A 72,089-nucleotide genomic window follows, 5' to 3' on the forward strand; every position below is an offset into this window, starting at 1 on the left:
TCACTAGTTTACACACTCAGTCGTGTTGTTACTGACTTGTCCCAAAGGGGCAGCTGGGCCTGAGCGCATAGAGCACGTAGCCCCTGGGATGACTGTGTTCTTTTCCCCAGTCTGTGCTGTGGTTATGTGGATGTGTGTTACAGGGATGTGAAACTTGCCTGTTGGGAGTTTTGAAAGATGAGGCACGAGAGGGGCAGGTATAGGAGTGGGTCCAGCAGGGGAATGCAACCCATCTTAGACAACACAGACACAACAGACACAAACTTACCAATTAAAATACTGAAACGCTTCCCACATGGGTGGTAAACAGACACTACTCTGAGCTCACACCCAGAATCCACCCTACGACTAGGAGCTAAAGGGTTACCACCCGGCATTTTGAACATCATGCCCTGGAAACACCCTGTAAGACAAGGGCCATTGTCTTGAATTCCTTGGTACTTCTTCCCCCTCCTTTCTGAAGGCTGCAAGTGTCACCCAGGGACGCCTTTTCAGTTCAGCCAGATGCAGAGTAGAAATCCTGGTTCCCACAGCACAGGCCCTTCCTGCCAGGGCACTGCCATCCAGGAAAGAAAGAATTCACAGCTTGGTGTAGACATGTAAACACACACAGGCATATCCCACCCAAACATCAAGATGCATGAACTAGTAAGAGAGTAAAAGCCACTTCAGAAACACATCAAGCAATTGCAAAAAAAGGGTTTTTTAAAGATCCTGACTCCAATAAAATGCAAAACCAGGAAATCATCTTGAGAAAACTGGGGGACTTTGGATACTGACCAGATAGTTGATTATAGGAATGACACTTTTATTTTTGTGTGTGATAACATTAGTGTGTTTGTGTTCAAAAAATCCCTTATCTGTAAGAGAAACTGAAAATATTTATAGCTGAAATGATGTGCTCTCAGTCATCTCAGCTGGTTAACTCTAGCGGGGTGGGTGTGAGGATAAACGAAGCCAGATGGTATACGAGTTGATAATTTTTGAAGCAAGTGACAGGTTCACAGAGGTTGATTTTCCTCTACTCTGAGATTTAGAGATTTTTGAAAACTTTCAGAACACAATTTTGATACAAATAGTATACTCGGTGTTCACATTACAATGTTACAAATTAAAACATTGATTGAAAATATAAAGGAATGCTTCTCCTTCCTGACCTAAGGAAGCTCTCTCTCAGTCTCGTTCTGTGAATGACCTGATGATGCCACCAACTGTTCACTTACCACATGTTTGTGGAGTAATTCCTATGTGCTCTGTGCTGTGTGCAAGGCGAACACATTTCCACGACTCTGGATCTAGTGTGGGAAGGAAGGCAATGAGTCTGCTGCCAAGGTTCTCTACGGGGAAAATAATGCCCCCAGGGGGTATGCTCATTTTTAAGATTCCAAAATCAAAGCTACACAGGTTTGCCAGGTAACAAACAAGAGATACTTAATTCATGATACAGAAATGACCTATGTCTGAATTAACATGTGACAAAGAAGAGAAAGATTGATGGATTTTATGTTAAAATTAGATGCAAAATCATAGTTCTGGCCCCTGGCCTAGTGGTTAAGTTTGGCAAGCTCTGCTTTGGCAGCCCACGTTCTGTTCACAGGTGTGGACCTACAACACTCAGCAGCTATGCTGTGGCGGTGACCCACATACTAAGTAGAGGAAGATTGGCAACAAATGTTAGCTCAGGGTGAATCTCCCTCAGCTAAAAAAAAAAAAAAAATTACATGCAAAATCAGAATAATTTATGGAATCAGATTTAATATATATTAAAAGATAAATCTCATTCAAGTAGGTATCATCTCTTCATTGAGTTAACACTCAATGAAAAAACAGATATAAGTTCAAAACACTAATTCCTCAGCATCGATTATCCTATCAATTTTAATATAAAAAGGAAGAAAAATCATGGTAAATAAAAATTGATGTTATCATGAAAGGTAAAGATCACGACGGACGTTACAAAGAGATGCTGTGAGAGTCAAGCCTGTCTCATGGGGAATTTCTCAACCACATCACTCTCTTTTTCTTCAGCACCCATGTTGCTTTTCTCACTGTGTTTTCAGGATGCCTTTCTTGGCTCCTTGCTCTCTCTGCCTCCCGGGCAATCTCGTCTGTCCTCGAGGCCACAGTCACTCCCTCCCATGCTTTTCTTCACTTTCTGTGTCTGTCTCCTGATATCTCCAAAAGATGCTCGTTGCCTGCAGAGGGGCTATGAGAGACCCAGACCCAAACCAGGACTCATCTCTGCCCAATATGGACACTGGCCAGGGGTGGGCTCAGGGCTGGTGTGCAGACCCCTCAGCTTCAGCCACGGCCCAGGGATTCACCTGGACCCCCCAGTGCAACTGTTTTTAAGGTATTTGTGAATCCAAAGGACTTAAGAGTTCTCCTTCACTGCTGCAGGCCTGGAGTCCCTGCAGTCTCCTGTATCCACAGACTTGCTGGGGATTCTCCAAGGTCTCCTCCCATTGACTGCACATGACCTCACTGCCAGGATGGGAAGCGATTCTAGTAACTGACCTCTGGAATATACAGCTGCTCAGCCTTCAGACTGCATAGAACTTCAGTTTTCTACTTGGTTTTAGTTTCATGGTCTCATTGTTTCTACTATGAAGTTAGGACATATTTTTTGAGCTTTCTCTTTAAAAACAGAATAAAATGCAAAATTGGAACAAAGAGGAGGATGAAGACTACCATCCATGGAGAATGTTCGCAGCTCATTTGGATATTGCACCCTCTTTCTCTCCCTGGAGAAATGTGTCTCAAATCATACTGTCCATTACAATCATTGCAGAGTTTTTATAACTCAGATTGCTGGAACTCAACCCAAGTAGGTCTGGGGAGGCAACGGAGAATTTTCATTTCTAAGACGTTCCCAGCTGATGTTGATGCTGCTGATATAGGCATCAGACGTTGAGAACGGGATTCTGGGACACTATCAAGCTGATGTGTCACTATCAGTGCAAATCCAGACCAACTTGCCTCCTCCGTCTTGCTTAAGGATGTTATTCTCTTCCCTTCTCTATCATTGACAACTATACACATGCTGGTACCCTGTAACCTACGTTATTGGGACACAGAGATCCAAGGACTCCATAACTCCTTTGAGTGTCCCATCTCTAATGAAATCACACACTCTTCCACCCTTAGATACTCACTTCCACACCCAGAGCCTGTTTTCACCCAAAATTCTCCTGCTTGTAAATCAGTAACTCAGAAACACCACATTCTCACCACAAATTTCCACATTTCTAGTTTTTACACAAAGAACTCTACCGTATACAACCATTCTTTAAGAAAATAGATTACTCCAGTTAGAGTATCTTAACAAGGCTCTCTTCCTTCTCTCTTCCTACTCCTCCCTATTAATCTTGGATTCTGTGGTCCATCATTTCAATAACCCACTGACAACGCTCCCTAATTCTTTACTCTCATCATATCTGCCCTGCAAGCCTCTGACTTTGGATGATTCCAAATTCCTGCCATGCCATGTTGACACCTGCACTGAGGATCACCGCTGAAGAGAGAGCACACGAGGAGCCTGGGGGTCCCAACAGAGAATCAGCAGCAACCAATGGGCCTCCATGCATTCTCTAACGCTTCCTGAATGCTCTGTTAATTTCTTTCCATTTCTTGAGTTCCATAAAACTATTTTCTCTTGACCTACTTCATATCTCACAGACAAATTGTTAACCACCACACAAGAACTATTTCACACTCTAGTCATCAGATCTAGAAATTTTCCTCATAAGCAATTCATTTATCACACCATTTCTGTTGTTTTATACAGATATATTTCTTTCTTAGCTAAAACCATTCTGATTTTCATCTCATCTTTCCATTTCAATGACCTCATGCTTTCAATATTCGCAGTACTTTCAATCACCTCCCTACTGGGATCATGCCTCATGTTTCAAATATGCACAAATCTCTACCATCTACAAACCAATCCCTCATCCATTGTTCCTAATGCCCCTCACCCTCGATGTCCTCCCTCTCCTCCTCCTGCCAGGGACTCATTGTGAAAAGTTCACTTACATCCCAATGCCTCTGTTTCCACACTGGCAACCGATCCCATGTCCCCATTCTGTGGATGCTTCTCTTGCTTAGCTCACAGGTCACGGCTCTTACTATTCCAATGTGGCCTTTTCATTATTTGTCTGACATGTCCTGCAGTAGCATGTGACTTTGTGGCCTTCAAGTTCCTTTAGAAAGCTCATTTGTCCTTGGGATCCACCAGTGCTACACTGTCCTTCTCCTGCTCCAAACTTCCTGAGTCACTTGTTGGCTTCTCTTTATAACCAACCCACAATGCCTGATGCTTCCCAGAAGTCAGCCCTGCTCTGACATCTGCTGTCCACCTGCACCCTCCTACTAGGCAATCATATCCATTTCACTGGCTTCAAATACCACTAATGAGCTAAAAATGTTCAAAGAATCAGCACAGATCTGACTCTGCCCCCCAGACCCAAATATGTACCTGCCCACTCAGCCCATCAGTGATGACTCGACTCACAGTGTCCAGGTTCCAAATTGAAAAAAACACTTTCCCAAATAATTCACTTCTCTCTCAGTGTTCCCAAATTCACTTGTTTGTGCTAATATCCTGTCTGTCCCTGAGTGTCATTCTGGACACTCTGCCACCCCACATTCATAGCAATGACCCATCCATCCACCCTCCTGAATCCTCCTACAGATTCTTCACTTTTGAATCATTTCTAATCACCTTTCAGAAATGACACAAAATACCATTCCCACACAGTGAACTCTCCTGCTCTAGCAACCTAAATTACAAAACTCCATTTTTCCTCTTTGTTGATATTTTGTTCTACTTTACTTATATGTGCATCATCTCTTTCTTTCAATATTCAGTTCTCACTAAATGGGATACTCCATATAGACATGACTAATGTAGATTTTCTAGATGTTTCCCTCAACAGTGTTCTCATATGGCTTGGCACACAAAAAGAGCTCATATATTATATCTGTCTATCTATCTATCTACCTACCTACCTAACTACCTACCTACCTATCTAATTCAAATACTAAAAGTTCACTTCCTGAAATATTTTAAACCCATCCACTTAACTACATTTATGCAAAGATATCAAGTTTTTCTGGTATACTGCAATAAATTGGCAATTACAGCTTAAGATTTCCAAATCCTCTCTCCCTGTAATCAGCCTACGAGATTCTACTTACAGTGATCTGTTTAAAATGTAAAACTGATCAGTTCACCTTACCTTTTAAATCCTCAATTTCTGTCTTCAGCAGATATTTTTCCTGTTGTCCTATCATAATTATTAATACTACCCTTTTCATTCCTCAATATGTTCCAGTTTGGAGAGAAAACTATTTGGTCATTCTATTTATAGAGCACCTACTACATGCAAAACTCTGGTGTAAAACCTGTGATCTACAAAAAAGCTAAACAGACTCACCGCCCCTGTTTGACCTAGTCTTAACACGAGGAAAGACATAATAAACTGCAAAGAATTTATAACATGCCATGTGGAAATAACCACTGTGATGACCTATAGGGCAGAGAGAGAGAGTTTGAGCTTGAGTACATTTCTAAAGTTAGCTGTGTTTGTGTGTGTGTGTGTGCGCGTGTGCATGTGCTGATCCATGCTGCCAGGATAGGATGAGTTGCTTTCTCCTGTGGGGTGGGGGAGCCTCCTTTGCTTTGCGAAAGTTCCTCTCTGTGCACCTACTATGGACTTTGTCATCCACGTGTATTAGTCACGGTTGTCTAGAGAAATAGAAATAGAATATATATATAAACATAGAGATGTGGAGATGTATTACAGGAATTGGTTCACGAGGTTATGGAGGCAGAGAAGTCCCACAATCTGCCATCTGCAAGCTGGAGAACCAGAAAAGCTGGTGGTATAACTCAGCTGAAGTCTGAAGGCCTGAGAACCAGCACCTCTAATGTCCAAGGGCAGGAAACAATGGGCGTCCCAGGTCAGGAGGAGAGAGTGGACTCACCCTTTCTTTTCCTTTGTGTTTAAACTAATTCTTGCTCATATAACAGTATTTTTGATGTTTCATATAGGAATTACAGCTTCCTTTCACATTACTCAACTTATTTACCAGTTGTAAACTTTATAAGTTATGTCCCACTCAAATAATAGATTTTCTCTTCTTCTCTAATATTATTTACCTCTTATTCTTTTGATTCTCATTTTTTCATGACTGCGCTCTCCAGTGCCACACCGAATCACAATAATGTTTGCCAGGAGCATTTTCCTCTTCTTAAGTGTAGCGTAAACATCAGATAAATTCCTTGTCAGGGCAGAGCAGGCATCTAAGAGAGAGAAAGTAAAAACGTGCAGGGGAATCACTTCTACCTAGAAATCAACAGACTTGCTTCTCTTGGCTGTTTGGAGCTGGAGATGCTATGACAATGTGGCCAGCTGAGAATCAGAGGATCTCTCTCTAGTCCCAGGAATTAGTCCTGGTCAAATCTCTTAACATCTTTAGACCTCATTTTCTTCACCTGTAACATGAAGAGTTGGATGAGTCTTTTTGAGGTCTGAAATCCAGTCATTCCAAGATACCCTTCACCCAGATACACTTAACAAAGATCAGAGAGAATTTTTAGTTGTCTTCTTCTGCATCAACATTATTATCCATATCACCACTTAAAGACATATCAAATGTCTACTTTTGCATGACACTGATAAAACAGGTTCCATACCAAATTGCTGTTCATTGGGATAATAAACCTATAGTTAATTGTTTAGAGGTAAGTATAGAGATGGGCCCTGCTGGAACCAGCAATCAATGGGCCAAAAAGTCTTGCTTTATTTTACAGCAAGGCTGTGGAAACATTCCCTAATACACCAGAATTCTTCTGTACTTCGAAAGTATGAAACAAATGGGAGCCTTGAATCCATGGTTACGAGTTAATGAGGACATGATTTTTAAAATTATACTAATGATGCCATTTGCCTAGTATGGGGCTGTTCTCTGGTGAGTCAAGAGCAGATGTATTCAAGGCCACTTTCATTCCTTTAATAAATATTTACTCAGTCCCTACCATTTGCTGCAAGATAGCAGTGATCTACCCTAAGAGCATTTATATTCTAGTAGGGTGACACAGACCATAAACAAAAAGAGAATCTTGAGGTGATCAATAAAGTTACATATACGTCAAACATTTTTCATTCTGGACTATTTTTCACCCTTTCCCTTCTTTTACTCTTTCCCAGAACTCTAAGTATGGACTTGAAAACCCAGAAAGCATGGGTCCCATGTTTCTTCTCGCAACACCCCTGTTTCAAAGACATAGTGTTTATCATCTGAGAGTATGTCTCTTTAAGACTAAGTTCCTATGAATCAGCATTATTTCATCGCTTTCTTGAGAGGACGGATGATATTATGAAGGGAAAACAAAATATCATATGGGATTTATACTCGAAATGATGTTTCCACTCTAATTGTGTTATTTAATGTGGTGTGATTTGGGGCAAGTCAGTTACTCCTTCAGAGTCAGTGGTAATAATACCCTGAAAAGCATTCTCTAGAGATTAAATGAAACAAAGTATGAGAAACTGCTTTGTAAATTGCAAAGCAATCTATTTCAGCTTATTTTTTCTAATAATATTTTCATTTATCCGATCCTTTTGGACTCTACACAACCTGCCTAGACTGAGTTTTATCATTTATTCAACAATAATAATGTGTCAAAATGGTTGAATATTAGAAATTTCATATTGTTCAACTTAATTAACAGGCCATCACAATATTTAATTTGGTTATATTTACAGTTAAATTTTTCATGTTGCCTTACCATGTGCCAGGCACATTCTAGGCATCTGACACGTATTCACTCATTTAATCCTCACAACAATGCTATGGAGACAATACTATTAACCTCTATTGTATGGATGAGGAATATTAGAGGTAATATAATTGTCCAAGGTCACACAGCTGGTACCCAGGAAGTCTACCTCCAAAATCTCTTTTAGGGATCCATTAGAGGTCGTGGCGCTTACATTGTGAAAGGATCACCCTGGTTTCTGGTTGGTGAATGGACCAGAGGGGGCTAAGCAAGAAAGCACATGACTACTGAAATGATCCAGGCAAGCAATTCTGAATACAGGATTTCTTTCCTTTTTAAGGCTGAATAATATTCCATTGTATAGATGCCCCAGATTTTCTTAATCTTTTCACCTACAGATGCACAATTAGGTAGTTTCCATCTCTTGGCTATTGTGAATAATATTGCAGTGCCTTTGTCAAACGTTTTCCTGGCACTTAATGAGTTTGAAAATTTTCTTCTTATACACATTAGTTACTGTAATGAACTACCTTTCTAAATGTCTAAAGTTTAAATATTTGTCATTCTACAGAAATACCTTGCCTAATCATGTTTTGTGTTGTTATCAGTTCATGAATGATCTAAGATTTTTGTACAAAAACTTGTTATAATGGCTTTTTTTGCATGTATTCAGGAACCTTGCATAATATGGGTATTTCCTGATTCTTGATTTTTAGTAGAGTTTTCTAGTAAGCCTTTAGGATAGGAAATATCTTCCTAGATGTGAGGCAGAGAGCAGAAAAATAATAAAGTGATTGTTCTATTTAATTATATCAAAAGGAAACTGTCGTTTTGCTAAATTGTTTTTACACGCCCTTTGCTTATTTGTAAGAATGGCATATATCGTTTTATTAATGAAAAGAAAATTCAATAAACAATTTTAACATAAAACAATATCTATTGAGAACTTATATGAAAATTTTAGCAATATGCTGTCACCAATTTCCTCATCTGCAAAATGGAGATAGATAATACCATCTTCCTATGGGTTGCTGTGAAAATACTCAAGAGTAATGTATGTAAAATGCTTATCACCATGTCGGTTGGAAAGTGATGCCCCATTCATTTTTCCACCGGGATGATGAGAGCTTTTTTTTTGGCTTGAAGTCTGTAGTTTTCAAAATATGTTCTACTGTTGTAAAGTGAATCCTTGTAACAAATTATTTGTAGAGTTACAGGATCCCTTTGGAATACAAATTCAGGCTCCCGTGTGTGTGCGTGTGTGTGTGTCTATACGCACATCTCTCAAATAATACTTCAAGCCTTATAATGAAAAGCTGCCTTCCCCACTCTTGACTCTGGTTCCAAAAACAACTTTTTAAATTTTCTGGTTGAAAATCTGTATTTCTATATTAGCTACTCATACACTTTTTCATTTTTCATCTTTTGACTATTTATAGTTTCTTTCTTCTCTGAAAAAATCAGCATGAAGAGTTCTTACATACATTAAAAACATAATTCCCCTTGCCCAATATAACTATTTAATGAATTAGGATAAATCAAAATTCAATGTCTACTGTTTTATGACATAAGTGTTTACCATTTTATAGCATACTAATCTTATCCAGAGATGTGCTACATCAGATATTATGAACACATTTTCTTTCTCACTTTTTCCTTTGACCTTTTAAATGGTAAAATTCCCTTATTTCTTTCTTGTCTTCCTATGGATTCATCACTAGTTCATCTCCTTCCACCAGAAATTTAAATCTCTTTTCAGTAACTTCTGACACATGAGACAATTCATGGGCTTCAGGTTTTGCTTGGGGACCTCCCTCTTGGGCTTGAACATATACACAGGCCCACATATACACAGTATGTCTGGAAGGATAGAGGAGAAAAGGATGTTTATCTCTGTGCAAAAGGACTGGGAGACAGTGATAGAGTGAGAATATTTTACTGACTTTGCACCACTCTTTGAAGTTTTCCTATACGTGCATCTACGACGTAGTGGCCTCCCTCCCCCCAGATTTTTAAATTAAAATTAAAATAGCGTTATATCCTTATCTACTGTCTTGGGACAGTAAGTTGTAGAGAAATGTGAATATATGACCCAATTTTTTAATGAAATTAAGAAGAGCAAACACGCACAAAAAATTTATAATTCTAAATATGGGCACATCATTCTATGAGGCTGTATAAACGTGAGGAAAGGAATGAAGAAAAGCTGTTCAACATCCAGCTACCTGTACAGTCTAGGGGTCCACGTAAAGCCCCGCCTCCAGCCCCGCCCCTGGAGCTGATTTCCTCCCACTGTGAAGTCGGCCAGACTTATTCCAGCCCCACCCCCGCCTCTTCCCGCCCCTGGAACTGGTCTCTGCACAGCGCTCGGGCCTGGCTCCGCCCACAGCCTGGTCCCCGCCCGCCCCTTTGTCCCCGCCCACAGCCCCGCCTCTAGAGCTGGTTTCCACCCACAGCCCCGCCCCTAGGCCTGGTCCCTGTCCCTGGTGCTGACCCAGCCCGCGGCCCGGCCTCACATTAACTCTAGAAACTAGACACCTCCCCCGAGGCTGGGGTGCGCGGCCCCGCCCTGCCCCGCCCCTCACGCCGCCTCAACCCAGAGCCCCCAAACGTCCGTCCTCCCCGAAACTCCGTCCTCCCAGAACGCCCGCCCGAGACCGGAAGCGGAAGCGCGGGCGGCGCCGTGGATGGAGCGGGAGGTCTGCGCGGTGTGTCCAGTCTTCTCGGCGCGGACGGGATTCCCGTGGACGTTCGGCCGAAGGGGCGAGGCGCGGTGAGCAGCGGGCGGTCCCGGCTCCGGTCGCGGTCCAGGGAGGGGCCTGGGCCGCGGGCAGCCCCGTCAGGGCCCGGCGTCCCCCCGGAGCCCCGTGTACCCCGGGCTGTTCGCTCAGGGCGCCCGACGCTGCTGTTCCTCCCGGCTCCGGGCGCCGCCGGCCCCTCCTCAGAGTCCCCGTCACCGTCCTCCGTGTGATTTTGTCCCCAGGGGGCTTATCCGCGTCTGGAGGCGGTGTTTGGGTTGTTACTAATGGGGGCGCTCCTGGCCTCTAGAGGGGGAGGCAGGGATGCTGCTCAGCGTCCTCCGGGGCCCAGGACGGCCCGACAGAGAATCATCCGGCCCCAAATGTCAGTGGTGCTGAGGTTGGGAAACCTGCTCCAGGGCCTGAAAATCTCCCGAGCCTTGAATGAAGTGTAGGAATTGTTTACAAGTCAGCGAGTCACTTACAGGGTCCCTAAATGACAAACTTGTTTAAAGGGTCTGGGGTCACCAAAAAGTCTCTGTCCAGCCAAGTGAGTTGAGCGACACAAGTGCACACAGCACGAAGCTGCTTCCTCCCATCTTGGGGAGCAGGTGACTGGATAGGAATCGGGAAAATCCAGTCTCAGCCAACAGTTACAGTTAAATCAGTTAATACAAAAAAGAAAAGTGAATTGGGTGGCCTTTCCATCCAACACCCTATAAAAGGCCTCAAAAGCTTGTTTCCGTTTTTTTCCCCCCTCAGACACGGAAAGCATCCGTGGAGCTCAAGTTTGAGGTGAAAGCAGGCTCAGAGTCCACCTGTCCTCGCTGATCCATGGATTTCTGTGTGACCAGGTGAGTACCCTGTCGACCTGGTACCAGCAGGTTCCGGCAGCCTCCGCTGTGCAGAAGACCTGCTAGTGGGCTTTCCTGGGCTCAGGTTGTCACCACATGGACACTGAGAGTGAGGGTATCTTGAGAAAAATTATTGATGTTTGATGGATTATATTCAAGTGAAAGATGGTAAGCTGTGTGTGGTTCTGTGTGGTAAATATTTCAGTAAGTACAGTTATATGCAAATAAGAACACATAAAACAAGTATAAATAACTGCAAATGTGTATTATAGTAGAAAATATAGATTTACCGGCATTGCATAATACTCAAAAGTCAGGATTTATATATAATATAAATACAGAAATGTTTTGCATGTGTATGTAGTATTAGAAGACGTCCCATTAAATATTAGCAGGGATACTCAGCAACATTCCTTAGACCCATTCAACTTGACTTCTAAAGTCCTATAAATCCTCTACAAAAATTTGAAATATAGGAGCATTGAGGGAAAAAGATGATTGGAACTTCTTTGTATTAATAACAAATTTAACATTGAATTTGCCAGTAGCCAGATTTATTTTGAACATTTTTTTCTTTATGACATTTCCAATCATTTCGAGGAGTACTAAGCAACACTGTAGATTACAGTGCAGGGCACTAGTCTCTAAAAAGACTGTCCTCATCACCTTGCCTTCTAAAGGGAATTAACTTTGTTTCTTGAAACTTTTCTGAAATAACGGTCTGGTGATTCACGTTGCAGAGAATCTTGTTAAGTAATTTTGTATTTAGTTGTTGGCCTCTACTAATTGTGTGTGTATGTGTGTGTGCCTTTTTCATTCTAGCTTTCCTGTGATGTTCTTGAGGGGAATGTGTGCTTGTCATGCAATAGATAGTCTTTGAGTGTATAATTTATGGTGACCCACCATCCTTGTTTACTCAGGACAGAGGGGTTTTCCAGGACACAGGACATTTAGTGTTCAAACCAGGGCAGTCCTAGACAAACCGGGATGGTTCCTCATCTGATGAGCCAGGCCCTGGGCCACATGCATGGGGACCTGGAGAACCAGAGAGACCTTGTCCCACCTCCGTGGAATTTATATTGTATTTGGGAATTTGGATTTTAGACAGTTAATGATGAGAGTGATGTGGGAGATTGGCACAAGGTGACTCCCTGAGGGGACAGGGAAGCCCTCTTGAGAAGGACTGATATTTAGCTTGAGAGCTAGAGATGGGACTGGATTTAGCTAGTTGGAAGGTTAGACTGGAGTGAGGGTGTGGGAGTGTGTTCAAGAGAGCGTTTCAGACAGAGGGACCCGCATGAGGACACCCCTGAAGCAGAGAGCCTGGTGTGTCCATGAACTGAGAAGAGGGATGGCTGAGCCGAGTCAACACAGGGTGAGGGGTGTGAGCCACGCCAGCGAGGGGGGACAGGCAGGACCAGATCAGGGGTGACTTGGGACTCTGTTCTAAGACCAGTGGGAAGACTCTGGAGAGATGCGAGTAGAAGGAGGATGTGATTAGCGTTTGGTCTAAGCACGTGGGTTCAGATGGACTTCCTGTTTAAGAATGTAGACTTAAGAGGCGAGATGGGAGGTGCTGGGAATAAGATGAGGAATAAGGTGACTGTTCCCTAGGCCTGGGTGATGGCTGTGGAGCAGGAAAGAAGTAGAAAGAAAAGACCTTGGAGTGTAGAACCGAGAGAAGGTAACGGTACTTTCTTGCCTGCATGTGTCAGATGGCACAGGGCACTGACTGTTCTCCTCGCTGCAGTCCGTGCAGACCTGCAGGCGCCCCCTCACCCAGGTCTGTGTGTTCACCCCTCTTTGTCACTCACAGGCCCCCCTCCACATCCTAAAGGAAGTCAGGCCTTACTTGTGAGGGGGTTGTCTCACATGGGAGACACCGAGGAGAGCCCCTCCAGACATGAGAGCAGCCCCTTCAGCCTCTCCCTCAGCCTCCTCCCTTCCCCTCTCTCGCTTTCCACACCCAGAAGGACCCCTGCTCAGTATTCCATGTCCCCAGGTTCTCCCTCCCCCAGGCTTAAGAAGGGTGGGGCAGCCACTGGGGTGGACATCATCTGCACCTTCCACTCTGACCCCCGCTGGTCCAGGGCTGGACAGAGAGCGACTCTACTGGGAGCTGAGCCATGAGACCCAGGGTGTCACCCACCTGGGCTCCCTCACCCTGGACGGGGACAGCCTCTACGTCAGTGGTGAGGGGCTGTGCTACAGCCACACTCTCTCTCCCAGTCAGAGTTCTGTGTTGCCTCCGTTGCTCTAAAGTGAGCTATGATCCATCTCTCTATGCTCCTGGTCTGGGATCAGTCTTCTCATCACTGTGTGATCACTGGGTCCAGCCACCTTCCATCTCGTTGCCTACCCCCTGAACACCCCTCCCCTCTTCCCCTCTGCTTTCCCCTCTGATTTTCCCACAAAGCTCCCTACATTCTCCCTCTCCCTTAATCCTTTATGTTCACCCCAGCTCTTGCTCAGCTCCTCTTGCCTCCTCTCCACAGATTACACCTATGGAGCCGCAGCCCCGACTACCACCAGTGAGTATTCCTGGCCCTGACGTCCTGGGTCCCGTCCGCATTTGGGGTTGGGGAGCACTTGTTCTCCTTCACCCGCTGTCCTTGGTGAGGGAAGCACCTGGAAGGGCCCTAATTCATCCCTTCTCTCCCTCCCGGGTTCTGGTGGAGAGTCCCAGCCCAGGGTGAGAAAGCCTTAGACACAGACGTGTTCTCCACCACATTCTGACCCCACGTGGTTTTCACTTTAATTCTCCTAAAGCCCCGCCCTTGGTCCTCCTTTTCCAGGTATCCCATCCGTCTGTCCAGTTTTCTGCCCGTCCATCTGTCTCTCCTCCGAGTTCAGTCTCTCTTGTTCACCTATCTCTCTCTCTTGGGCTCCTCTCATCCACAGGCTTGCTCATCCCTCTACTCACACAGTCACCCGTCCCCTCACTCTCATGTATGCTTCACCTGTGAATGGTGGTCCTGGCACAGCCACTGCTGGAGCCCGGGTGAGCCTGGGGGCTCCTCCCACTCTGTCCCTCCCTGAGACAGCCCTCGCCACAGCTCCCGAGCCGGCCACCACGTCCCTGCATACTTCATCATCACCTGTGCCACCAGAAGCCACCACAGGTATCTGGGGGCCCCTTTTCCTTCCCAAGAGAAGCTCTCCGGCCCCACTCCTCCACCAGCCAGTTGTGATCCAGGAGCTGGGAAGCCAGGGTGTGAAATTTTGGTTTTAGGGCAATCATGCTGATCACAAAGATTATACCGACGGTTCAGTCTCAGGCCAGCCCTCAGAGAGCCCCGAGTCTTGTGAAATTAACACACCATTATAGTACAATGTGGGAGGTTTCGGGGAGAGGCGCCTGGCATCATTTGGAGGGGAAGAGCTTGCTAGAGAAAGTTTCACCAGAATGGAGTCTTTGAGAATAAGTAGGAGGGACCCTGGCAACTAGAGGATGAAGGGTTTTCCTGGCAGAGAGGATTCCATGATCAAAGGCTCCGGCCAGAAACAACATGCTGTATGGGGAGAATTGACACGAATTTGGGTTGCGTGAAGCATGGAGTTTAACCCGCAGTAGATGGATAAAATGAGACTGAAAGGTCAGCAGGAGCCAGATTGAGTAGAGCCTTGAGTGCCAGGTCAAGAAGGTTGAACTAAACACTGAAGGCCATAGGGAGCCATGGGTGGTACTAGAGCAGTGGTGGCCCTAGTGAGGTATTCATTTCAGAAAGATTCTTCTAGTAGTCATGTAGAACATTCTTTAGACAGAGCATCCAGTGAGCCTGCTGGGGTGTTGGTCCAGGTAAAGGAAGTTAACACCTAAGCTGGGACAGGCATGGAGAGAGGGAGTGTATGTGAGGACCAGTGTGCAAGTGGAATTGGTGTTACTGGGAGGGAGGAGGAGCTGAGCAGATGTGCTGGTTCTGACCTGGGTGACCACACGGGTGGGTGGTGGTGCCACTGGGAGAGAAGACGACAGATGATAATGAGTGCAGGACTCTGGTGTGGTCTCAGGCCAGCTCTCAGTGATGGCCATCGCTCTCCCTCTCGTCTTACAGCTTTGGGGCACAACCTGAAGTCCCTCACAGTCACCTTCCCCATCTCCACCCTCCAGTATTCATCAGACAGGAGCAACGGCTCAGCCACATTCAACTCCACTGAGAGGGTCCTGCAGAGCCTGGGGAGACCCTGGTCCCAGCAGCTCCTGGTGGTTTAAATCCCACCCAGCCCCTCCCCCAATCCCTGTCCCTCCTGCTCCTCCTCCTCCTTCCTCCCCAGCTGGATCCTTGTTCAAGAAGAGCAGCCTGGGCCTCTTCTCCTTGAGTTGCAGACTGGTCTCCCTCAGGTGAGACCCTCCCCTGATTAGTTGCCCCTAATGACCACTTTTGCCACCACCCCTCTCTGTCTCGCCCCTGTCCTCCCATTTCCTCCTTCCTGTTCTGACCCCCACCCCAGAGGTTTCAGGACCTCTCTCTAGAGTCCCCACGTCCCTCTCTCCCCAGGCCTGAAAAGGATGGGGAAGCCAGCAGTGTGGACGCTGTCTGCACCTACCATCCTGACCCCGTGGGCCACCATGCCTGTGTGCTGGGAACGGAGAGTCTCCACCTGTCTGCTCTTCCTCTCGGTGGCTCCAGGCTCTGCAGCACAGAGTTTATCCATCCAGAGAGAGCACCAGCTACATTTCCACATCATCAGCTGGAACCTCAGCAACCCGGAGCCCACATCCTCGGAGTACACCGCCCTGCTGAGGGACACCCAGGACCAGGTGGGTTCTCCCCTGTCCCGTCTCTCCTTGCCCTGAGGGCACCGTCATTCCTCCGTCTGACTTACATCTGTTATGTGATTGTTTCAACCCTTCACTTTCCCTGCGTGCCTGGGTTCTCTCAGTGTCCAGAGGTGATGTCCTAGCTGCCTTCCCCATTTCTCACATGGGTAAACTGAAGCTCAGAAAGGGGATTATTGTGCCTAAGGTCACACAGTGAGTTAGGGGCAGAGCCAGGAGTTGAAGTCAGGTCTCCCTTGCCCCAAGGTCTGTGATCTTTCACTGGCTCCAGTGGCTCCCTGCATCTCCAGGAGACCTCCATCTTCTCACCCACTCTCCCTTGTGTTTGTTCTAGGTCACCAAGCTTTAAATGAAATTACATGAGAAATTCAGTTCCTCACTCACACACACTAGCCACATTTTAAGTGCTTGATAACAACATGGGGCTAATAATGAGTGTATTTGGTAGTGCAGGCAAATGTTGACATTATTGCAGAAAGTTCTCTTGGACAGGACCCAGAAGCAGGGAATCTAGAATCAGGGTAGAATTCCAGACACCCTTGTTCATCCCTTGTGTCCTTCCAGGTCGGTCTCCCATGGTAACCACACTGCAGTGGACTCACTGTGTACCCAGCCGCCTTGGCACAGAGACTGGATAGAGTTGCCATCTATGAGGAATTCCTGCGGCTGACCAGAATAGTACCCAGCTGCAGAACTTGACCCTGGACGGGAAGAATGTCCTTGGGGATGGTAAGGCTCCCTGGTCATTGGGGAAGAAAGTGAGGCCTTTCTAGGGACTCTGGAGGCCTGGGGCTGAGAGAACACTGAACTTGCTCAGGCTGGCAGGAGGTGGCATAGTCCCCCAGTCTTTACCCACCATTGAGAGAGAGAAAAGGACACCAGTGTAGTATGGGAGGCCCTCACCTTCTCCTAGACAGCTCAGTGACCTCAAGCTAGTCACCTCCCCTCTACGGACTTTTGTTTCCTTATGTCTGCACTGAGAGCCACTGGGCCCGATGGTCAATGAGGGCCTCCAGCTGTGTGTGAAGCAGACTTACAGGTTTGGGGGTGGATGTGGTTTCTGATCCACAGGCTATAGTTTGCCAAGTCCCGCTCTAGATGAGCACCAATGCACTAGAACATTCTGCAGTGGTGGAATGTTCTATATCTGTGCTGTCCAGTGCATAGCTGCATGTGGCTGTTGAGTGCTCGAAAGATGGTATTGTGACTGGTCTTTATTGTTACTGATTTTTAATGTTACTGAGGTTAGAATTTTTATTTTATTTAACTAAAATTAATTTTAATTCAAAAAGAGACTTGCTGCTGCATATCAGACAGCACACCTCTAAGAGGTTGTCTGGGTAGAGGCACAAGTAGGGGGACCTGCACCCCTCCCCCCATGTCCACTCCCTCCTGGAGTTTATGTTGTAGCTGGCAATAACAAGAATAGAGAATTGAAACTTATCAATTATTTGATCTGAACAAACTCATATTTTTAGGGGGTAACCAGAGAAGACTTCCTGCAGGAAATTACATTGTAGGTTAATCCTAGAAAATGAATATTAAGCAAATAGATAAAGGAGAAGGGGATGATGTGTTTCTAGGCACGGAAGAACAATTTTGAGTGGGAATTTACGAATTTAGAGAGATCACATAGGCTTGCCAACTGTGATGACCCATTCTCCCCCCAGCCGTCATAAGACAGTCCAACCCAAATTCAGTCCTCTGTGTCCAGAGGTATTAATTTGGTTTAATTTATTACACTTCTGTTCTGTGATAATGGCCTTGGATTTTGTAGCAAAGTGTGCTCACTTTTTAGAGATGGAAAGTAAAATGGGGTGAAACATCATGATGTCTACTTGACTTTAATATTTCATTGAAAACATGGGATGAATCAAGGGCGGCAAGTGTTAATAATTTATACATTGATGAAATATTGTTTTAATTGGATGGAATATGCATTGTTAAATCTAGATGATGGATGTTTATGAGACTGTTCCCTTTATTTTTCTGTGTCTAAAAGTTTTATTAAAAAGAGTGAAACACACTCACATGCATTCTCCATTTCATTCACTTCCAGAATATTCTCCCAACAGAGATGACACCTTGACTGAGAAGCATGGTAAAGCTGCATGAAACCCCAGCCCACGGTAGGGGGCGAGTATCTTGATGCTGTGCCTCATTGAAGAGAACCATGCGCACAGGGTCTTGGATGATGAGGAAAGTTGGCCAACCCTTGTCAAGGACGGTTGAGGCACAGTGGGGTCAGCAGGAGCCCTGGGGCGATGACAGGAGGTGGCTCACCCCACCACTTGTCTCCCCAGACCTCCCCTTCTGGGTCCTCATCCTCATCTGCTTGGCAGGCCTCCTGGTGCTCATCACAGGCCTGATCTGCTGTCTCCTGGTAAGCCATGACGTGTTGATTGTCTTCTTACCATTGGGTTGTAAGAGCTCTTTATATATTATAAGTACACGTCCTTTTCTAGGGATATGTTTTGCAGATGTTTTCTCCCAGTCTGTGCGTGGCTTGCCTTCTCCTTCACAACATGAGTCATAGGGGAAATATAAGTGACGGTCATCATGAGATTCTACCACACTTGAGAATGGCTAAAATTAAAAAGACTGACTATAGCAAGTGTTGTTGAAGATGTCAAGTCACTGAAACTCTCATCGAGTGCTGGTGAAAAATAGCTTGGATGCGTCTTTAATAATTACATACGTCTATCCAGCCATTCCTCTCCTAGGTATCCATCCAAGGGAAATAAACTCGTATGTCTATACACAGACTTGTACACACATGTTGATAACAACCTATTTATTCTAGACAAAAACGGAAAACAAGCAAAATGTCCATCTACTGGTTAACAGATACACAAAGTGTGGTATATCCCCACAGTGGAATACTATTCAACCATAAAAAAGAATGAATTATTTTTTTTCTTTTTTAATTATTTTATTGAAATTATAAAGGGTGTTAACATTGTGTAATTTCGGGTGTTCATTATTATTTGTGAATTTCTGTATAGACTGCATGCTCACCACCAGCAGTCTAACTATTATCCATCACCATGCATATGTGCCCCTTTAACTCTTTCACTCAATGCCCAGCCCCCATCCCCTCTGGTAACCACTAATCTGTTCTCTTTATCCCTGTATATGTTTATCTTCTGCGTATGAGTGAAATCATGCATATTTGATTTTGTCTGGCTTATTTCATTTAACATCCTACCCTCAAGGTCCATCCAGGTTGTTGCAAACACGATGATCTTGTCTTTTTTTTTGGCTGAGTAGTATTCCATTGTATATAATACATACCACCTCTTCTTTATCCATTCATCTGTAGCAGGGCGCTTGGATTGCTTCCATGTCTTGGCTATTGTGAATAACGCTGCAGTGAACACAGGGGTGCATAAATCTCTTTGAATTGTTGATTTCAATTTCTTTGGATAAATACCCAGTAGTGGGACAACTGGAAGGTATGCTATTTCTATTTTTAATTTTTTGGGAAATCTCCATAGTGTTGTCTCTAGTGGCTGCACCAGTTTGCATTCCCACCAGCAGTGTGTGAGGGTACCCTTTTCTCCTTATCCTCTCCAACATTTGGTACTTTTTGTCTTGGGAATTATAGTTATTGTGACAGGTGTAAGGTGATCTCTCATTGTAGTTTTGATTTGAATATCCCTAATAATTAGTGATGTTTTACATCTTTTCATGTGTCTGTTGGCCTTCTGTATATCTTCTTTGGAAAAATATTTGTTCATATCCTCTGCCCATTTTTAGATTGGATTATCTGTTTTTTTTTTGTTGTTGGGTTGTGTGAGTTGTTTATATATTTTGGAGATTAACCCCTTGTCAGATATATGATTTGCAAATATTTTCTCCCAGTTGGTGGGTTGTCTTTCCTTTTTTTTTTTGGTGAAGAAGATCAGCCCTGAGCTAACATCCATGGTAATCATCCTCTTTTTTTCTGAGGAAGACTGGCTCTGAGCTAACATCTATTGCCAATCCTCCTCCTTTTTTTTTTCCCCCAAAGTCCCAGTTGATAGTTGTATGTCATAGTTGCATATCCTTCTAGTTGCTGTATGTGGGACGTGGCCGCAGCATGGTCGGAAAAGTGGTGCGTTTGTGTGCGTCTGGGATCTGAACCTGGGCCGCCAGTAGCGGAGCGCGCACGCTTAACCACTAAGGCTCGGGGCCGGCCCTGTCTTTTCGTTTTGTTCATCGTTTCCTTTGCCTTGCAGAAGCCTTTTAGTCTCATGTAGTCCCATTTGTATATTTTTTCTTTTCTTTCCCTTGCCTGAGTAGACGTGGTATTGGAAAAGATGCTGCTAAGACCGATGTCAAAGACTGTACTGCGTATGTTTTCTTCTAGGAGTTTTATGGTTTCAAGTGTTAGATTCAAGTCTTTTATCCATTTCGAGTTAATTTTTGTGTATGGTGGAAGATAATGATCTACTTTCATTCTTTTGCATGTGGCTGTCCAGTTTTCCCAACAGCATTTATTGAAGAGACTTTCCTTTCTCCATTGTATGATCTTGGCTCCTTCGTCAGAGATTAACTGACCACAGATGTGTAGTTTTCTTTCTGGGCTTTCAGTTCTGCTCCATTGATCTATGAGTCTGCTTTTGTGCCAGTACCATGCCATTTTCATTACTATAGCTATGTAATATATTTTCAAGTTAGGATTGTGATGCCTCCAGCTTTGTTCTTTCTTTTCAGGATTGCTTTGGCTGTTCGAGGTCTTTTGTTATTCCATATATATTTTAGGATTCTGTGTTCTATTTCTGTGAAGAATGTCATTGGAATTCTGATTGGCATTGCATTGAATCTGTAGATTACTTTAGGTAATATGGACTTTTTAACTGTGTTTATTCTTCCAATCCGTGTGCATGGAATATCTTCCCATTACTTCAGGTCATCATTGATTTCTTTCAATAATGTCTTATAGTTTTCATTGTATAGGTCTTTAACCTCTTTGGTTAAATTTATCCCTAGAGACTTTTTTCTTTTTGTTGCAATTGTAAATGGGATTGTATTCTTGAGTTCTCTTTCTGTTAATTCATTATTAGAGTAGAAATGCAACTGATTGTGGTAAGTTGATTTTGTACGCTGCAACTTTGTTGTAGTAGTTGATTATTTCTAATAGTTTTCTGATGGATTCTTTATGGTTTTTTCTATTTACAATCATGTCATCTGCAAACAGCAAGAGTTTCATTTCTTCCTTTCCAATTTGGATTCCTTTTATTTCTTTTTCCAGCCTAATTGCTCTGGACAAAACCTCCAGTACTATGTTGAATGGGATATGTCCTCTTGGTGGAAAGTCCCCTTTATCATTATATACTGCCCCTCTTTGTCTCTCATAGTCTTTTTTATCTTGAAGTCTGCTTTGTCTGATCTAAGTATGGCAACACCTACTTTCTTTTATTTGCCATTTTCTTGGAGTATTGTCTCCCATCCATTCATTCTGAGCCTGTTTGTTTTTAGAGCTGATATGTGTTTCCTGGCGGCAGCATATCCTTGGGTCTTCTTTTCTAATCCACCCCACCACTCTGTGTCTGTTGATTGGAGAATTCAGTCGATTTACATTTAGAGTGATTATTGATACATGAGGGCTTAATCCCACCTAATCTATATTTCCATTGTTCCTCTTCCTTTGTGTTTCTGACTACCATTTCATTTTGGGGGTTTTCTAAGGCACTTTTCTCTTTTTTTATGATCTATGGCTCTGCTCTGATTTTTTGTTTGCTGGTTACTCTGAGGTTTGTATGAAGATCTCATAGATGAGACAGTCCATCTTCTGATAGCCTCTTATCTCCATTAGCCTAAGCCGGTTCCATCCCTTTCCTCTTTGCCTTCTGAGTTATTGTTGTCACAAGTTATTCATTTTTGTGTTGTGCGGTTGTGACTAAGTTGAAGTGTTTATAGTTACTTTTGATGCCTTCCTTCCCTTCTTCTTTTAAGTTATAATTAAGTATTTGCTAGCCTGTTGTGAAACAGAGCTGTAGCTTTCTGATTTTGTCTATTTATCTCTTTGATCAAAGCTTTGTAGACATTTTCCTTCTTTTTGTTTCAGGTATGAGGGCGTTTTTGATCATTGCTTGTATGGGAGATCTTGTGGCGATGAATTCCCTCAGCCTTTGTTTATCTGGGAAAACGTTTATTTCTCCATTGTATCATAAGGATCATTTCACTGGATAGAGTATTCTTGGCTGAAAGTTTTTTTCTTTCAGTATTTTAAATATATCATTCCATTCTTTCCTTGCCTGTAAAGTTTCTGCCAAGAAATATGCTGAAAGCCTGATAGGGATTCCTTTGTAGGTGATTTTCTTCTGTCTTGCTTCCCTTCAGATTTTTTCTTTGTCATTGTATTTTGCCAATTTTACTATTATACGCCTTGGAGAAGGTCTTTAAGCATTGATGTAATTAGGCGTTCTGTTGGCTTCATGTATTTGTAAGTCCGGTTCTTGCCCAGGGTTAGGAAGTTCTCAGCTATTATTTCTTTGAACAAGCTCTCTGCTCCTTTCTTCCTCTTTTCTCCCTCTGGAATACGTATAATTCTTAGGTTGCTTTTATAATTGTGTCATATATTTCTCCAAGAATTCCTTCATTTTCTAAAAATCTGAGTCCTTTCTCCTCGTCCACTGGAAGCATTTCTATATTTCTATCCTCTAAATCACTTATTCTTTCAACCATGATATCAGCTCTATTTTGTAAGGATTCTAGATTCTTTTTTATCTCATTAATTATGTTCTTTATATCCAGAATTTCTGCTTGTTTTTTTTTAATAGTTTCAGTCTCTTTGGTGAAGTCTTCCTTTTCCTCATTAATTTTATTCCTGAGTTCAGCGAACTGTCTGAACATTCTTGTAACTTGGTGAGTTTCTTTATGACAGTTATTTTGAATTCTTTGTCATTTAGATTGTAAATTTCTGTGACTTCAAGGTTGGTTTCTGGAGATTTGTCATTTCCTTCTGCTCTGAATTGTTACTGTAGTTTCTTATGGTATTTGATGAACTTATCTTTTGCCTGCGTATTTGTGGTAGTATCAGGTCGCAGACTGGTGAGGGTGGGCCTCTTTACATAGTCTATGGAATTGAATGCTAATCTCTTCCACAAACAGCCGTGTGAACACATCCAGAAATAATGCTTAACTAGCTTTCTGGGCATCCCTTAGCTCTGTCAAGTTGACACCTGAAATTAACCAAAAAGGGTCAAGTTACAGAAGTGAGATGGGGGGATCTTTCACTGGGTCAGGAAGGAAAAGGACTGAGGTGGTTTTGGAAGGATCTGGAATTTTCTGGACTTTCTCGAAGAGCTTTGATAGAGCAGTCTTAGCAGTCATGGGGAAGGAAGCCTATTTCAGAGGGTCAAAGAGTGACTGAGAAACGGAAGGGCAGAGAGGGAGTGGAGGTGGACAGCTGTGCCTTGTGCCTCCTGACAACGGCCTCTGGATTTAACACAGTGATGGCTCCGTCCCAGAGCCCACAGCTTTGGTGTGGGGCTGACTCCTCTCTAGGACTAGGGTGTTCTAATTCCTCAGTGTGAGCTACTCTGCATATTCCAAATCCCCAATGTCCTAGCAATGGGGTGTCAAATGGCCCTCTCTGGTCCAGCAGGATCCAGGCACAGGACCCTTTATGGGACAGGAGGAGGAGCCGGGTGTACACGAGGTTCTTACCTGCCAGACCTGGAGTTCTGGGGAGCGGAGCTGAGTGAGGTCACAGTGCAGGAGCCGCTGACTGGGTTTGAGACCACCTGGGAGGAGAGCAGAGTAGGAATGGGCATGGGGGACGGTCTAGACAAGACCTGCCCCCTCATTTGTATGCTGCATCTCTGTGCCTGGACACAATCTACTCCTCAAGTCTCGTTACCAAGAGCTGATTTCTTCCCTCATCGTATCTTTTCTTCCTTCTTCTTATATTGTTAAATTATTTTAAGTTAAATTTCGCTGGGTTTTCTCTCCCATACATTTAAAATTATTCCTTACTGATTCTTAGATGGAGACTATTATTTCAGTGAGTTACAATGAGAAATGAAGGAGTTCAGGGGTGATAACTGTGGACCTGAGAAATTTAAATGATGGCATGGGGCATGGTCCATGATCTTCAGGACAGCCATATGATAAGCCACATGATAATCAGAATTTTTAAGACAAGGTACTGTTAGGTTTTATGGTTTGAGTGAGAACAAAGGGAGAGGCCTACAATTGACACACAGTTTACCAACAGCAGAGAACCCTCCCTCACCTCTTCCAGCTCCTGGTGGTTCCTGCTTCCCTGTCTTGCGGCAGCAGATCTCCAATCTCTGCCTACGTCTTTCACATGATCTTCTTCCCTCCATGTCTCTGTGTCCTCATCTCTTCTTACAAGGATGCCAGTCACTGAATTGAGGGCCCACCCTAAATACAGGATGAGTTCATCTTCATATCTTTAATCATATCTGCAAAACAAAAATCATATCTGCATTTAGACCAGTTTCCAAATAAGGTCACTTTCTGAGGTTCAGGGTGGACATAAATTTTTGGGAGACTTTATTCAACCTACTACAGCCTCTACCCTATAGTTGAGGTTGGGAGAAATGCATCTTGGAAGTGACTGTCTTATGCCTGGTGGGACCTAAGGGGTTGCCTCATCATCAGCCATACAAAGTATACAGACGGCGTTCATGGCTCAGGCAGATCTGAATGGTAACAATATTGGAGGAGCAGTTTTCCTCAAAAGTACTTGATTCAATGTAAGAAAGTTAAAAACCATAATATAATTTGATTTTTTAATTGTGATGTTAATTCTTAAATTCATATGGAAATTTTACAAAGTGAAAAAATTTTGAAAACCAACCAAACAAAATAAACATGAGGGAGAATAAGGAAAAGGGTGACATATCAAAACATTTCCCCAGCTACGTTAACACAAATGGCAGAATAATATGCTCACAGAATCAGTCTCTCCACTGAAGCAAAGATTCAGTGGACAAAACTGACAGAATCAACTGTCTCAGAACTCCGGAACATAACAAAAATTATAGCAACCAGAGGAGTGATTAATGAAGGAAAACGTGGCTGGATTGGTGTAAGAAAGCATTGTGGTGTTTTTCTTAACACCTACCCACTGCCATTCCCCAGTACAGCAGAGGTCGTGAGGCTGGGAGCCCACATTCCTTGCATGGCTACCTGGTGCCAGGGGACAAACATTGACCTTGTCCTTGAAACAGGGTGATTGTGTGACCGGGTGGTAGTGACCTGTCTGTTGTGTCCCTGAGGGACCAGTGCAGAAGCTGACATGGATTTCTCCCCCTCAGGCCTGAGGGACTTTCCTGGTGGTGTCATTGTCTGATGAAAGATTTAAAGCTCTATCCTACTGGTAGATGTCTGGGTAAGGGGTGATGAATGGGGTAAGCAGCAGACAGACCAAAAGATCTGGAAAGGAGGCATCTGAGGAGGAAGTTTTTTGGGGAATAAAAGCTTAGAAGGGCCACTGCATCTACATGGAAGGCAGAGTTCAATGTGCACGCCCAGGACTGGACGTATGCTCAGAAAAGACCTGAGAAGACCCAGGCTTGCATCTCTGGCAGATTTGTGGGCTCCATGTAAGTAGGTGGTGAAGTCTAAGGAAGAGTTGAAGGGGGACCAGCTGCAAACACTGGAGAGTTGGTTTTTGTTTGTTTGGTTTTTGGTTTTTTAAAATGTGTTCTTTTTGGATCCTTGCATTTAGAGGAATCTCTTTCAGGTCACTTGCAAACCATCAAGAGAAAAGGGATTTCAGCTATCACATACATCAAGGAATGTAGTCTTGGCAAAGATAATCTGAAAAGTCACTAAACAAAAGGATGATTTCAGCTCATAAAAAGCCACAACAGCAAAACCTGGGGAGGGGGGAGAATCTGATTGGCACAATCACCACATTATAATATGCAAAATGTCCAGTTTTCAACACAAAATTACAAACAATAGGAAGCTATAGGAACATATAGGCCGTTCATATGAAATAAAATGGAAATTGACAGAAACTGTCCCTGAGGAAGCCCAGATGTTGGACTTACAAGACAAGGGCTTTAAAACAACTGTCTCATATCTGCTCAAGGGGCTAACAGAAAGCAGGGACACAGAACCAAAGAAAATAAAGAGAACGATGTCTCAACACACAGAGAATATCAATAAAGAGATGGAAAGTGTAAAAAGAACCAGACAGAAATAACCGAGTATTACCCCTCACTTCCTTCTCCCCCTCTAGCCTTAAGCAACCACGAATCTACTTACTATCTGTACAGATGTGCCCTCATTTGACATTTCATGAAAATGGAATCATATAATAAGCAGTCTTCTTTGACGAGCTTCTTTCACATAGCAGAAGGTCTTCAAGGTCCATCCATGGTGTAGCACGTGTCCCTCACGTCTTTTATGGCTGAATAACATACAATGTATGGATTTACCATATTTTCTTTACCCATTCATCAGCTGATGGCCACTTGGGTTGCTCTGGTCCACCTTTTGCTGGTCCCACTCTCGCTTTCAATGGCCTGGGATCAATGTCTCCCATCACCCTTCTTATTCACTGCCATCCAGCCAGCTCAGACCTCTTTAGACACTAGCCCTTCTCAGTGTAGACACTAGCGGAGCCCTTAGCAAGTCCACCAGAAGTGGAAATTCCCAAGGTTTCTGGTACGTGTGGTCTCCAGTGGTTCCTCTTAAAAGAACTTACAGTACAGGGCCTCCTACTAGACATCTGCCATCCTTCTTGGTTCCTCAGCCTCTATGTTTGAAGGCTTCCCCCATTTTATGATCCTGGGGGGACATAACAACAGCTTCCCAATTTAAAAGCAGAAAATGCCAGATACTTCTATTTGCAGCCTCCCCACCGCAACCAGGGCACAGTTCTGAACCCACGTCGACTCTGAACTCGGAGGTTGGAGCAACGCTCTGATGATGATGGATTTCGACTACAGCTAATAGAAGCGGCCTCGGCAGGGCACCAGCCCGTCTGGGTCCTCCCAGAGGCTCCGTGTTAGTTTGATTGATAACTTAGATATTTAGACATATAGTAAGTGGGCCTTTTTCTCTGGGCCCCACAAATGTTACAAGCCCAGCAGGGGGATAGAGTTGAAGAGTACCAAATAGGCAGATATAACTTACTGTCAATATTCTAGTGTCTGTGGATTTAACAAATATACCATCTTGGAAGAGCCAGATACATAAGAATTATTCATAGTAATGATTGGTGGGATTATAAGTGTTGGGGGGAAATGGCAAGGGATAAGCTGGAGAGGGAAGCAAGGACCAGATCATAAAGAATCTTGGAAGCCATACTGTGGAATTTGGGCTATCCTGAGAGTCATATGGAGATACTGAAGGATTTTTAAGTATGAGGCTGACATAATCAGACTGGAATTTTAGAAAGATTAATCTAGCTTTAAAATGGATTTAGGATAAGGGACAAGACTTTGATAAGAAGAACAAGTCATGAGTCTATTTCAGTAATCTAGGTAAGAGATGAAGATGTTTTGGACCAGATAGAACAGTGGTGATGAGAATGGAGGGAAATATACAGATTGAAGATTTATGTAAGAGCAAGGTCTATGGGACCTAGTTAAAGAGTAATAGGAGTTAACGATGATTCTCAAGTTTTTGGCCTGGGCAGTTGGGTAAACAGTGACGACATTCAATGGGAGAGGGCACTGAGGTGGACATGTGGGCGCCATATGTCGAGAAAGATAATGGATTCAACGTGCACGTGCTGTGCTTGGGAGCCTGCAGGCACGTAGTAAGCTTTTGGCACAACCTTGGCACCTAGAAATTGTATGATATAAAAAAATGAATAAATGAAGGCGTCAAACTTCTTAATCATACTTCAACTATTTTCACCCTGAGGATAGAAAAGATAAGCAGCCCTTCCTCTAAGGTCTAGGGAAGCCTGAAGCAATTGCTGCTCTCATCAGTTTATGCACTTCTATGTAGATTTGTCTGGAAATGAAGCAATGCTAGTATTAGTGAAATTTTATTTGGTTCTAGACTTGCTTGTTGAATTACGGAGGTCATAATAAACAATCCCCAAATGAGAGACTTAGTACGGTAAAAATTTACTCACTTTTTTAACATTTCTAAGTTGGTCTGGTGGCTTCCCTTGACAGATTTTCTACTAGCTCAGAGATTCAGGCTCCTGCAATCTTATAAATCTGCCATCTTAGAGATGTGACTTCTGAGCATGTCACATTAGACAATAGGACTGAAGAATTGCTGGAGATATCTTAAGGGCTAGGCCTAGAAGTGGCTTACATCACCTCAGCCCATATTGCACGAGACCATGAGACAGAGTCATATGGTCTCAACCCAATGCAAAGGGGCTGTTAAATCCAGACCCTACGTGTGACCAGGAATAGGAACTAGGATTGATGTCCATCTAGCTGGTCTCTACAATTGAAAATCAGAGAACTAGTTTTCAGGTAAGTGCTCAGATAACAAATACACAATACTAATAGTCAAAATTTGTGCTCCCATCGCAGACTTATTGTTCAAAGAATGAATCATTTATTTTGTAACTTCAAAATAAGATCATACTATTCTCTTCTACTTATTTAAGACACTTTGTTATTTGGATGCCAAAGGTTTTCTTAATTCTTTTAGAGGAGTTCAAATCCATATGCTGAAGATATTACGTAGTGTTTCCTTTCTCCCACAATCAGCTTTATGAGAATTTGCCATTATAACTATAGAGGAGAATTTGGCAAACTGAAACAGAAACCTCGAAGAGATGTACAACACAGATACTTCAAGTTACAAAATCTCTAATGTCATTATTGAAAAAATAAACAGTCTTTTTAGAGATAGTCTAATTAACATCTAGCATAATAAATAAGAATCCCTTATGTTTGTATAATATCTTACGTACATGTGTTGTCTTACTTGATTATCATGATCACCCTAGTATATTCTCTCTATTTGTCATAAAAGCACCCAGATTTTCTATGGGGAGCTACTACTCCTCACCTACTCTCAAACTCCTACTGTTTGGGTGGAGCTAACTTTACTTTTAATTTATGGGGTAAACATATGGCCTAGATCAAGACAATCAAACTTCACATCCGCCTGACTACAAGGAGTGATTCACAGATAAACACAACATCCAGTTCATGCTAATCAGAGTTATTGCCAATCAATGATTAGACTACTATTATAACAGTTGAGAAACAGACCTTCCAGTTCTGAAGCTAGTTGGATATAAGCTGGCATTGTTGGAGGCCATCTTGCCCCATAGGGAGAGCCTGCCTGAGAGTTTGGCCTCACAGAAGAAAGCGGAGTCAAGGTATTGAGAGTGACTATCTTGGTCCATTCGGGCCGATATAACAAGATACCATGGACTGGGTGGCTCAGAAGCAACAGAAATTTATTTCTCTCAGTTTTGCAGGCTGGGAAGTCCAAGATCAAGGCACCTGGCTGATTCAGTGTCTGGTGAGAGCCCACTTCCTGGTTCATAGATGTTATTTTCTTGCTGTGTCCTCACATGGCAGAAGGGACAAGGGTGCTCCCTGGGGCCTCTGTTATAAGGGCACTAATCCCACTCATGAGGGCTCCACCTTCATGACCTAATCACCTCCCAAAGGCCCCACCTCCAAATACCATCACACTGGGGGTTAGGTTTCAACATGTGAATTTTAGGGGACGCAAAACTTCAGTCTATAGCAGTGACTGAGTCCTAATGTTGTTTGAACCAGAATCCAGCTGCACTGATACAAGGCTGCTCCTGGAGAGTCAACGCCTTCTTTTTCTTTCCTTTTGCCATTTTGAACTGGGTATCTTTTATTTGCAACTGAAAGAGTCCTGTGCTATTTTCCCTATATTTTAGGAAAATAAACTGAGATCTAGAGAGCTTACACAACTTGCTTGCTATAGCTTGGTCCCCACTTGGTAGGACAAAACAGAATGGAAAATTGACTTAAAACTGACTCTAATTATATTTTATTTAATTAAGATTCTTTTCAAGTTTTAAAGCACTTTTTCTTTTCTATCAAGACTCAAGAAAAGTTCTGTCAGGATAGAATCATTATTGCACTGTATCTAGAAAGTTCAGCCTTTCCAATATTTATCGGCACTTGTTGTGTAGCATTTTATTGTTACAAATGTGAACGCTGAGTCATTCTCAAGAAATGAAGAGTAAATTTAAGCACTTGATGAGCCATATGATGGATGTGTCTGCTTCCGTTCTGTTCTGTACTTGCAATGAAATTTTTTCTACAGTTGAGCCCCAGGTCTGATCTAAAATCAACGGAGAAGATTTGAAATACTCAAATGTGTGCCTGTCATGAAATCTAGTGGTTTTAGAAAAAAGCATGTATGTACCGTATACTTCGAAATAACTAAATAACAGTATTCTTAATGGGAAAAAAATCCCATTTTTTCCTGGAACTGTGAATGGAAAACTCCACTGCATACCATTCCAATTCAAGGATCTGTAATCTTAGACCATTGAAGAGTTCCTCTTTCCAAGGAATGTTTCTCTGAGTGGTTTCTAAACCTCCTGACTTTTTGCAAAAATTTAGCCTACCCTGGGAAGCTTAAGAGAAATAACAGTGTAGCAATAGCAGAGGTCTTCTTAAGTTTGCATGTCTGACATGTAGTTCTTCCATTTTTATCTATCATATTTAGCCACACTCTTTACTTCATTTGATTTTATTTCATCTTCGGAACAAAACAGAACTATAAGATAGTGATAAGGATTTCCTCTTTTACAACAAATGTGAAGACAAAATTTGCTAGGTCTCAGCCGTAAGAACCATAAAACTCCCGTATGGACAGCCAAGTTGTTAGGAATCCCATGTTCTACTCTACTCTTTTAAAAGTCAATAGTTATGATTTTAATCAAACTCTGTGGCATTCCATATGGTGTTCACCTTAATAAGGTTATCTACTAGGTGCCTGCCTCCTCCTTATGCCCTCTGAACAACAACTCATGTGAATAAATAGCTCAAAGAGAGTCACAATCGGTGTAGAGAAGAAAGTTGTTCTCCCGTCTATGCAGTGTTCAGAATGATCCTGAAGCATAACAGAAGGATGTGCTGAGACTGGTGACCAGAATTTTGGCTCAGAGGTTAGCACTGTACTTGGGGTTAAGCAACCTAATCACTTAACCTCTCTGAACCTCAGTTTCTTTAGCTGCAAAATAGAAATACTAATGCTGTCGTCAGGGGATATGTGAAGATTGAAAAGTTAAATGTTCTTTTAAACTTTACTGTTACGTCCAAAAAAGAAAAACCACTGTAAATCTCTATGTGAATATAAGATATTGAAGATCATTGAGCATCAGTTTTTTGTCTCCTCCCCTGACATAAAAATTATGGCAAATATATTTAAAATCCAAGAACTAACACAACTACAGTCACACACACAAAATAACCTGTGACAAATTAAAGTCAAGTTACTAACAAGTAGCAGGAGTTGTACAATTAAATTGTATTAGCTATTATAATTATACATATGTATATAGACATAAAAAGAGTTTCTGTTTAAGTTTAGCCAAAAGGAGAAATCAGAGTTGAGAAAAATGCCTCTCCAGTAGACGAAGATGTGAGAAATGATTTCTATGGCAGTAGTCTGATGATTCACCTCTCAACTACCATGGTTTTTTAATTAATTTGAGATATTTTAGTTAGATTCTTCCTCTTTTTCACTTCAGCCCAGCATCTCTGTGTGTGATCCTCCCTTCCCCTACCCTCAGCATCCCCTACCCCAGTCCTGGCAGCTGCCAGCTAAATTGCCACTGGGAAAAACATTTCACCAGCTAACCACAAGCAGAATCAAGTGGCAAGAGGACATAAATGAAATTTGTCTTGTTATCCACCATTTCACCTCAATTTCTTGGTTCTTATCCTCTTTCTCCTAACCCTCTCCTTATCCTTACCCAGACGCCCCCTCCCTGCTCCCTAGAAGTCTGGTGTCTTCAGGCTGGCAGCTCAGCTGACTGCTCCTCCTTGCCTCCTCTGAAGGCTTCCCAGTTCCAAAAGGATCACTACCTTTTTTTTTTTTTTTCCCAGCTTCCTTTTCCATCAAACTCACATTCTCTCAAACCTGCTGATCTGAGAGAGGTGTCAACAGAAAAACCAACTCATCAAGCCTAAAGAGTGAGTAAGTGCTTTTACCTGTCTGGGATTTTGCATCTTAAGCATGTTACCCCATATTCATCTACAATTAGTGAAACCTCATGGAATTTAAAGGGGATTGAGGTTACAGGGTGGGGAGATCTGGGGGCAACAGACTTCTCCCCATTCCTTTAACTTTCAACTCATGTGTGAAGCTTCCTCCCCCTTTGGTTAGGGCCTGTCTCTAGAGACTGCATTTATTTCCTGAGAAGAGTAACTGCTCAGGGATTAGCAGTCCCTTCTGGCTGCCCCCTCGAGCTTGACACCAAGAATGCAGCTTTTTCGTTCATGGAGCGTGAAAGCAGCTTGCAGGGTCCTGCTGATTGGCATAAACCCATGAGGAAATAAAGTTTTTCATTCACGTGTGCGTGCGCAGGCGCACACACACACACACACACACACACACACGAAGCAGCACTTCTTCCTCATTCGTGGGCAAACACAATTTCAATTGCATCGGGCATCTCTTTCTCTTTCTGGTCTTAGAACACAGAAAAATTACAGGTGTGATTGGGGCCTGATTAAATCCTGAATTGTCAGCTGACGAGTGTAGACGCTACAAGCTTCAAGTTCCTTGGCCTTTTGATTAACTTACTCTCTGGAGGTCTCAGAGAGTTTTGGGAAAAAATGAGTACTTTATGTAAATTTTATTATTTTTGCTGAATATATGAAATTGTGGTGATTCTTTTTAAGGCAGTGTTCATAAATTGTTGCAATGTATTATTTTTGTTAATTGCTTTGTATAAACTTACATATCATTTATTGGTAGAAATAAATTGCATCTATTGTTTATTTGACAGTTTTTTGTTTGCACCCCTTACACCCAAGAAACTAGGAAGATCGAAGTGTTCTAGGAACATAGAAGCACATAGTCCCCCAATCTGAGCACAGAGCCATGAAGGGAGCAAGAAAGGAACATTGTGTTCTCAAGAGCTAAATATAAGGAGGAAGTCACTAAACTGATGATGTGGGGAAAAAAATGATTTATCAGGCTGGTCTTGAAAGAATAGTCTCAAACTTTCTGCGACATGGATCATCCTTCTTTTGCCTCCACCATACTACTAAAACAATTTATAGACCAATTAACTTCTAATGGTCATATTTTAAGGCCTGCTTTTAGTCCTGATATTACACAGTGGACACATTGTCTTACTGACCCTTAAATGTTGGGGCTCCCAGAGTTCCATCCTGTCTTCTATTCTCACTCATCTTCAAAGATCTCAAAGTGGAAGCCTACAGACTGGATACAGTCTACAGAGGTCTACTATTTGGGCTTGACAGTATTTCGGGCAAATTTAAGAAACAGTATTTAAAACCCAAACTTTCAGTTATCTATTTGGATTTTCCAATTTCTTTTGAAAAATGGAAAGATCTGACAAGACTAGACCAACATTTATGCACAGCAATAATCAGTTGGAACTAAATAGAGGTTGCTCTGTAGAGATTGGATGTTTGCTCTCCTGTTGCTATAGTCCTCACCACTGCCTATTGCCTTAAATCCCTGGCCCACCTCCTTAACTCATTTACATGAGTGAGCATTTGCAGTGACTCCTCACATACTCACCCTGTGTATTCTCATCCTTACTTGTGGTTTGAACTACCTCACTCTAAAGTTCTAACCCAGAACACATTCTTAAACACTGTACAATGTCTCAGTTCCCCTTAGATGTATTGTAGGTTCCTCACTCTCAACATATGCAAAACAAGACACATTATTTTTTCTCATTAGCCACCAAATTTGCCTCTCTTGTAGTCCCTAGACAGTTAATAGTGTCACCATCCGTGATGGTCAATTTTATATGTCAACTTGCTTAGGCTATATTATCCAGTTATTCAAATAAACACTGATCTAGGTTTTGCTGAGAAGATACTTTGTAGATGTGGTTAACATCTACCATCAGTTGACCTTAAGTAAAGGAGATTATCTTTGATAATCTGAGTGGGCCTCATTCAATCAGTTGCAAAGCCTTCAGAGCAAAGCTGAGACTTCCCTAAAGAAGAGAATTCAGCCTCAAGATAGCAGCATCAGCCTCTGCCCAGGAGTTTCTTACCTGTTAGCCTGCCCTCCACACTTCAGACTTGGTGGTACCCACAATCCTACTGGTTCGGTTTCTCTAGAGAACCCTGACTGATACTCTATTCATCTAGGCATCCATGCTAAGAATCTAAGAGACTTCCTCAACGCTTTGTCCTCCTTGTGGCTTTCATCTAGTAATACCCCTTTAAAATATTCTTCAAAATAATAATCAGATCTCATCTTGTAATTCTATAATTCAGATCTGGTCCCTCTTGCTTAGAGATCAAAGTCCAAAGTCCTAAGTAGGGTGCACACGGCTGTCCATTTGCTGGTCTCCGACTACTTCTCCAGACTCATTTCTTGCTGTACTACCCACTTCCCTTGTACCTACCATCTAAATGGAAATGCTTCCATAATTTTGAAGACATCCTCATATTTTATTCCTCTACACCTAAGCTGATCCTACATCCTCAAATATCCTGTCTTATAGGGCACTTGGCAAAAATCTACTCAACTTTCAAGACTTAGTTGAAACGTGCACTTCTATGAAACATCCCCCTCCTCTCCTTTCCTAGTAGAATTGATCAACTCTTCCTTTGTACCCCAGCCTCCTCTTGCATACTACACCCAAGTACAGCCATAATATGGTAATTTATTTCATTTGTTCATTCATATGTCTGTCTTGGTCTGTTAAACTGTGAGGCCTAACTCGTTACCTAATTTAGTAGACCCTGGTGGCAACAATTGCTAATGACTCCCTCAGTATCCATTCTCCTTTCTTCCACAATAATAGAACTTCTAGCCAGGCACATGGCACCCAGAACAAAGGCTACAGTTTCAGTCTCCCTTACAAATCGGTGTGGCCATGCGACTGAGTTCTAACCAATGGACTCTAAGTGAAAGTGTCCTGTGCCGGCATCCAAGAACCTTTCATCAGAGGCAGCTGTCACCAGCTCTTTGCCCCTCTTTCCTTCCTTCTTCCAACCTACTCCTCGGAACATGGATGTGAGGACTGAAGTTCCATCTTGGTTCTTGAGGAAAAGGTTTCTCTTGGCACTGTCAAGTGGGAAGCTGCAAGGAGCCTGGGTCCCTGAGGACTTTGTAGAGCAATTGCTATGCCAGCCCTAGATTGCTCGCCTCTGCACTTTTACTCGTGAAAGAAATGAATTTTCACCATATTTAAGCTACTGTTTCAGAGAAAGCAGTTCTATTACTCACAATCAAATATAATCCTGAGTAATATATGAACAGTTACGGTAGTGTCTTCAGTTAACACTCTTAAATTTAAGCTTATAAATCAGCTATGATGCGTAAAGATTTGTTACAAGGTCCAAGTCAGAGAGGGGCTGATAATCTCAGAAGTGAGCTGGCTGTGTTTGAGTTTTAAAGCTCGGGTCCAGTGTTTGCATATGGTCTTCCTGTTGTCTGTACAGGTACCTTCTGCATTTCAACCTACGGACTTTGCCTTAGTTTCAGCTCCGGTCCCTAGGGAACCCAAACTTTGACATATTTTGCTCCATTTGGCCAGTATCTGACTGCCCAGGCCCGCTCCATCTCCTAGAGCCAGGAGAGAGTTAGGAAATCAGACAAGGGGGAGGAATGACTAGATTAGAGCCAAGATTGAGGTGAGCTAGGAGGCTGTGAGCTGAGCAGAGAAAGTACCAGCAGCATAGCAAAGAATTTGAGCCCATAGCTGGTGCACTGGGAAAGCGAGACCAGAAGAGAAATATGCCAGACTCTTGCTAGGGTGATCTCTTACTCTTTCAAAGACCACGTTCATGCCCAAATGAATTATGACACATTATGACCCTTTTCCAACATGGGTGTAGGAAATAGACACTCTTAGATACACTTGTGGGGGTATAAATTGGAAAAAATTTTAGGAGGGCAACTTGACAAGTCCCTTAAATATTTTAAATGTGCATTCACTAAGAAGCCAAAGATTTATTAAAAGGGGAGAAGGGGCTCAAAAGAAACACTGGAAACATGTGTCTTTATTATTTAGTATTATTCAAGATGCCCCACTTATGCAATAAGACAAATAGACCCACACCCACATATCTACTCTCTTCCCAACAGTAACAAGAACTAAATTTAACAGGAAATACTTAAAACCCATGTGACAAAAACTGTACAATTTCACTGGAATTTATATGAGGGCTAAAACATTCTCTCTTTGATGGTGCTGTTATTCTCATATATAGAAAACTAAGAGAAATAACTGATAGTTTAACATTAGAGTTCAATAAGACAGCTACAAATAAGGGAAATACATAGAATTATTGTATACATCAGCAATACTAATTAGAGAATGTAATGAGGGGGAAGACAGCAATTCAAATCAGTGAATAACAAATGGATTAATCAATAAATAGTATTGGGAAAATTTGATAGCCAAAATAGGAAAAAAATATATATACTCTTTCCTCACACAATACACACATATTTAAAGACAGTTGGTTTAAATATGCAAATAAAGAATATAAAGAATAAAATATGGTAGCACTAAAACAAAATATAGGAGACTATTTCTTGGTGTAAAAAAGGCCTATTATGACCCTCAGTAAAAAGTCCAAAAAGTAAAAAGGAAAATATTGACAGTTGATTACAAAACACTAGAAACTTGAAGACCATAGGAAACTTGGCCAGCAGTGACAGCCTCCAAGAAAATACTTGTGACACATTTGAAGGGTTGAGTATCTTTGTTATTAAGAGTGCCCACACATCAATAAGAAAAAGTCAAACTCATTGGGAAATGGACTTGGGAAACGGGCAAAGAAAATGAAAAGACAATTCACAGAACAGACTTGTAAGTGAATAACAAACATGGGAAAAGTTGAGTAACATCACTAAATAAGGTACACAGAAATTAAAGCAAAATGAAATATAATCTAATACCTAGCAGGCTCACAAAGGTTAAAAAAATTTCTAATCAATATGAAAAACAATAAACATCTCAACAGAAAAATAAGCAAAGAAACAAAATTAATTTTGTATAAAATTCATCTAACAGAGAAGAAAAAGATGAACAAACATAATGAAGCAGAATAATTACAGCAATTACTGTGTGTTTGCTCTCCCTTACCCACACGCCAGCCTTTCTGTTTTCTTATCCCATGGATTTTTCCAGATTTGGCAGGCAAGATCTGCCTGGATTTTCCCTTCATTTGTATACAAACTGAACTTAGTGATGAGATGATGCCTGGCTTCACAGAGAGGTGGGGCAAAGGTGGAGAGTCAAACAGAAACAGAGACAGACAGCAGAAGAGAGAGACAGTGTGATGTACAGAGAAGAGGGAGAAGGCTGAGGTTTGAAGGGTCGTGGAAGCAGCAGGACTTGAGCCCTCCTGAGGGCTGCACCTGAGGAGTCTGGACACCAGCTCTAGGTTCACAGCTTTTCAAAGATGGCCACGCATGGCATATAAACAGCAGAATCATCAGACGTCAAGGGACCATGAGGCCTTGGAGAGGAAGCATCTCTGCGGCAGCCTTGTGGGCAGAAGGCTAGAGGGAGCTCTCTGCTGCACTGGAATAGTTTTTTTGTTTGTTTGTTTTGGTTTTATTGAGGTCATCTTGGCTTATAACCTTGTGTACATTTCAGGTGTACATTACTATATTTCGGTTTCTGTGTAGACTGCGTCATGTTCACCACTAATAGCCTAGTTTCTATCCATCGCCATACACATGTGCCCCTTTACCCCTTTCTCCCTCCCCCTAACCCCTTCCCCTCTGGTAACCACTAATCTGTTCTCCTTATCCATGTATTTGTTTATCTTCCACATATGAGTGAAATCATATGGTGTTTGTCTTTCTCTGTCTGACTTATTTTGCTTAGCATAATACCCTCAAGGTCTATCCATGTTGTAGCAAATGGCATGATATTGACTTTTTTTATGGCTGAGTAGTATTCCATTGTATGTATATACCACATCTTTATCCATTCATTTGTTGGGCACTTGGGCTGCTTCCATGTCTTGGCTATTGTGAATAATACTGCGATGAACATAGGGGTGCATAGATCTCTTTGAGCCGTTGATTTCATGTTCTTTGGACAAATACCCAGTAGTGGGATAGCTGGATCATGTGGTATTTCTATTTTTAATTTCTTGAGAAATCTCCTTACTGTTTTCCATAGGGGCTGCACCAGTTTGCATTCCCACCAGCAGTGTATGAGGGTTCCCTTTTCTCCACATGCTCTCCAACATTTGTTATTTCTTGTCTTGTTAATTATAGCCCTTCTGATGAGTGTGAGATGTTATCTTACTGTAGTTTTGATTTCCATTTCCCTAATAATGATGTTGAACATCTTTTCATGTGCCTGTTGGCCATCTGTATATCTTCTTTGGAAAAATGTCTGTTTGTATCCTCTGCCCATTTTTTTGATCAGGTTATTCATTTTTTTGTGTGTGTGTGAGGAGATCAGCCCTGTGCTAACATCTGCCAATCCTCCTCTTTTTTTTGCTGAGGAAGACTGGCCCTGGGCTAACATCTGTGCCCATCTTCCTCCACTTTATATGGGACGCCGCCACAGCATGGCTTGCCAAGCAGTGCGTCGGTGTGCGCCCAGGATCTGAACCGGGGAATCCCGGGCCGTCGCAGCGGAGGGCGCGCACTTAACCACTTGCGCCACCGGGCCAGCCTCAGGTTATTCATTTTTTTGTTGTTGAGTTGTATGTGTTCTTTACATATTTTGGAAATTAACCCCTTGTCAGATATATGATTTGCAAATACTTTCTCCTAGTTGGTGGGTTGTCTTTTCATTTTGTTAATAGTTTCCTTTGCCTTGCAGAAGATTGAAAGTAGACCATTATCTTACACCATCCACAAAAATTAACTCAAAATAGATTAAAGACTTGAATGTAAGACCTGAAACCATAAAACTCCTAGAAGAAAATATAGGCAGTACACTCTTTGACATCAGTCTTAGTGGTATCTTTTCGAATACCATGTCTACTCAGGCAAGGGAAACAAAAGAAAAAATAAACAAATGGGACTACATCAGATTAAAAAGCTTCTACTATGCACTGAAATAGTTTTAAGAACCACCAGGGACTTTGCATTACCTCGTGGCTTGGCATGGGGGACGAGTTTTGAGGAGATCCCCAGTTAGGGCTGTAATTTAATCTCCTCTCCTACATCAACAGAATAGGCCACTGAATCTAATTTAAGTTTATTTTAAGTAAATAAGGAAATATAACATTTCTTATACACTCGGGTTCACAGTTGCTTAGCTGCAACATTGTTAACCAGTGTGGGGAGAAAGAGGCACCACCAGAAAATAAGCATAACTACGCAGGAGGACTGTTTGGCGATATGTGTCAAAATGTAAAATGAGCATACTTTTTCACTAACAATTTTAATCCTAGGACTTGATGCTAAAGAACACTCTTTACTGAGCAAAGTAAATAGATCCACTGCAAAATTGCTTATAATGGCAAGAAGATTGTGGAAAATTCTGCATGTGGATCAGTAGATTCCTGTTTAAATAAACTATGAAATAAATCATGATACGTACATACAATGGAACATTCTGAAGCATTAAAAGTGATTACATGCTCAAAATTATTCATCATTAAGGAAATGCAAATCAAAACCCCAATGAGATGCCACTTCACGCACACTAGGCTGACTATAATAATTAAAAAAAAATAAAAAGTGTTAGTGAGGATGTGGAGAAATTGGAATCCTCATACATTGCTAGTGGGAAGGTAAAATGGTGCAGCCACTGTGGAAACCGTTTGGCAGTTCCTCAAAAACTCAAACACAGAATAACCATATGAGCCAGCAGTTTCACTCTTAGTTATATATCCAAACGAATTGAAAACACATGTTTATACAAAAACTTGTACATGTATGTTTACAGCAACATTATTCATAATAACCAAAAAGTGGAAACAGTATGAATATCCACCTATTGATGAATGGATAAAACGAATGTGGTGTATACGTACAATGGACAATTAGCCACAAAAAAGAACAAAGTCCTTTGATGGTTAAATTTTATGTGTCAACTTGACTGGGCTAAGGGATGCCCAGATAGCTGGTAAAACATTATTTCTGGATGTCTGTGGCAGTGTTTCTGGAAAAGGTTAGCATTTGAATCAGTAGACTGAGTATAGATCCACCTCGCCACTGTGGATGGGCATCATCCAGTCGAATCCAATCCAACGCGTTGAGGGCTGAAGTAGAACAAAAAGGCAGAGGAAGGGTTAATTTGTTCCCTCTCTTCTCAAGCTGGGACATCCATCTCTCCTGCCCTCTAATATCAGAGCTCTTGGTTCTCAGGCCTCCTCACTCCAGGATTTACACCAACAGACCTAAGTTCTCAGGCTTTTGGTCTCGGACTGGGAGTTTCACCATCGGCAATTCTGGTTCTCAAGCCTGCACGCTCAGATTGAATTATACCACCATCTTTCCTGGTTCTCCACCTTGCGGATCACAGACTGTGGGACTTTTTGGCCTCCATAATTGCATGAGCCAATTCTAATAAATCTCCTCTTATCTATATCTATATATAGCCTATTGGTTCTGTTTCCCTGGAGATCCCTGACAGTACGAGTACTGATACTGATACCTTTCTTCAAATAAGCCACATTGACAGGTTCCCAGTGGACATATCTTTTGTAGATGCCCCAATCAACACACTACAGATATGCAGAGAAAATATTTCAATGGAAATCTTGAAGGGTGTGATTTCAAGAGATTAATAGTACTTTTTCATATACTGTGTTTTTAAAATAACGAGCACGCATTATTTTTCCAAAACTAATAGAAGAAAAAAAAAAGAATTGTTAACTAGAGTTTGCTGGGGTGTAGAGAATTGAGATTTTCAAGTACTGTTGGTATAATTGTATATTGATAGAGCCTTTTAGAGGGCAATTTGACAATAACAATTCCAGAAATTTATTCTGCAGAAGCACTTGTACCTTTACACAAAGATATATGCTCAGTCATGCCCACAGTAGGATTGTTTGTGATGGCAGAAATGTAAAAAAAAAAAAAAAATTACTTTTTGTGATCTGTTTTCCCTAGATGAAGTTTCCTTATGGACCTTGTGCAGGAGTAGGCAAGCAATTCTATATTACGCAACCATTGAAAATAAGGGCAAGGAATAATTTTTTGTATATGGACAAAGAGAGAAAGTCACAATATATTATTAAATAAAAATAGTAAGTTAAAAACAATATGTAGAGTGTGATCTCATTTAAAATTGCTATTTTTATATGCTCAGGAGAAAAATTCCAAAGGATGTAAACGAATTGGTTAGCAACAAGGGATTACAGAATTTTCACTTCTCGTTTTATAGCTCTCTACATTGTAGGAATGTTTTATTAATGAGCATCTATTACTTCTATTACAAAGGGGAAGACAATGATTTTTTTTTTTTTTTTAAGAAAAATCCCAGAGAGAGAGGCATTGTTCCAGGGCTGGGTCTTGGGCCACGATTTAGACTCTGCCGCACAGCAGTGGGCAGGACCTCACTGAGCTGGAGCTTCTGAGTGGTTTGATTGACATTACTTGCCTGGCCTGGGCTTTCATGCATCTGGTATGGCTCAGCTGGGAACCCCCTTGAAATGTCCATGAAGGGGTCTCTCCTGCTGTGTGTGTGATATTGACCATTTCTTAGTTTTCTGTACAGCTGAAGATCCAAGAATGCTACTAGCTGCTGATTCAAGCTCTACTCAGCTCATTACTTCCTAGTTGTGTGAACTTGCATAAGTTACTTAACTTCTCTAGGCTGCCTACCTCAATGGTCGATTTTAAAGACGAAGTTAAAAAACATGTAAAATTCCTTCACAAACATTGCAACATAGTAGGGATGTAATAAATGTCAATTCACACCCCTCCCATTTCTGCCACGTCTTCTTTTTCTCTGTCCACATTCCCTGGCAGGTGGGTAATGCAGAGCAGTGGATCTCAATGGGCGCTCTACCATCCTCTTGGTAGCATTTTATAAATGGGGGGAGGAACAATTTTTGGTTGTCACCGTGATGAAGAAGCTACTGGCTTTGACTAGATCTGTAGGTAGGGTTCAGGAATGCCGGCTGTCCTGCAATACATGAGACAGTCCAGACAATAAAAAATTATCTTGCATCCCACATAGCATGTCAATGTCCCACAAGCTCTTCCTGTAAGTTAAAAACCTGTTTATATTATCTGAGTCTAGAAGCTAATTCCATTTTATATAGCAACACTACACTTCCCAGGGGGAAGATCATATTTTATTTTGTTTGGACGTTACCACTGTTTTTGAAAATCACATTCTGACAGTAGCACCGCTTTGCATGCTATTTGAATCTCCAAAGTAGACACGCCTCTAACCATCCGTCTTTGTAGTTGTCACAACTTGCTTTGGTGCACAGGTACAACCATCTGACTACACTATTATGTCTTCTAGAATGCTCATTCCTAAGCATTTACATAATGAAATCCATCTAATCTATTATAAATTATTTTCTTCTTACTTCTCTTTTATATTAGTTTGTACCTTATATTGATTTTTGAAACTATGTGTAGGTAGATTATATTATTCATGACTTTTATTTTCGAAACATAAAGGTAGCTTTACAAAATAGTTGTTACAAAAAGAGGACATGCCAGAGTCTAAAAGATCATAAAGTTTTTCAATTGCAGCAAGAACCCTAGAGGAGAACATCTGTCCTGTGAGGCAGGGTGGGTTCAGCAATTGCATGCTTTCTATTGTAGAATAGTGACATTGACAGAAATCCAAGTAGCTTACTGTTCCCATTTCCACAGGGATTATAAGCATTCAAGATAACAGCCATCATTGGTCCGTCTGGAGCCAGAACCAGGGAGGCAACAGAGCCTAGAATAACTCTTATGAGGAAGGGTCCTGTCCAGTAAGAGAAAGTGAAGAATCTTGCTGTCCTTTCTAGTTTGTCAAACCGGAAGGCAAGAGATATCTCATGAGGGTGTAGATAAAGTGAACGGCAAGAAGCCAGAGAGGCAAGCACACTGAGGGGCTTGGTTGGGGAAGTTGGTAGGTGGTGGATGAAGTAATAATGTGGACAGGGAGTAGGATGAAGAATGTGGAACTCTGTTTTGGCCACAGCGTCTCTTTAATATGTGGGCTGGGCCCCTGGATTTGCATGATCCTACTTAACATTGAATACATGTTGCATGGTTTCTTCCTTCCTTCACAGACTCACTGAGAACATCAGCGTAGGATGAGCCATAGTAACCATGGTTTTGTTTCCACACTTTTCCTAATTATGAGGAAGTAAATGATGTCCTAGACCTCCTAATGAGCTTCAGGCTACGAGAGTTTGCAGAAGTAAAATAATAATAACAACAAGGAGAAAAGGCAGAGTGAATAATGTAAAAACATTAATTCCATAGTCTAGTTTACTTTAAATCATAAACCAAATTTGAAGGCAAGATTTGCTTAGGATGATGTGCAAAATGGGTGCCCTGTGCCCAAAGAATAATGCACTGATTCTGTCAAAAAGTGAGGAACTATATCTGGAGGAGAGAAGGATTAAAAATAATTCTGAAGGAGGAAGTCAGAAAGGAGTCAGGAAGACATTTTATGCAGATGAGAAGCGAAGGTTTATCAAGGATAGAAATCATAAGACAGGATATGTTAGGTGACCTTCTGAAGTATTTAGTCTGTGACACATTTTGAGGTTGAAGATCAGGAGCATCCAACCTGTCACTCATCAGACCTGTCATCTTATGATATATAGATATAGATATATAGACAGATATAGATACAAATCTATAGATAGATAGAGTATAATATATTATAATATATTATACTACATTATAATATAATAATATACCTCTATTATTCTATATTATATCTATAATATAGATATTATACAGAGAGATATTATATATGTTCACACACATGTTCATATATGATAAATATCGATAGAAAAATGTACATATCAATTCATTTGTGTAAAATTAAATCTTGCTGACCTAAGATATGCTGGGATACAACTGGTATACAAGCCGGGCACAGCCCTGCACTCTCAGAGTTAATCTGGTGAGGCACTTCTGCTGATAAATGAGCAATAACCACACAGGCCCATGGTGGGGAAGCACGGTAGCTATACGAGAATCTTGGGAGGGCGCCTATCCTAGTCCTGGGCAGTCAGAAGAAATTATGTCTAAGCTGAGATCCAAAGAATGAGTTGGGATTTGCTGGAGAATGAGAGTGACAGAAGGACAAGAAGATTATGTCCTACAGAGGCAACAGCATGTAGAAAGACCCAGAGAGAGTAAAGATTCTCCAGAGAGGTAACAAGTTCGATGTGTAGAGACAAGTGGAGTGGAGTGAGGAAAAGGCAGGCCACAAAGGTGAACTGCAACCAGATCATCACAAGAACTTTTAAGCGTTTATACATCCTAAGAGCAATGGCAAGACTTTAAAGGCTTATGTAACAGAGCAACAGCAGCAGATGAACTAACACAGCGGCTGCAGTGTGGAGAATGGATTAAAAGGAAATGAAACAGAAATGTATTATTTTAATATATTTCTTCAGTTAGCATATGTTGCTCACCTACCATCATTCTCTTCTTTCTGACTCCCAGCTCTTAACTGGCCAACGTGAACCCAACACACCGCTCTACTTGAAGCATTTTTTTCCAATGGATGTGCCAATATGTCTTGATTAACATATTAGGAAAGAATGAAACAAGAGCTGTAAATAATAAAATGAGAAGGGTATAATTGATGGAGTCACTTGAAGCAATGAGAAAATAATTTTAAGTGCAAGAGAAAGTGTTAGCTTCCCTGGTAGATCCAGGACCTTAAAGAACCTTGTATTTGTAACACAGGTAACAAATAATTATAACTCAAAGCAATAAGAAACCACTTTTAAAGGAATTCTAGGAAGGCTTCATGGAGGAGGTGGAATTGTGTCTGAATTTTTTTTTTTTTAAGGATAGATAGGGTTTCAATAAACTGAGATTGGGAAGCAGGGTAAGAGGAAAGCAGCAGAGTATTTCAAGGGGAAGGATCCTCCTGAAAAAGGAGAGGAGAAAGACACAATAAGGGTAAAGTATAACTTTTGTTTGGAACTGTGGGCATAATGGTGGACAAGTGCGGGACTCTGACTGTACCCACTCGTGGCATCCTGAATGGAAGGGCATTAAAGTCTTGGAGCATTAGGTGGAAGGACTCTAAGCTCTGCTGTAGGAAATCTCACCTTGCTGTGACAAGTGAGATAGACTAAAGTCATGCAGGACTAGCAGCAAGGAGACCAACCTGGTTTCCATAGTCCAAATACACATGAAAAAGGCAGCAATTTGGTGACTCTGTGAATATTGAAAAGAAAGGGTATCAGAGAGACTATGAAGTGAGGGAATCTATAAGGAAAGTGAGAGAGAAGAATCTCTCAGTCCTTGGGCATGATCGTTGAAAATGGGCCAATGATCCTCGCCCTACTGCGGAAACTGTGGGGATCATGCCAAACCAACTGAAATGTCAGCATAAGTATTAGCATCTACTAGGAATGTGAGTACTAAGTCATACCACCCTTATATTCAACACAACACAGAGCATGGAGGCCATTAGGTGGTGCTTGTGAAAGAGGTTGGTGAGAAATGTTTTCTTTGACTACTTGGCTTTGGTGCTGTTATAAAGCAGAGCTGGAAAGCTATTATTAGTTGTCCAGGGACTTATTTATCTTGCTTATATGAAGTAATAGCTAACCATCTTAATGGGTTTGAATAAGCCCCAAACAGTTCTCTGATTCTGAAAAAAGCTAGTGAACTCATATGTAGGTAGGCACATTGGGTGTCTTGATATAAATTAGCACGTAGAGCCACAAACAAATCATTTATTTTCTCCATGATAGTTTTTAGTAACTCTGCACATGTTCCTCTGCCTTTTATCACTGGCTAAACCTTGGCCAAGGAGAATCCAAAGTAATATATCCAATATAGGATTCCTTTTGATATACCTAAAGCCTGTGTGGAAAACTTGCAGAGAAATACTTACAGAGAAAAATAAAGAATAAGCAGATTTCAGGGCTCTACTGAGTAGGAAGCTTTAAAACTTGATTTCAGTATAATTCCTATAATAAATATCCTCTTCCTATAATAAAATTATTATATAATTCCTATAATTGGAGGAATTATATAATTCCTCTTTCATATAATTCAAGGAATCTCTTCAATTCCTATATTAAAAATCTGATAGATAGACAGACAGACAGATAGATGATAGATAGATATCCTATTGGTTCTGTTTCTCTGGAGAGCCCTGATTAATAAACATCATAGCAAATAAAATGGAAAATAGGTGGAGTTTTGGCTTTTTTTAATGCCTGGAAAACGGGAGAAGAATAAGTGGTTACAAAAGATATTTTAGATAAAGCAGCACCATAATTTGAAGCCATGCCGCATATGAGAATGAGGAGCTGGGTGAGAAATGTGAGGAAATCGATGCTACCACAGAACAGATGAAACATTTAGGTCAGTAATGAGTGTTAAGGCCAGTACGGGGTAACTAAATTTAGAGATGTGAGGCCACAGGATTTAACTAAAAGAAATTACTGTTAATCCCAAATGGATACCCAACTAGAGGGTAGTCAGATGGAGGAAAAAAATGTTAATGGAAGGCAAAGGAATAATGAAATTACAAAGAGAGATATAGGGGTGGAGGTATGAAAGAGGAAAGAAATAAAATACAGCTGGACCTCAGAAGATACTCAGAAGTATGTAGATGAAAGATAAATTAAATTTGAAAAGCATGAGTAAAGGCCAGAATTGCTCTGGTATTTTTAGAACTCTTGCTGCTTTTTCTTGCTCTGAGAAGTATGAATTGTGGACCCTTAAGATTGTTTTGAACATAGCATAATAGATGGGGGGAGTCCAGGCTTCAGCACACAGCACCTCTGTCTTGTCAGCCATTCATGAGAAGGACAAAGGTGGTGCCCTGAATGCAGGGGAGGAGAAACTGATGGATAAAAGACATCACAGGAAAGATGGAGACAGTAATGGGAATAATGATTAAAGAAACAGAGGAAATAAGTGTGGGGAGGGAATAAACATTTATTTCCTAATATGAACCAGATGCTCTAACTACATTATCTCATCAACCTTCACCAGAGCCCTGAGGAGCATGCATCACCATTGCCCTTTTATGACTGAAGAAACAGGAGGTTAAGTAACTTGTCCAAAAACGTATACCTACATTGAAGCTGAGACTATAGTCAGAACCTAATATCATAACACTTGTCTCCTTGATATGAAAAAATTGCCATTTGTAGGATAGACGAAACAAAAGGAGAAAAACTAAAGTGAAAATTATTAAATAGAGGAAATCCTAGAAATGTGATGTTAAGAACATTATAACAAGCCACCAATGGCCAAAGTCAAGAGTGTCATTGGACTTTTATGAGAAATGCCCCTAAACTACTCAGGAAATGATAACGATCTAAAAAAATTTAATTTTCACATATAGAATGCCGGGAAGAGACGTGTAGTATCAACTGAGACATAGTATGAAAATTGTAAATAATGAGGAGAATGTTGTGTTTCCACTGGCATAAAAATATGGCCAGATTGTGGCAACAGTTCAAGTGTTTTAGGAAGAAGAGCCCCCTGGAGAAGACCCGTCTTTCCTCTCCCTTCCCCCAGTTCCTTCTATCAGCCAGACCTTTCTCAGCGACTCAGATTTGGGGAAATAAAAACGGCAGGAAATTCATCGTTTGCTCTTGGCAGCTCTTCCTTTCTTTTCAGGCCACCCCACACACACATTTTCCATGTGATCTATCTATTAGAATATGTATCCACATCTCACATCCTCAATAAATACTTTCAAATAAAAGAACTACTAGCTATTCGTATGAAAGTATCTCCTTCTCAAGAGATTGTCTCAAACACCATTACTTGAAGTCCACGTCAAATGAATAAATCAATAAAATGTAAAATGTCTCTTCTCTGGACAAAACACTTCTGAAAATTGTTTATTTCATGAGAAATGCCTGACGGATGGTATGAGTAGTGGTGAGGCATTCAAAACAGTACAAAGTTTCCTGCTGTTCTGTCAGATGTTTCCACTCTCTGTTTCATCCATTAAATGCTGACTTATTTTTCCTCCACAAATTTCAGTTTGGCTTTTTAAAAATAAATAATGCTTTGGCTATTCATTTAAGAGTTGCTTATACTATTACTGGGACTTTCACATGACATAGAATAAGTGGTTGGAAGCACCTCCTATCACGTAAATATCACAACACATAGGCTATGAGGCTCATCACTCAAGGAGCATTGATTAAATTATCTATGATCATTGAAATTATTAAATTCAATGTGTAGATTGGTACATAAGTAATACTTAAATATGTTTAGTTGAAGAAGATTACTGTTAAGTTCTAAACATCCAATCAGTCAATAGCAGATTTGTTAAAACAATACCCATAGAAAATTATATTACCTTAAGGATAGTTCTGTTAGGCTATCTTTGGGTAAACAATGAATAGTGTTCTTATTGAGGCCCACTCCACTTCATGACTGTGAATTGATAAACGCATGAAATTGAAGTATTTGCATGTTCATCGCACATGTGTGCACACACACACAACTTTCAACAAGATATTGTGTAAGATGGTCCTACATGACCCAGATGTTCCAAGCCCTACTACATACTTCTCTCTCATGCAGTTTTGTTCACTTCCTCCTTTTGAATCTTTTGAAGAGCAATTTTGGATTGAAAGGAACAATGAGCTTCTAGAAGAAGACCTGTAGAGATGTGGACGGTAATGTTTAAATGGGCATTTCAGATGACAAGTGTGTCATGTTTTTATTCTTCTTGCTGAGTCAGATCCTTTATAGAATTGAGTGACTTGGCATGTGCTGATCTATAGTAGAAACTGAGATTTATATCACTCTATCAGAAAGACTATAATCTCTAAAAAGAAACAAGAAATAGGAAAGATATTTAAGTGAAAGACCCCAATTAAAGGCAAAAAACATATCTGCTGAAAATCAGAAGAACGTTTTCAAGGTTGTTCTGGAAATAAATTGGCTCTATTTGGCAATCTCACAAAATGGAAAGTACTGCAGTATCTCCTGCCAGTTTTCTTGTGTGAAACTGACCAATACTAAATAAGAAACAAACCTCAAACTCCTTTGCTTTGATTTTTTGTCTGACCAGGAAACCAACTTAACGAATTATTTTATTTTTATAGAAGAGATTTGCAAAGTAGATTGCCATCTGTAATTGTTTTTTTTTTTTTAAACACAGCCCTCAGTAGCATAATTGGCTAAAATTTTGTGGTTGATAGAATACTAATAGTAATTACAAACTGAAGAGAAAACTGGGATATTGAAATTTGAGTGATTTGAAGCAGCATTTTTAAAGTGGCAGCAAAATAATTCTGCTTCTCAGACTTACCTTCCAGGTTTCTTTCCCCCAGAATTCAAATTTGTGACAAGCATGGGAGTTTTCAGCTTTGTAGAGTTAGCTTTCATTAGGGGATTAATGGGGAGGCAGACTGGAGGAGGAGGCAGAGAGAGAGAGAGAGAGGGAGAAGCAATTTAAGCATGCTGCCATGTTCAGAGTGGACATAGAGGTTCAAAATAGACTTCTACGTCACATTGTCCTGACTTCCATGGAATGTTCTAACAGTCTTAGTAGAAGAAAGAAAGTGTGATTCCTTCTTCTTCTGAGGCTAGCTACCTACTTTCCCACATCCATTTAAGAGTATGTATTGAGTATTTAGTTGCCAATAATTACACAGTTAATATTAGCCTGAAAGAGCAATTTCATTACCAATGGTGAATACCATCACTAAAGAATGGCGTTCTTAGGTTCTGGTCCTTTGTTCTGCTACAAGGGTTAAAATACAATTCTGCTGAGCCTAAATGCTCTCTTGGAGCAGGAAAGATAGGACTATCAATTATCTTTTATGACTTATTTTGGTCAGATATGCTAGTTAGCTGTAAGATTTAGCTCAATCGCTCTATTCCCTACTGCACCCGATGTTCAGCAAAAGTTGCAAATGTCACTAAACTAAGACACAATCCTCACATATTTTCCATTAGATCATGGTTCCCGTTGCCCCTAGAATAAGTCACAAATGCCTTTCCAAGCCATACGAAACCTTCTACAATCTGGCCCTCCTATCTCCCTAATTTCATCTCATACCCTGCTCCTCTGCTCTTCTCTAGCCATGCTGGTCTTATTTGTTTTCCTATAACACTCTAAGTCATTTTATGCTGTTATTTTATTTTATTTTTGCACTTGCTTTCCCTCTATCTGAAACGCTCTCACTTCAATCTTCATGGCTCAGCTCAAATGTTTCTTCACAGTGACTTTCCCTGACCTTCTTAATTACTATTACCTCACCTTGCTTTATTTTCTTCATAGCACTTTTCTTTATTTATTGACTTGCTTATTATCTATCTTCTGTTGCTAAAATGTAAAAAACACAAAAGCCCGACCTCATTTCTCTTTTCCATTGCTATGTTTCCTGTGCCTATGACAGTGTCTGGCAGCTAGTTGTTGAATAAATGATTGAATAAGAGACTGCGGAAAAAAGATCCTTGATTGAGATCTCTGTTCATGAGGCCTCTGGTTATTGGAGACTTGTATCTAGTCTCCGTTTTTTATGACCTGCCAGTTAAGTCACTCAGATCTTAGATATTTCCCCAGATTTGGGACTTCCATCTTGCTCCACTTTCTGGTCTTTATATCCTCCTAGCTTTGTTCATCTAGCTGGACCCAGGTAGGCCAACTTAATTTCTTGCTGTGGTCTCTAATGCCCAAGGCAGCTATGGGATAATGGGAAAATATCTTGGATTTGAGTCTGACTCTCCCACCACTCTGTGACCTTTGGGCACATCATTCAAAAAATTAAACCTTTCTGAACCAGTGTTTTCTGAGAGGCTGGATGTGGGTGTAAGAGAAAGGGAGAAGGAGCCTCCCAAGTGTTTGACTTGAGTAAACAGAGCTGTATTGACTGAGATGGAGATAAATGCCGGAGCAGCAGGCTTGAGGCAGGGGAGATTAGCAGCTGCATTTTTGATGTGTTAATTTCCAGACAACAATTAGACATATAAATTTAGAGGTCATGAAGGGAGCTGCCATATAAATCTAGACATTTGGAGAGAGATATGGGCTAGAGGTACAATTTTAGAATAACTTTAAAATATTTGGGAAATATTTAATGCCTCAAGACTGGATAAGATCACTTACCTGTCACCTACAGCACAGAAAGAAAAGAGAAGTGGCCCAGAGCCTGAGGCCTGGGTGTACAACATTTAGAAGCTGGTGAGTTGAGGAGCAGCTAACAAATGAAGGGCCAATGAGGGTGAAGAAAATCCAAGAGAATGTGAAGATATGATAAGTTTCCTCAGTAATTTATTTTATATATATTAACTTAATAAATATTTACTAAGCATATAATCAGTGCAAGTCACTTCAGGGTAACAAAATGAATGAGACTTGTCGTGAACACTGCCTTCAAGGTGATTCCAGCCTAGAAGATGGATAAATGTCTACACATTGTTCAAATGCAAGGTAAAGCATGATAAATAAGTCACAAATAATAATATAAGATTTCAAAAGTGTGGTTACTAAATACAACGTGGTATCCTGGATTGGATCCTGGAACAGAAAAGGACATTAGTGGAAAAACCAATGAAATCCAAATTAAGTCTATAATTTAGTTAATAGTGTTGTACCTTTGTAAATTTCTTAGTTGGGACAAAAATGCCATTGTTATTGAAGAATTAATCTCCAGGGAAGCTGAGTGAGGGGCATACAAGAATTCTCTGTAATGTTTTCCCAACTTTTCTGAAAACATAACATCATTTTTTAAAAAAATGTAAAGAGTATGGAAATTTAGATGAGAAAGACCTCGATAGAGGAGGGCTACATGGGGAAAAACCTCATGGAGCAAGCATGGTTTGTCTTGGGTAGGTGGGATTAATACAGGAAACTAAAGAGGAGAGGCGTTCTAAGCAGAGGCAAAAACATTTACAAAGGCAAAGAGGTACCGTCTTAACTATCCAGAAGACGTCAAGGAGCAGGAGCTCCTCCAACAAGTGGTTGTAAGTGTGGTTTAGAACGATTTGCCTGCCGGACTCAGAACTGGAGGGCCAATCACTACATCTAGGATTTTGCATCATGTCCCCAAACTTCCTGTCATTAGACACTGAACCCAGTTCCCCCAGAGACGATCTGTCCCCATCTAGTGGATCTCATTTTCTTCCTTGACCCATGATGGCAGACACATGACATATTCTGACAGCCATTTTGACCCAGCTGTTTTGACATGGGATTACTTTGACATCGCCTTACTTATAGTTATTACAATTTCAATCCAAATGCCACTTAAAAAAATAAAGAAATCTCCCTTTGTTTCTCAAGGACTCTTGAGCATTTTACTGGAGGAGCCACTCAGTACTTACCACTTTCTGCCTTAAAGTAAACCAGTGCCTGAAAAAAGACACAGAGCTGCAATGGGGAAGCACTCAGGGTCTCTAGTTGCTGGTCTATTACCTAGTGGTTGCATAAGGTATGACCATAGCCATCTTCGCTGACTTTTCTGAATTGATTCCTCAGCATTGTGATGCTAGTAACTTAAGCATTGGGTTGTAAGTATGTAATGAAGAGAAACATAGTCCAGTGCCTGGAATAAAAGAAGTTTTTAATAGATGTTTGATATTATTCTCAAGAAGTTTCTTCCTAGGAGGAGAGACTGAGAGACCGTGCGTATTCATCGTGGAATTCCCCATAACACAGCATCTTACGCCTATCAAGCTGAATTGTCTTACGAAAAGGTGAATGGCCTCTCAAGATATCTTTCAGTCTCTCTTGAGAATTGTATTGTATTGCTAGTCTTTCGTGTATAGAAATTGTAGTGTTTTGTACTGTAGATATCTTAGCATGAAAGGGCTCTCATTGTACAAATTTTACATAAGAAATTAAAGATCAAAGGGTTAAGAGATTTGCTCAAGAGTATACAAGCTGGCTGGTGGCCATGCCACTCCTGTGAGATAGTTCCTATTTCACAAAAGGTAAGCCAACGTATATTAAGCATCTAGTCTGTATCAATCACCGTCACGGGTACTTTCAAATAAAAATTTTAAATCAGCACAAAGAGAGAATTCTTAAATATGATCTTAGTATTTGGATGTTACTTTCTGCATTTCGCCAGTTTCAGCCCTGACTACTGAATTGTGTTTTCATCGTGAGCAGTTATAGTTGGATGCCCTGACCTACAAGTGGATTGGCCCCCTTTTAGTTTGCTATCTAATTTGATTAAGTTCCTGAGGTCACTTGACAAGTTCCAGATTGCAAACAGAGCCTCCTTTACTCACCATACCTCTTTCCTTAATCATACCTGCTTTCTCTGCTAGCCAATGACCGACAAACTCACCATAAGATAACTCCCGTCACATTTGATGAATGATATTGTTCAGGGTAAAAATATCTGCTTCTTCATGGCGGTGAAAATCGTACCTAATTCAGATAAGATATAATGTCACAATACACGATAAACATGACAATATATGGTAAAGGAACGGCAAATTTCCCTAGTGCTTTTAATGCAACGTTGTGTGATGGTGTGCTTCATTTCTATAATTAGAGGTGGACATTTGTCATACATATAAGCTTACCATATCGTATGTATATGAGCTTGTCATATATATGATATATATATAAGATTACCATAACTGAATTTTTTCTTATTTGAACACACTAAAAAATATAAACAAAACTTGAGGGGTCGGCCCGGTGGTGTAGTGGTTAAGTGCGCCTGCTCTGCTTTGGGCGGCCTGGGGGTTCGCAGGTTTGGATCCCGGGCACGGACCTATGCACCGCTTATCAAGCCATGCTGTGGCAGGTGTCCCACATATAAAGTAGAGGAAGACAGGCAAGGATGTTAGCCCAGGGACAATCTTCCTCAACAAAAAAGAGGAGGATTGGCAACAGATGTTAGCTCAGGGCTAATCTTCCTCACACACATTCACACACACAGAAATATATAAACAAAACTTGACGTGTTAGCCACAATACTGAATCATTGGAATGCGTGTCTTTATTTTTTTCTATCATATTTGTAAATTAACAATATTTTATAAAAACCTACATTTCTATTTAGACTTAATATGAAACAGCACTTGGAGTTGAGACAGTAAAAATCTGAATATGGTGGAAAACTATATTAAAATATTTTTAAAAATTGTTTCTGATAAACTTTTATGGAATTTAGGGCTTGTGATATGTAATTAACTATTTATACATAGTAATTTAATAATTATAGACTTTCCTTTTATATTTTAAGAGCTATATGAATGGTTTAGTGTACGAGATGAGGAACACGGATCTCTTTTTTCTATTTAAGCTGAGCGCTATTACATGCTAAGTTCTTCCATTTGATGGAGCTAAAACCTGTTTGCTCAGTACTTCCTCTTTCCTTCTAAAGAATTACGTATTTTTCAATGAATTTATTACAAATATTTATTTTATGCTTGTTAATTTTCTATTCATCTCATACTGTGCTATGTTTGGGCCACTGGGTCCTCATATGGATGTTGGGGTAAATGGGTAGATGGAGATTTTTATTGAATTCTGAACCTTTCTAAGTTTCATGAGAATTCCCTTTATTACTCTTCTGCATGACAATTTTATCCTTTGCGATATGGGCTGCTCGCAGAAGAAATAACTAGGGATATGAACAGAGTAAGAAAAGATTGTTTTTTAAAACAAGTATTTTTAAATGTATGAATGTCTTCTATCAAATAATGCCATGTAATTGGTGTCTCAAAATATTATAATTTCAAAAGAATGGCTCTACTGTAATTTCTTTCATAATTTGCCTACATACAATTGTCTGCCTAATCTTTTGCTCCTGTAATGATAAAGGAGAGGTCCCTTAAATTCCATATTTTCCTCAAAGATTCCCTTGACAAAATTGACTCTTGAAAAGAAGATATCTTCAATAAGGCAACCAATTAAATTCCACATGAGGTCAAGACACAAGGATGTGCTCCCTACCCTGGCTGACTCCTACCTTTCCTTTCTTTACAAATTTTGTTGTTTTTGTTGTTGTTCTACAAACTTATTCCCAAAACTATGCAGGTTTGCCAGGAGAAGACCTGATTCTGTTCTGTCTAGCAAGAATTTATAATTAGCAAATTCCTCCTAGTTTTATTCCAAGGATGAAATTGCATGTCTCTTCATTAAGTTTTTTTATATTAATCACCTCACTCATTGATTCATTTATTTTCCCAGCAAATTTTTTACTATCTGACTAAAATGTGTCAACTACAATATTATAATCTACAGATGAAAATAAGACTAGGATAAATTTCCAGCTCTCATAGACTAATGGTGATGTTGGTTTAAAAATAATCAAAATACAGTATGATAGATAAAAGTGCTAACTGCTATGGAGGCACAGAGGAGGAAGTAAGAAACTATATTTGAATGAACCAGGAAGAGCTTCCCAGAAGAGCTGGGTCATAAACATTGTGTAGGTGCTCACCAGGTGCAGAGGAAGAAAATGGGCTTCTAGGGGGCAGGAGAGAAATGACAGAGCAGGCAAGTCAGAAGAATCTAGGCATTTTTTCAAAGAAGACACACGAATGGCCAATAGGTACATGAAGAGATGCTCAACATCACTAATCACTAATCAAAACTACAATGAGATATCATCTCACACCTGTTAGAATGGCTATTATCAAAAAGATAAGAAATAACAAGTGTTGGTGAGGATGTGGAGAAAGGGGAACTCTTGTACACTGTTGGGGGGAATATAAATTAGTACAGCCACTATGGAAAACAGAATGGAGTTTCTTCAAAAAATTGAAAATAGGGCTGGCCCCGTGGCTTAGCGGTTAAGTGCGTGCGCTCTGCTGCTGGCGGCCCGGGTTCGGATCCCGGGCGCACACAGACGCACTGCTTCTCCAGCCATGCTGAGGCCACGTCCCACATACAGCAACTAGAAGGACGTGCAGCTATGACATACAATTGTCTACTGGGGCTTTGGGGGAAAAAATAAAATAAATTAAAATTAAAAAAAAAAAAAAAAAAATTGAAAATAGAAATATCATATGATCCAGCAATCCCACTTCTGGGTATGTATCCAAAGGAAATGAAAACACTATCTCAAAGAGATATCTGCACTCCCATGTTCATTTCAGCTTTGTTCACATGGAAACAACCTAAGTGTCCATCGATGGATGAATGGATAAAGAAGTTATGGTGTACCTATGCAATGGGATATTATTCAGCCATAAAAAAGAAGGAAAACCCATCTTTTGTGACAACATGGATGGACCTTGAGGGCATTATGCTAAGTGAAATAAGTCAGACAAAGACAAAAACTGTATGTTCTCACTTATGTGGAATCTAAAAAGGCCAAAATCATAGAAATAGTAGAATGGTGGTTGCCAGGGGCTGGGGAGCGGGGAAATGGGGAGATGTTGGTCAAAGGGTACAAACTCCCAGCTATAAGATGAATAAGTTCTGGGGATCTAATGCACAGCATGGTGACTATAATTAACAATATTGTATTATACACTTGAAAATTGTTAAGAGTAGAGCTTAAATATTATCACCACAAAAAATGGTAATTATGTGAGGGAATGCAGGTGTTAACTAACTTTATTGCGGTAATTATTTTGTAATATATATGTGTATCAAACTATTACATGGTATACCTTACATATGTTATATGTCATAATATCTCAATAAAGCTGAAAAAAAAGAAGAGTCTAGGAAAATAAAATTCAGCCAGAGACTAAAGGGTCTCTATCTCAATCATCTTGAGGACATGGGAGATTCATCAAAGATTTTCAAGCACAGATTGAAATATACACACTTAAGGCCATAATTACCTCTACATAATATATATTATTTTCCTTTTTCTAGTGCAGAATGTTAGTATGTTGTTTATTTAATTTGGCTGTTGTTCTCTCTATGTATGATTTTATTGATGTTCGAACTCTTAGCAGCCCAAAGTGGGCCAGAACCATTTCTTGTTTAATTAACTCTTTCCCTCCAAGTGCCTAGTGAGGACTCATCGAGTTCTACTTCATGATAGGAAAGCATTCTCTTCTTGGAAAAGAGCTTGGTTGTTGGGCCATCAAGATGTATCCCATCTTTGTGCTTACTTACTGCCACTTTGCCCTTGAGAACACTTCTGTTTTATTTCACAGGCTTGATATGGCCTTAGTTCTTGTTTGGGTCCTGATGGTGAGGAACCGAATCATTTTAGTGAAGCAGAAAGCCCTGTGCAGCCTATGAAACACAGGTCAATCCTGGGGGTAATGGGTTTAGGAAATACTGCCTTTGTGAGATATAACTTAGCAAATTAAAAGAAAAATAGTAGCCTTTTGTATCCAGCCTTAATGGAATAACAGATTTACCCTCCCACCATAAACAGCTGGAACACTGGACAAAATACGAGAAACAATTGTTTTTAGATGTTTGGGTGTAGGCACTGCATGTCTGTCATCTCTGATAAAATATATTTTTTTAAATATTGATCGAGCATCAGTGACCTGTGGAATAACACTAGGTGGTCTAACACGTGTAATTTGAGTCTTAGGGAGAGGGCAAGATTATTTAAAGAAATAATGGACAAAAATTTTGTAAATTTGATGAAAACTGTAAATCTATAGATTCAAGAAATTCAACAAATTCCAAGCCAGATAAACATACACACATGAATGCACAAAACATGCCAAGGCCTATCATAATTAAATTGCAAATAATCAGCAATAAAAAGAAAAGGCTTTTTAAAAAAAATAGAGAAAAAGACACATTAACCACAGGTGAACAAAATAAGAGAATAACTATAGACCTATTGCGAAAAAATTCTGCAAGATGAAACCAGAAGCCAATGAAATGACACCTATAAAGTGCTAAAGAGAAAAAAACTGTCAACCTACATTTCTATATCCATTGAAAATATCCTTTAATGTATCTTACCTAATACCTTTTAATAATAAAGAAATAAAAAGTTTTTTAGACAAACAAAAGTTGTCACTAGCAAACTTGTACTTAGAAGCATTACAGGTTGTTCTTTGGGAAAATGACACAATATAGAGACTTGGATCTTTGCAAAGGATTGAGATTGAAGAGTGCCAGAAATGGTAAATATGTGAGTAAACAAAAAATATTTTTCTCATGTTTTAATTCCTTAAAAGATAAATTTCAATTAAAAATATAATCAATATATATTTTTTGTAATATATGTAGAAAAAAAATATGAAAAATTCACAAAAGACAGGAAAGGAGACAGGATGTGTAGTGTTTTAAGATTCCTACATTATTCCTACATGTAATAGTGATTGAATGTAGACTGAAAAGTTAAGAATGTACGTCATAAGGAAGCAACCACTTCAAGAAAAAAGGGAGAGATAGTAAGTAATAGTGCAGATGAAATGAAATAATAAAAAATATTGAATATATATAACAGAAGTCAGGAAAAGAGAAAAAAAGGAACACAGAACAAATGGGACAAAGAGAACATACATAGTAAGATGATGGATTTAAATGCAACCATATCAATAATTACATTATATCTAAATGGTTTACACAGTTCAATTAAAAGGCAGAAATAGTAAGACTGAATAAAAAATATAACCTAATTTTATGCTGTCTACAAAAAATCTACTTTAAATATTAAAAAAAAAAGTCAAAGGAAGAAAAAATGGATAACATGCAAACACTGATCATAGGGAAACTGAAGTGTCTCTTAATATCAGACAAAGTAGAATTCAAAACAAGGAATATTATTAGAGATAAAGAAGCCATTTCATAAGGCTAAAGAGGTCAATTTATCAAAATGCCATAACAATCTTAAATGCATGTGCCTACAATAACAGCTTCAAAATACATCAAGCAAAACTGGCAGATCTGAAAGGAGAAATAGACAAATCTACAATTAAGGTTGGAGATATTAATAACCCTCTCTTAGTAATAGAAAAACTAGATGGAAATCAGTAAGATTAGAAGAGATTTGCTCAACACAGCAACCTACTTGACATATGCATAGACCACTCCATGCAAAAACTGCAGAATAAGCATTCTTTTAAAAAACACATGAAATATGCACTCGGATAGATTATGTTCCACATTGGAGGAGTTGTGGAGTAACTGGAACTCCCATTCATTGCTGATAGGATGTAAAATGGTAAACCATTGTGGAAAACAGTTTCACGGTTTCTTATAAAGTTAACATATGCTTACCATACAACCAAGCAATCCCATTCCTAGGTATTTACACAAGAGAAAGGAAAACACATACCCACAAAAAGACTTGTACATGAATGTTCACAGAAACTTTATTCATAATAACCAAAACTGTAAATAACTCAAATGCTCATCAATAAGTGGTAAATTGATAAGCAAATTACGGTATATGCGTACAAAGGAATTCTACAATAAAAAATAACGAACTGGGCCGGCCCCATGGCTTAGCGGTCAAGGGCGCACGCTCCGCTGCTGGCGGCCCGGGTTCGGATCCCGGGCGTGCACCGACGCACCGCTTCTCCGGCCATGCTGAGGCCGCGTCGCACATACAGCAACTAGAAGGCTGTGCAACTATGACATACAACTATCTACTGGGGCTTTGGGGGAAATAAATAAATAAATAAAAAGAAGGGACTTTCTCCCCACCCCTGTTAAAAAAAAAACAAAAAAAAAACCGAACTACTGACACAGTCAACAACATGGATGAATCTCAAAACATTATCCTGAGCAAGAGAAGTCAGACACAAAAATATATATACTAAACAATTCCATTTATATGAGGTCCTGAAATGACAAATCTAATTTAAACTGACAGAAAGCACATACGAGTAATTTGTAATTCTGGGAGAAAGGGAGTAATTGACTAGGAAAGTACATAAGGAAATTTTTTAGGGTGACAAAATGTTCTATATCTTGATTTTGGTGGTGGGTTACATGACTATTCTCAAATTCACCAAACTTTACCCTTAAAATAGGTGCATTTTATTGTACGAAAATGATTTCTCAATAAAGATGATTTTCTAAAGCAAAATAATAATGACATAATTATATGATGAAATTGAATTCTAAAGTATCACTTATCTCTTAAGTCTTTAGAGTCAAAATGTCCTGAAGTCAACATTCACTAACCCCGTGATCTTACAGCAAGTGACTTCAACTTTCATAAGTCTAAGTTTCCTTGTCTTAAAAATGTGGATACTGCCTCACAGGATTGTGGCTACTAAAAGTACTTCAAATTCTATGAGAAATGTAAAATTATTTTTCTACCCATTTTATTATGTTTATTTTTAATTTTTTGACCTTTATTTTTTATATACTTTCAGATTTATAAAATAGTCACGAAGAATCTCCGTATACCTTCACCTGGATTCCTCAAAAGTTAACATCATACATAACCAAATGATCAAAATCAGGAAATTAACATTGGTTCAGTATAATCATTGAATCTTATGCAGATTTTTACCAATTGTCTCTAATGACATTATTCTTGTCCAGGATCCAATCCATGATCACATATTGCATTTAGTTGCTATGTATCCTTCGTTTCCTTTAATCTGGAACTCTCCCTCAATCTTTCTTTGTCTTTCATGTCCTTGTCACTTTTGAACAGTGCTGGTCAGTTATTTTTGGAAATACTCCTAAATTTAGAGTTATTTGATATTTTCTCATGATTAAATTCATGTTCCTTATTTGGGATAAAAATACTGCAGAAATGATATGGTATCCTCTTCAGGGCGACGTATCAGGAGACGCGCTGTTGATTGTCTCATTACTGGTAATGTTGACTTTGATCACTTGGTTAAGGTGATATCTTCAAATTTCTTCACTGGAAAGTTACTATTTTTCCTGTTACAACCAATAAGTAACTTGTAGGGAGATACTTTGAGACTATGTAAACATCCCTTTTCTCATGATATTTTCACCCAGTAATTTTAGCATCTATTGATGATGCTTGCCTGAAACAATTATTACTGTGTTGGTTGCCAAGTAGTGATTTTCTGTTTTCACCCTTCCCTCTATATTTGCTAGTTGGAATTCTACTGTGAGGAAGGGCTTTCCATTCTCCCCGTTTGTGTGTTTCAATTATCTATTTATATCAGTATGGAGTCATGGCTTCTTATTTTAGTCTATGGATTTTAATCTATTGTCATCATTATTCATTTATTTATTTTTTTGCTCAAATTGTCCCAGATTTGGCCACTGGGATTCCCTTGAAATTCAATTCTGTATCCTTTTATTTTCCCCTAAATCATTTCTTACAAAACTATTATAGAAATCCTTGCGGGGCATAATTTTTCTCTCTCACCTCTTATCTTTTCCATCAAAGAATTTCTTCAAGGTTTTAGTAAAAACTGCTCAGAATCGAACTCCAATTGATACAATATGGTAAGCACAGATTAATTTAGGCCCTCATTGTCAGTATTTCTGTACGTGAAAATCAGTTTGGTTTGAAAGCTTTGTGCTTGGGTATTTATTAGGCTTGCTAACACAGATGCATCTACATGAATTTTTGGTGAATTTTTGCAGCTTCAAAGGACTTGAGGAACAAACCCAGAAACCCTTTGAAAACCGAGCCCACTAGATCCTGAGTTAGTTGTTTAATATCCATGGTCAGCTTATTTCAGTCAGTTTTGGCTGATTTCCAGAGCCTGGAATGAGAAAAGTTCTCTGATACTTCCATCAAGCCCTTCTTATAAATGACCCACATCTTATCTTTATTTTTATTTATTTATATTTTTAATTTTTACCTTTTGACCTCTTTACCCATTTCTCTCACTCCTCACCCCCCACCTCTGGCAACCGCCAATCTGTTCTCTGTATCTATGAGCTTGGTATTTTTTTTTTTTTTAGATTCCACATGTAAGAGAGATCATACAATATTTGTCTTTCTGTGTCTGGCTCATTTCACTTAGCAAAATACCCTCAAGGCCATTCATGTTGTCACAAATGGCAAGATTTTAATATTTTTTATGACTCAATAATATTCCACTGTTTATATAGACCACATCTTTATCCATTCATCCATTATCTTGGCTATTGTAAATAGTGCTGCAATAAACATGGGGGGTTGCATATATCTTTTTGGGTTAGTAATTTTGTTTTCTTTGGATAAATACTCAGAAGTGGAATTGCTAGATCATATGGTAGTCCTATTTTTTAATTTTTTGAGGAATCTCCATACTGTTTTCCATAGTGGCTGCACCAGTTTACATTCCCATCAGTAGCGCACAAGTGTTTTCGTTTCTCCACGTCCTCACTAACACTTGTTATTTCTTGTCTCTTTGATAACAGCTATTCTAACAGGTGTGAGGTGATATCTCATTGTGGGTTTGATTTGCATTTCCCTGATGACTAAGGATGTTGAGCATCTTTTCATGTGCCTGTTGGCCATCTGTATGTCTTCTTTGGAGAAATGTTTATTCAGATCTTCTGCCCATTTTTTAACTGAATTTTTGTGGGTTTTTTTTTTTTTTGCTATTTAGTTGTATTAGTTCTTTGTATATTTTGGCTATCAACCACTTATCAGATATATAATTTACAAACATTTTCTCCCATTCAGTAGGTTGCCTTTTTATTTCGTTGATGTTTTTCTTGCTCTGAACTCAGTTTAGAGAGTCAATGAATCAGTCTCCAGACGCCCCCAATGACTTGCTAGTTGGGGAAGAGCTCATCAAAAGGCCTGGCTGAGCTCTGGCTTGAGTTTAACAACTTCTGTCTGTGAGGGAATCCAGACGAGAGCAGTCTCTCCTGCACTGAGAAACGGGATTGAGACACTAAAAGACATTTTCCATTGGAATTTCTGTGAAAAAGGGAAATTCAGTCACGGTTTTAAAGAAATGAGTATCACATGGGCCATTCACTTGGTAAACTTAGTTTTCTGAATGATACCCCTGAATTTTTAACCAATCTTCAAACTTCATTTCATGTCTTTTCAACACGAGTGAAATTTATATGGTTCGTATGTAACTGGAATCATAATGCTTGAAGAGAAGCCCACATCCCGAGGCTACTTTGGTAAATTTCCAGGCTTTCATAAAAATGAAAAAAACCCTCAGAATGTGTATACTGCCACATTTTCCCACCCAGGTTGGCATAAATAAATATAGAGAGAAAGTGCTAGAGAGCAAGCAAGAGAGAACAGAGTCTTGACATCTTTTCAGGAGTACACTGTATCCATTTCTACGTTTCTGTATCTTTTTTCTAGTCTGTTTTTCTCAAACCACTTTAATTTTTTTTAAGAAGTCGAGATGGAAGGAATCTTCTCTATGCCCATCCCAATCAGGTTGGGATTAATTTAGATTTGCCGGGGAAAAAGAACTCTCCAGGTCCCTGAATTGTGCTGATGGTAACTCCTTTTCAAATAGGAAAGCTGAAGAAATCTATAAGGGTAACGAGAAGGTGCTAACATGGGTCTCCTCCTGGGTTTTTCCCCACGTGGCATGTCATTTCTACCTCACAAAGCAGTCATGTGAGCTGCGGTTTCTCATTCCACGCTAGAAGTTGGCCTTGAGTAGCTTCGAGAAGTCAGGGGGCGGCGGAGTTTCCTCTCTGGAATGTCGAGCAAGTACATTTTCACCTGAGACTGTAACCGTGGACTCATCCTTGGCGCTGAAAGCTTCTCCTCCCACGTGGTCTGAAAGGCAATTTATCCTCCTCCCTCTGTGCCTGTTTATTCCACTGCTTCGTCTGATGGCTGCTTGTCATGGTAACATCTGTGGCTTGTCTGCCTTTTAGGAGGTTGTGGAGATGAGTGAGGTTAATGTGTTAAAACGAAAGGAAAGCGCTGCAGCTACACCGTTTCCTGGGGTCACGGTGTCACCAAACACATCATTTTCCCAAGAGGCCTCAAGATTTAACAATATGTCCTTTCACACATAGGAAAATATAATTTCCGAAGAGTGAAGAGACTTAGTGGAAACACAATTGAGGATTAAATAATCCAAATTGAGAACTCAAATTTCCAGATTCCAAGGGCTATGTTTACAACACTACCGTCTTTTCTACTCCATGGAACAGATAAGAAAGTTGTATTAACACGTGCAAAACCCAGCTTCATAGTTACACAAAACTGCAACTTTCTAGACTCTAAAACACAAAGCCGACTAAGTCTTCTCACAGTGGAATGCATTTAACTAGGAGTAAGGCTAGGTCAAACCATTTTAAAAGTAACTTTATACTCATTGACTGAAGTTCATTCACATCACAGCCTACTTCTAAGCGTGATTTAAATTTTTTTTTAAATAATATGTATTCTTTTCTAGTTTAAAAAGTAATACAGAATCCATGTAAATTTTGAAAATCTAGAAAAATGTAATATAAAAAAAGTGAAATATAGTGTAAAGAAAAATAAAGAACACTGTTAAAGACAATCACTATTATAATTTTGGTTGGTAAAATCCCCCCATTTTTTTCTTTCTTTTTATTAAAAACTGAGGTATAATTGACATATAACATTGTGTAAGTTTAAAGTGTATAACATGTTGATTTGATACATTTATGTATTGCAATATGATTACCACCTGGAATTTTTTTGTCTCTATAAATATAATTGTATTTTTATATATTTTATAATTATATTTATATTTTGCAATTATATATTGTATAATATTAATATATATTATATATCAACATATATTATATTGACATTATATTATTATACTTTATGAATATTGTATATTAATAATAATAATTATGGTTATGTTATTAATATATCAAATGGTTCCTACTTCTTTGAAAAAACTCCTTCTTACATTTATTATGAAACTTTTCCTGTGAACTTATACAACCTGAGTTTTAATGACTGTGAAGTATTCCTTTGGATGATCACATCATAATTTATGTAAATATTTTACAATACTTAGGTAAATAACATATCGTTGGGACGTGAAAGAGTCATTTTTTTATATTATTAAGCGTGGTCAAATTAATATTCATATATATGAATATTTGTGCACATCTCTAATTTTTCACTTAGAATAAATACATATAGGTGAAATACATGTGCATTAAAGTTCAGAAGTTTTTGTCACATATTGCTATATTGCCCTCGGAAAGTTTGCCCCAAGTTGCACTCTTGGTCTGCTTCCCTGTATTTTTGTTGTAACTATAAGGATTGCATCTGGCTACAGGTCACAGAAAAATCTGACCGCAGTGGTTTTAAAAAGACGTCTATTGGTCTCAGGCCAGAAAAAAGCCAGGGATCCGGGTCTGCCTGATACACGTGCTCAAGGATGTCATCAGCGAGCCCGTCTTCTTCTGATTTTCAGCTTTGCCAAATTGAGCTTTTGGCTTGCATCCTCTATGTTACAAAATGGCTCCTGCGTTTACATGCCTTGTGTTAGTAAAGCTGATCCAAAGCGGGAAGAAAGGACAGAGCTTTCTCCTCGCGAAACTTCATTTGTTCGGGAAGGAACTCCCCAGGGACGTCTGCCCACATTCTGTTGTGACGCACCCTTCGCTGCCAGGCTGGGTGATTATTTTAGCCTTCCAGATTCTGTAATGGGGTAAGGCAGGCAGAATGCTTTGAACGTCTCGGGTAGTCATGCTCAGGGCTTGCAACATATGCTATGCCTTTTTGAAGCTGTTTAAAACGTAATGCTAAAATTCTCCTGTAAAGGCTTGCACCAAAAATTACCCTCTCCAACTGAGTTTCCCTTTGTGCAGTTGCCCTGTACTTTGGCGTTTTTAATTTTTAAAAATATTTTCAAATGTATCTCCTTTTCCATTAAACATTTATTTTTGCTCAACTATATTCTTTGCCCAGTTTTCTAATTGTTTGCCATATATTTGTTGTTCATATTATATGTACAACTTTGTATCATCTTTTCATTTAATATTACTTCACATGCATTTTCCTATGCCATTATACCTTTCAAAAATTAACGTCAAAGGGCTGCCTAATATTATACTGTATGACTATATGATACTTTTATTCTTATTTTTCCCCAATTTTCCCTAACTTTTTGCTTTACTGATTAATTCTAAACAGATTTATGTGTAATTTTTAGTCTGCATCTTGGATCATTAGAGTTTTATGAAGGAGCACTTCTCTCTACTTTGATATTGTGGTCTAGTACATTTTTTTTATAAGTTTTTTATTTTTTAATTTTATTTATTTTTTCCCCAAAGCCCCAGTAAATAGTTGTACATCATAGTTGCACATCCTTCTAGTTGCTGTATGTGGGACGCGGCCTCAGCATGGCCAGAGAAACGGCGCGTTGGTGCGCGCCCGGGATCCGAACCTGGGCCACCAGCAGCGCAACGGGCGCACTTAACGACTAAGCCAGGGGGCCAGCACTAAAATTTTATTTTTAAATGAACTTTTTAATCTAGAATAGTTTTAGATTTACAGGAACGTTGCAAAGACAGTACAGAAGAGTCCCATAACCCCTGCACCCAGTTTCTCCAATTATTAACACCTGACGTTAGTACATTTGTCACAACTGATGAGTCAATATTGATACATTATTATATAAAGTGCATACTTTATTCAGATGTGAGGTTGTGAATTTGTGGGAAGAAGAACACAGAGGTAGAGTACCATTTTCATCAATCACATCAAGCGTACATGCTGTCAACATGACTTGCCACTGATGATGTTAAGCTTGATCACTTGGCTGAGGTCATAGTTCTTAAGGTTTCTCCACTGTGAGGTTACTCTTCCCTCTTTCCACACTGTGCTCTTTGGAAGGAAGTCACTATAAGTAGCCCATATTTAAGGAATGGAAGTTATCTCCACCTCCTTGAGGGGGCAGTATCTATACAAACTCTTTGGAATTCTTCTACATGGGTTCGTTATCTATTCAATTATTTATTTATGTCAGTATGAACTCATGGATATTTGTTAAATACTTTGGGTTACAATTCAGTACTACATTATATCTTTTCTTGCTCAAATTGTTCCAGCCTTGGCCGTTGGGAGCTCTTTCTGTTGGTTCCTGTGTCCCTTTGACATACCTCCAACTTTGGGTTTTTTTTTTTTTGGAGCACCTCCTTCCTTTATGACACTACAAACTACTCCAGGTTCATCTTGTATATTTCCTGCCCCAGTCCTAGAATCAACGAGTTTTCTAAGGAGCCTGGTTCCTTTTACTGGAGAAAGTATTAGAAACCAAGATCTGGACACTCGGTTTGTTTAGTACTTTATATCCGGTAATCATGGATATATTTTTTCCCAATTTTAATCTAGTTCTCATTGCAATTAAATATATATATATGAATTATATAATATATGGAGGTATATATATATATATACAATACATAATACCTTTAATTTAAGCCTGTTCTTTGTATCTTGTTCTTGGTAGAAGCAAAACAAGGATGTTCACAAACATACACTAGATTTCTCTTAATATCAATATGAGTACAAGTGATGCATGGATATTTGCTGGATGGGCAGAAGGGCTTCTCATCCTCCCTGAGGTCCACCTGAAATTCTCGGCCTTGCGGTCACCCTCTACAAGCTCTGGGAACTTGCACAGGAGAAAGGGAACGCTCCACTCTGTCATTTTGCATCACCTCAGGAAACCCAGCCATGAAAAGCCACTTCTATTCTAGTTTCTCTTCTCTCACACCTCCTACTACATAGCCCCGAGATTCTGCCTCTGAAAAATAAATTTTATGTAGCAAAGTGGTAATAGAGCAAAACACGTCCTGATTTGAAGCTCCATTTTAAACACCACTTTTGTGAAATGGCAAAACGAAAAGAGCAAATTTCAGACACACGAGGAGCCCCATTCATTGTGAGACAGGCATCGTACAATGGCGGAGACCACTGGCGTCAGAGCCACAATAGGAACAGAGAAGGAGTGCAATGGGGAGTCCATCAATCACATTAATGGCAAATGGCACCCTAATCATTTATCTATTATTTATCATGCAAATAAGTGTATCCTGTCTAGACTACAGACACATTTAAATATAAAGGTGTCAATAATTACAAATAGAGAATAATTTTATCAAAAAACAATAAACATTAATTACAAACTAAAATCAATGGAATATAAGAAAAACATCTTCTAGATAGTGTTTATCAACAGATCCTATTCTTTGAAATTGTTATAGGAATTATGGGTTATGTTAGCTGCTAAATCTGATTTTAGAAATTGGGTAAAAAATAATACTTGTTCAGATTTTTCAAATTAAATAAATATTTTTGCTAGAAAAAGTATCCCTAAATGAATAGAATTTTATATTTACATAACCAGTGGTTTTAGTACTTCCAGATATTTGTATTTGATTTTCAAATTTTTATTAATCAATTTTGCGTCCAATAAAAAGAGCTAAGGCAAATGGTTTACCTTCACCAAATTTGCCCATCATGACGTCTGTAGCCTTAAACAAGGAAAGATCACTATTAAAGACAATAACTATTATAATCTTGGTTAGTAAAATTATAAAACACAGTATAGAATTTAACACATATTTGGTAAAGTCAGGAAATAGCCCCCAAATGTTCCTAAATTTTTTTTCATTCAAAGAATGAGTTTCCCTCTTTTGCTGAGTTGTTGGGTTGAAGGAGCATTTCACTTGGAGAGTGTGGCCAATGACTCCCAGTCGTACAGGACAGGCAGGGAGGAGCCAGGCCCCACAGAAGAAGGGCCCGCCCTGCTCCGGGCAAGCTGACCTGAGTCAGGGCTTACAGCCTGGCCTCGGGCTCATGGGCATTTGCTCAGAGAAAGTTGATTGAGTACATCCTCTGTGCCAGGAACCAGGGCGGCCTCTGGCCATCATCACCTTCATGTAGGGAGTGCATTAGAGGAATGGGTGAGCGTGGACACCCATGACACAACACCAATGTCTCAATGAGTGTGTGGGTCCTAGCCACAGGGGACCCAGGGTCCACGGGGAAGGAGGGCCTTAGCTGGTGGGCTGGATTTCAGGGACAGGATTCAATATCTGGCAGGAGGTTTGCCTCGAAAAAAACAAGCTCCTAGTTTTCTGAGAGAAACCATGTAGGTTATTGAACAAAGATCTCGAATTGGATTAAAGCAGAAGCCCAAGTTTAGAATCAGAGGCACCTAGAAAGGTGGGTTTGGGGACAAGACCACCTTTTAAGAACATGGCACCCAAGGGAGGTTGTGCCTAGGGCCTGAGTGCAAAAGTCAAACTTCAGCTGGAGACATTTTATCCTAGGTCCAACAAAAAGCAAGGAGTCTCAGAAAATCAGTTGCTGGAACAGAGCCCCAAGGAGCCTGACTTCAGGACCCAATTGCTCCCTCAGCAGACGCCTTTAGTATGAGGTCAGTGTCATGAAGATGGAACTGGAGGAGAAGCCTTCTGCCCGCAGGACTAGAGCCGCTGAAAGATGGCCTGGCTCAGGGCTGCAGTCGCTCCAGTGAACGGGAAGGCAGGATGCCCGGTTGTGGGGAACTGGGAATTACAGAGGCTCACATCAGCAGACGTGCCGACTAAATGTCATGTGGTATCCTGAATGGGATCCTGGGACAGACAAAGATCATTGGGTAAAAATGAAGGACATCCGAATAAAGTAGGCACGGTAGTTAATTAGAATGTATCCATTGTACATTATTTGTTTCAAATGTATCCTAAAATGTAAGATGCTAACAATAGGAGAAACTGAGTCCAGGGTGCATAGTAATTCTTCTGTCCTATCTTCGAAACTTTTCCATAAGTCTAAAACTATTCAAAAATAAAAGTTTAGTTTTAAAAAATCAGACTCCTTATCCACCTCTTTCTCTTATAAACACTTTTCCCGGTTCAATGAGGAAACAGCATTTCTAATTTATTTGATTTGGGATCTGGGTGTTTTTGTTATTACACAACTCAAAATGTCTTCCTGGTAATATGACATTTACGCGTATAGTTTGTGTATATCATATACAAAAACTTATAATAATTATTTAAAAAGCTTATACCAAAACTAGGCTGTTTTCCTACATACAACTCTCTTTGTATTGTTTTGAGAACAAACAATAACATATACTATGACTTCAAATAGAATAAACATTAATTTGAAAAAATACTTTTATTAATTTGAAAAAAGTACATTTTAAAAACAGTACCATTGAAAAAACAGAATAAATTTACTTTTGTCAATAAAGATTAGTTTTTAGATTAAATCTGGAAATCATTCTAAATTTAATTTACTCTCGCACGTCTTTCTTTCCTTCTTTCTTTCCTCGATGCCTTTCCTTTTTCTCTTTCCCTCTCCCTCCTTCTGCTGCTGCTGCTTTTCCTCATTCCCATGTTTTTTTTATTTTTCATTTTAATAGATTTGAAGTCCTTATTTAAATAGGTCCTTTTGGGATTCCTCCTCATTCTAACATTATTTATCAACTCTTTGTGAATTAGTAACTTGGATATATATACACTGTAGCATTTTGTTGAAAAATCTACAATTTGTTGAAAATCTACAACATAACATGTATGTGTTGATAACTATAAACATCTAGTTCAGTCCCATCTTTTGATAAAAAAATTGATTTTGAGGTTCAGGGTTTGTAGAGGCTGTCCAAGATGAGCTAAGCAATTCCATGTATTAATAGATAGCAGAACTGGGCCTGAATCCAGTCAAATGCACATTTTAATGCACAATTACCTTCACTCTATAAAAATTACTTTGCAGAGTTTTTCTTGAAATTTCCCTTCCCATCAGGAGAAAAACAAGTGTGTGCCAATGACAATTTGCCTGGACTTGATCATCTATTGTTCCAGCAGGATGTTGTGAATCCTTTTACAGCCTAATTTTATTATCTCTTTAAAAGGAAATGCTGAGAAAAAAATCGTGATTCTTTTACTTAGATGAAAGCACTAGCTAGTTAAAAATTTATAAACTAATTTTACCACTGTATGGATTTCCCTCCCATCTAATCTCACTATTTATAACTATGTATATGCGCTAAAATCTTATTTGTGAACAGTGGTGTTTTTTAAATCGTCTCTCCGAAGAGTTATAAAACTGTAGAGGCAATGAAATTTGCGAGGCTTGAAGGTGATGCTATAAAGATATATAGTTACTTGTAGGAAGAGACATGCTCATTTGTATTTTCTGGACTGTTCTTTATTTTGTGGCTGCAGTCCTATTTGCTGCCATTTTCTCGGAGGAAACTTCTGCTTCTACAGGAGGTCTGTGTTCCAAAAGAGCTACCCAAGTCAATTCCTAATATTCTTTCCATCCCCTGCAAGTCAGTGTCCTGCTACATTAAAGGTGTGTTTTCATGTCCTCAGAGCATCTCTTCTGCCCAACCTTAGGTGGTTTTACCTGATTCAACTGCTGTCATCTCACATGCCCTTCAGCGATGGTCCATGGAGCAATGGAAGAGTATTGAGAGATGATTATAAAAATGGCTCCATAGGTCTGATTATTGTCTTGGCAGGCACGGGTTCCTGGTTTTGTTGACTGGGGAACCCTACCCTGCTATAGCGCTTGAGTTTCGTTTGGGGCTTGGTGACTCTCTAGCGCCACACACTGGCATCCTGATCATAGACAATGCCCTTTGGACTCGCCGTCAATCTGTGTAGCAGATAATCCCAGTGAAATCAGCGGAGAAGTCAAGGAAAAAAACTATGAAATTTACTGGATTCCAGAGATTTAGGACTAGCCTAAGCTGTATTCTTTCAAAGTTTCTTCTCTTCTGGCACTTAAAGTCAGAGCTAGGTGCAAGTTTAGCTTTGAGTTACCATTTGTACCATATATTTCTTAGTTTTTACTTTTCTTTGTTTTATATTGCAAAAATCATTCAAAAGAAGAAAACAGTGAAAATCTCCACTCCATCCCTCGGAGAAAACTGCTAATCACATTTGGTGTATATCCTTCCAGCTTTTTGACTGTGTTTATGCAAACATGTATGTACAAGTACTACCAAAAAATACATCA

At 40.0% G+C, this 72,089-nt stretch overlaps 1 long non-coding RNA gene across 1 annotated transcript; it reads left to right on the forward strand.

The window, feature by feature from the left end:
* Positions 1-14,376: 14,376 nt before the first annotated feature.
* On the forward strand, positions 14,377-15,947 carry LOC131403966 (uncharacterized). The gene is made up of 3 exons (XR_009219675.1): positions 14,377-14,500; positions 15,434-15,582; positions 15,878-15,947. It is a non-coding gene; the product is annotated as an uncharacterized LOC131403966 (long non-coding RNA).
* The last annotated feature ends 56,142 nt before the right edge of the window (positions 15,948-72,089 follow it).

The sequence above is a fragment of the Diceros bicornis genome, unplaced genomic scaffold (genome assembly GCF_020826845.1).
Source record: "Diceros bicornis minor isolate mBicDic1 unplaced genomic scaffold, mDicBic1.mat.cur scaffold_97_ctg1, whole genome shotgun sequence".
NCBI lineage: Eukaryota > Metazoa > Chordata > Mammalia > Perissodactyla > Rhinocerotidae > Diceros > Diceros bicornis.